The sequence below is a fragment of the Hyla sarda genome, unplaced genomic scaffold, assembly GCF_029499605.1.
Source record: "Hyla sarda isolate aHylSar1 unplaced genomic scaffold, aHylSar1.hap1 scaffold_22, whole genome shotgun sequence".
Taxonomy (NCBI): domain Eukaryota; kingdom Metazoa; phylum Chordata; class Amphibia; order Anura; family Hylidae; genus Hyla; species Hyla sarda.
Genome location: NW_026608872.1, coordinates 1398901 through 1468568, shown reverse-complemented (window position 1 = coordinate 1468568; position 69668 = coordinate 1398901).

Genomic DNA, 69668 nt, shown 5'->3' with positions numbered 1-69668 from the left:
AGAGAGCAAGTGTGCGAGCCAGATATGCTAGCGAGCTAGCCAGATAAGAGAGCGAGCCAGACAAGAGAGCAAGCGAGCGAACCAGATATGAGAGCAAGCGAGCCAGCCAGATATGAGAGCGAGCGAGCCAGATAAGAGAGCGAGCAAGACAAGAGAGCGAGCGAGCTAGCCAGATATGAGAGCAAGCGAGCGAGCCAGATTTGAGAGCGAGCGAGCCAGATAAGAGAGCGAGCAAGACAAGAGAGCGAGCGAGCTAGCCAGATATGAGAGCAAGCGAGCAAGCCAGATATGAGAGCAAGCGAGCGAGCCAGATTTGAGAGCGAGAGAGCCAGATATGCGAGCGAGCCATAAAAGAGAGCGAGACAGACAAGAGAGCAAGCGAGCGAGCCAGATATGAGAGCAAGCGAGCCAGCCAGAAATGAGAGGCAAGCGAGCCAGCCAGATGTGAGAGCGAGCGAGCCAGATATGCGAGCAAGCCAGATAAGAGAGCGAGCCAGACAAGAGAGCAAGCGAGAAAGCCAGATATGAGAGCGAGCGAGCCAGACATGAGAGCAAGCGAGCGAGCCAGATATGAGAGCGATCGAGCAAGATAAGAGAGCAAGCGTGCGAGCCAGATATGCTAGCGAGCAAGCCAGATAAGAGAGCGAGCCAGACAAAAGAGCAAGCGAACGAACCAGATATGAGAGCAAGCGAGCGAGCCAGATGTTAGAGCGAGACAGATAAGAGAGCAAGCCAGACAAGAGAGCAAGCGTGCGAGCCAGATATGCTAGCGAGCAAGCCAGATAAGAGAGCGAGCCAGACAAGAGAGCAAGCGAGCGAGCCAGATATGAGAGCAAGCGAACCAGCCAGATATGAGAGCGAGCGAGCCAGATATGAGAGCGAGCAAGACAAGAGAGAAAGCGAGCTAGCCAAATATGAGAGCAAAAGAGCGAGCCAGATTTGAGAGCGAGCGAGCCAGATATGCGAGCGAGCCAGATAAGAGAGCGAGCCAGACAAGAGAGCAAGCGAGCGAGCCAGATATGAGAAAAAGCGAGCGAGCCAGATATGAGAGCAAGCGAGCGAGCCAGATTTGAGAGCGAGCGAGCCAGATATGCGAGCGAGCCAGATAAGAGAGTGAGCCAGACAAGAGAGCAAGCGAGCGAGCCAGATGTGAGAGCAAGCTAGCCAGATATGCGAGCGAGCCAGATAAGAGAGCGAGCCAGACAAGAGAGAAAGCGAGTGAGCCAGATATGAGAGTAAGCGAGCGAGCCAGATATGAGAGCAAGCGAGCAAGCCAGATATGACAGCGAGCGAGCCAGACATGAGAGCGAGCGAGCCAGATATGCGAGCGAGCCAGATAAGAGAGCGAGCCAGACAAGAGAGCAAGCGAGCGAGCCAGATGTGAGAGCAAGCTAGCCAGATATGCGAGCGAGCCATAAAAGAGAGCGAGACAGACAAGAGAGCAAGCAAGTGAGCCAGATATGAGAGCGAGCTAGCAAGGCAGATATAAGAGCGAGCCAGATAAGAGAGCAAGCCAGACAAGAGAGCAAGCGAGCCAGATATGAGAGCAAGCGAGCCAGCTAGATGTGAGAGCGAGCGAGCCAGATATGCGAGCGAGCCAGATAAGAGAGCGAGCCAGACAAGAGAGCAAGCGAGCGAGCCAGATATGAGAGCAAGCGAGCGAGCCGGATATGAGAGCAAGCGAGCAAGCCAGATATGAGAGCAAGCGAGCGAGCCAGATTTGAGAGCGAGCGAGCCAGATATGCGAGCGAGCCATAAAAGAGAGCGAGACAGACAAGAGAGCAAGCGAGCGAGCCAGATATGAGAGCAAGCGAGCCAGCCAGAAATGAGAGCAAGCGAGCCAGCCAGATGTGAGAGCGAGCGAGCCAGATATGCGAGCAAGCCAGATAAGAGAGCGAGCCAGACAAGAGAGCAAGCGAGAAAGCCAGATATGAGAGCGAGCGAGCCAGATATGAGAGCAAGCGAGCGAGCTAGATATGAGAGCGAGCGAGCCAGATAAGAGAGCAAGCCAGACAAGAGAGCAAGCGTGCGAGCCAGATATGCTAGCGAGCTAGCCAGATAAGAGAGCGAGCCAGACAAGAGAGCAAGCGAGCGAGCCAGATATGAGAGCAAGCGAGCCAGCCAGATATGAGAAGCGAGCGAGCCAGATAAGAGAGCGAGCAAGACAAGAGAGCAAGCGAGCGAGCCAGTTATGCGAGCGAGCATAAAAGAGAGCGAGACAGACAAGAGAGCAAGCGAGCGAGTCAGATATGAGAGCAAGCGAGCCAGCCAGAAATGAGAGCAAGCGAGCGAGCCAGATATGCGAGCAAGCCAGATAAGAGAGCGAGCCAGACAAGAGAGCAAGCGAGAAAGCCAGATATGAGAGCGAGCGAGCCAGACATGAGAGCAAGCGAGCGAGCCAGATATGAGAGCGAGCGAGCCAGATAAGAGACCAAGCCAGATAAGAGAGCAAGCGTGCGAGCCAGATATGCTAGCGAGCAAGCCAGATAAGAGAGCGAGCCAGACAAGAGAGCAAGCGAGCGAGCCAGATATGAGAGCAAGCGAACCAGCCAGATATGAGAGCGAGCGAGCCAGATAAGAGAGCGAGCAAGACAATAGAGAAAGCGAGCTAGCCAAATATGAGAGCAAGCGAGCGAGCCAGATTTGAGAGCTAGCGAGCCAGATATGCGAGCGAGCCAGATAAGAGAGCGAGCCAGACAAGAGAACAAGCGAGCGAGCCAGATATGAGAACAAGCGAGCAAGCCAGATATGAGAGAGAGCCAAATAAGAGAGCGACCATACAAGAGAGCAAGTGAGAAAGCCAGATATGAGAGAGCGAGCGAGCCAGACATGAGAGCAAGCGAGCGAGCCAGATATGAGAGCGATCGAGCCAGATAAGAGAGCAAGCCAGACAAGAGAGCAAGCGTGCGAGCCAGATATGCTAACGAGCAAGCCGGATAAGAGAGCGAGCCAGACAAGAGAGCAAGCGAGCGAGCCAGATATGAGAGCAAGCGAGCGAGCCAGATGTGAGAGCGAGACAGATAAGAGAGCAAGCCAGACAAGAGAGCAAGCGTGCGAGCCAGATATGCTAGCGAGCAAGCCAGATAAGAGAGCGAGCCAGACAAGAGAGCAAGCGAGCGAGCCAGATATGAGAGTAGGCGAACCAGCCAGATATGAGAGCGAGCGAGCCAGATATGAGAGTGAGCAAGACAAGAGAGAAAGCGAGCTAGCCAAATATGAGAGCAAGTGAGCGTGCCAGACAAGAGAGCGAGCGAGCCAGATATGCGAACGAGCCAGAGAAGAGAGCGAGCCAGACAAGAGAGCAAGCGAGCGAGCCAGATATGAGAAAAAGCGAGCGAGCCAGATATGAGAGCAAGCGAGCGAGACAGACAAGAGAGCAAGCGAGGGAGCCAGATATGAGAGCAAGCTAGCAAGCCAGATATGAGAGCGAGCCAGATAAGAGAGCGAGCCAGACAAGAGAGCAAGCGAGCGAGCCAAAATATGAGAGCAAGCGAGCCAGCTAGATGTGAGAGCGAGCGAGCCAGATATGTGAGCGAGCCAGATAAGAGAGCGAGCCAGACAAGAGAGCAAGCGAGCGAGCCAGATATGAGAGCAAGCAAGCGAGCCAGATATGAGAGCGAGCGAGCCAGATAAGAGAGCAAGCCAGACAAAAGAGCAAGCGTGCAAGAAAGATATGCTAGCGAGCGAGCCAGATAAGAGAGTGAGCCAGACAAGAGAGCAAGCGAGCGAGCCAGATATGAGAGCAAGCGAACCAGCCAGATATGAGAGCGAGCGAGCCAGATAAGAGAGCGAGCAAGACAAGAGAGAAAGAGAGCTAGCCAAATATGAGAGCAAGCGAGCGAGCCAGATATGAGAGCGAGCGAGCCAGATATGCGAGCGAGCCAGATAAGAGAGCGAGCCAGACAAGAGAGCAAGCGAGCGAGCCAGATATGAGAACAAGCGAGCGAGCCAGATATGAGAGCAAGCGAGCGAGCCAGATATGAGAGCAAGCGAGCAAGCCAGATATGAGAGCAAGCGAGCAAGCCAGATGAGAGCGAGCGAGCCAGACATGAGAGCGAGCGAGCCAGATATGCGAGCGAGCGAGCCAGATAAGAGAGCGAGCCAGATATGAGAGCAAGCGAGCAAGCCAGATGAGAGCGAGCGAGCCAGATGTGAGAACAAGGGAGCCAGATATGCGAGCGAGCCATAAAAGAGAGCGAGACAGACAAGAGAGCAAGCGAGCGAGCCAGATATGAGAGCGAGCTAGCAAGGCAGATATAAGAGCGAGCCAGATAAGAAAGCGAGCCAGACAAGAGAGCAAGCGAGCCAGATATGAGAGCAAGGGAGCCAGCTAGATGTGAGAGCGAGCGAGCCAGGTATGAGAGCGAGCCAGATAAAAGAGCGAGCCAGACAAGAGAGCAAGCGAGAAAGCCAGATATGAGAGCGAGCGAGCCAGACATGAGAGCAAGCGAGCGAGCCAGATATGAGAGCGAGCAAGCCGGATAAGAGAGCAAGCCAGACAAGAGAGCAAGCGTGCGAGCCAGATATGAGAGCGAGCGAGCCAGATAAGAGAGCAAGCCAGACAAGAGAGCAAGCGTGCGAGCCAGATATGCTAGCGAGCTAGCCAGATAAGAGAGCGAGCCAGACAAGAGAGCAAGCGAGCCAGCCAGATATGAGAGCAAGCGAGCCAGCCAGATATGAGAGCGAGCGAGCCAGATAAGTGAGCGAGCAAGACAAGAGAGCAAGCGAGCTAGCCAGATATGAGAGCAAGCGAGCGAGCCAGATTTGAGAGCGAGCGAGCCAGATATGCGAGCGAGCCAGATAAGAGAGCGAGCCAGACAAGAGAGCAAGCGAGCGAGCCAGATATGAGAGCAAGCGAGCGAGCCGGATATGAGAGCAAGCGAGCAAGCCAGATATGAGAGCAAGCGAGCGAGCCAGATTTGAGAGCGAGCGAGCCAGATATGCGAGCGAGCCATAAAAGAGAGCGAGACAGACAAGAGAGCAAGCGAGCGAGCCAGATATGAGAGCAAGCGAGCCAGCCAGAAATGAGAGCAAGCGAGCCAGCCAGATGTGAGAGCGAGCGAGCCAGATATGCGAGCAAGCCAGATAAGAGAGCGAGCCAGACAAGAGAGCAAGCGAGAAAGCCAGATATGAAAGCGAGCGAGCCAGACATGAGAGCAAGCGAGCCCTATATGAGAGCGATCGAGCAAGATAAGAGAGCAAGCGTGCGAGCCAGATATGCTAGCGAGCAAGCCAGATAAGAGAGCGAGCCAGACAAAAGAGCAAGCGAGCGAGCCAGATATGAGAGCAAGCGAGCGAGCCAGATGTGAGAGCGAGACAGATAAGAGAGCAAGCCAGATAAGAGAGCAAGCGTGCGAGCCAGATATGCTAGCGAGCAAGCCAGATAAGAGAGCGAGCCAGACAAAAGAGCAAGCGAGCGAGCCAGATATGAGAGCAAGCGAGCGAGCCAGATATGCGAGCGAGCCAGATAAGAGAGCGAGCCAGACAAGAGAGCAAGCGAGCAAGCCAGATATGAGAAAAAGCGAGCGAGCCAGATATGAGAGCAAGCGAGCGAGCCAGATATGGGAGCAAGCGAGCAAGCCAGATATGAGAGCAAGCGAGCGAGCCAGATTTGAGAGCGAGCGAGCCAGATATGCGAGCGAGCCAGATAAGAGAGTGAGCCAGACAAGAGAGCAAGCGAGCGAGCCAGATATGAGAGTAAGCGAGCGAGCCAGATATGAGAGCAAGCGAGCAAGCCAGATATGAGAGCGAGCGAGCCAGACATGAGAGCGAGCGAGCCAGATATGCGAGCGAGCGAGCCAGATAAGAGAGCGAGCCAGACAAGAGAGCAAGCGAGCGAGCCAGACAAGAGAGCAAGCGAGCGAGCCAGATATGAGAAAAAGCGAGCGAGCCAGATGTGAGAGCAAGCGAGCGAGCCAGATATGAGAGCAAGCGAGCAAGCCAGATATGAGAGCAAGCGAGCGAGCCAGATTTGAGAGCGAGCGAGCCAGATATGCGAGCGAGCCAGATAAGAGAGTGAGCCAGACAAGAGAGCAAGCGAGCGAGCCAGATATGAGAGTAAGCGAGCGAGCCAGATATGAGAGCAAGCGAGCAAGCCAGATATGAGAGCGAAGCGAGCCAGACATGAGAGCGAGCGAGCCAGATATGCGAGCGAGCCAGATAAGAGAGCGAGCCAGACAAGAGAGCAAGCGAGCGAGCCAGATATGAGAGCAAGCGAACCAGCCAGATATGAGAGCGAGCGAGCCAGATATGAGAGCGAGCAAGACAAGAGAGCAAGCGAGCTAGCCAGATATGAGAGCAAGCGAGCGAGCCAGATTTGAGAGCGAGCGAGCCAGATATGCGAGCGAGCCAGATAAGAGAGCGAGACAGACAAGAGAGCAAGCGAGCGAGCCAGATATGAGAGCAAGCAAGCCAGCCAGAAATGAGAGCAAGCGAGCCAGCCAGATGTGAGAGCGAGCGAGCCAGATATGCGAGCGAGCCAGATATGCGAGCAAGCCAGATAAGAGAGCGAGCCAGACAAGAGAGCAAGCGAGAAAGCCAGATATGAGAGCGAGCGAGCCAGACATGAGAGCAAGCGAGCGAGCCAGACATGAGAGCAAGCGAGCGAGCCAGATATGAAAGCGAGCAAGCCAGATAAGATTGCAAGCCAGACAAGAGAGCAAGCGTGCGAGCCAGATATGCTAGCGAGCAAACCAGATAAGAGAGCGAACCAGACAAGAGAGCAAGCGAGCGAGCCAGATATGAGAGCAAGCGAGCCAGCCAGATATAAGAGCGAGCGAGCCAGATAAGAGAGCGAGCAAGACAAGAGAGCAAGCGAGCTAGCCACATTTGAGAGCAAGCGAGCGAGCCAGATGTGAGAGCGAGCGAGCAAGATATGCGAGCGAGCCAGATAAGAGAGCGAGCCAGACAAGAGAGCAGCGAGCAAGCCAGATGTGAGAGAGAGCTAGCCAGATAAGAGAGCGAGCCAGACAATTAAGCAAGCAAGCGAGCCAGATATGAGAGCAAGAGAGCCACATATGAGAGCAAGCGAGCTAGCCAGATATGAGAGCAAGCAAGCGAGCCAGATTTGAGAGTGAGCGCGCAAGATATGCGAGCGAGCCAGATAAGAGAGCGAGCCAGACAAGAGAGCAAGCGAGCGAGCCAGATATGAGAGCAAGCGAGCAAGCCAGATATGAGAGCGAGCGAGCCAGACATGAGACGGAGCGAGTAAGATATGAGAGCGAGCGAACCAGATATGCGAGCGAGCCATAAAAGAGAGCGAGACAGACAAGAGAGCAAGCGAGCGAGCCAGATATGAGAGCAAGCTAGCAAGCCAGATATGAGAGCGAGCCAGATAAGAGAGCGAGCCAGACAAGAGAGCAAGCGAGCGAGCCAGATATGCTAGCGAGCAAACCAGATAAGAGAGCGAGCCAGACAAGAGAGCAAGCGAGCGAGCCAGATATGAGAGCAAGCGAGCCAGCCAGATATAAGAGCGAGCGAGCCAGATAAGAGAGCGAGCAAGACAAGAGAGCAAGCCAGCTAGCCACATTTGAGAGCAAGCGAGCGAGCCAGATGTGAGAGCGAGCGAGCAAGATATGCGAGCGAGCCAGATAAGAGAGCGAGCCAGACAAGAGAGCAGCGAGCAAGCCAGATGTGAGAGAGAGCTAGCCAGATAAGAGAGCGAGCCAGACAATTAAGCAAGCAAGCGAGCCAGATATGAGAGCAAGAGAGCCACATATGAGAGCAAGCGAGCTAGCCAGATATGAGAGCAAGCAAGCGAGCCAGATTTGAGAGTGAGCGCGCAAGATATGCGAGCGAGCCAGATAAGAGAGCGAGCCAGACAAGAGAGCAAGCGAGCGAGCCAGATATGAGAGCAAGCGAGCAAGCCAGATATGAGAGCGAGCGAGCCAGACATGAGACGGAGCGAGTAAGATATGAGAGCGAGCGAACCAGATATGCGAGCGAGCCATAAAAGAGAGCGAGACAGACAAGAGAGCAAGCGAGCGAGCCAGATGTGAGAGCGAGACAGATAAGAGAGCAAGCCAGACAAGAGAGCAAGCGTGCGAGCCAGATATGCTAGCGAGCAAGCCAGATAAGAGAGTGAGCCAGACAAGAGAGCAAGCGAGCGAGCCAGATATGAGAGCAAGCGAACCAGCCAGATATGAGAGCGAGCGAGCCAGATATAAGAGCGAGCAAGACAAGAGAGAAAGCGAGCTAGCCAAATATGAGAGCAAGCGAGCGAGCCAGATTTGAGAGCGAGCGAGCCAGATATGCGAGCGAGCCAGATAAGAGAGCGAGCCAGACAAGAGAGCAAGCGAGCGAGCCAGATATGAGAGCAAGCAAGCGAGCCAGATATGAGAGCGAGCGAGCCAGAAAAGAGAGCAAGCCAGACAAAAGAGCAAGCGTGCAAGCCAGATATGCTAGCGAGCGAGCCAGATAAGAGAGTGAGCCAGACAAGAGAGCAAGCGAGCGAGCCAGATATGAGAGCAAGCGAACCAGCCAGATATGAGAGCGAGCGAGCCAGATAAGAGAGCGAGCAAGACAAGAGAGAAAGAGAGCTAGCCAAATATGAGAACAAGCGAGCGAGCCAGATATGAGAGCGAGCGAGCCAGATATGCGAGCGAGCCAGATAAGAGAGCGAGCCAGACAAGAGAGCAAGCGAGCGAGCCAGATATGAGAACAAGCGAGCGAGCCAGATATGAGAGCAAGCGAGCGAGCCAGATATGAGAGCAAGCGAGCAAGCCAGATATGAGAGCAAGCGAGCAAGCCAGATGAGAGCGAGCGAGCCAGACATGAGAGCGAGCGAGCCAGATATGCGAGCGAGCGAGCCAGATAAGAGAGCGAGCCAGACAAGAGAGCAAGCGAGCGAGCCAGATGTGAGAGCAAGGGAGCCAGATATGCGAGCGAGCCATAAAAGAGAGCGAGACAGACAAGAGAGCAAGCGAGCGAGCCAGATATGAGAGCGAGCTAGCAAGGCAGATATAAGAGCGAGCCAGATAAGAAAGCGAGCCAGACAAGAGAGCAAGCCAGCCAGATATGAGAGCAAGGGAGCCAGCTAGATGTGAGAGTGAGCGAGCCAGGTATGAGAGCGAGCCAGATAAAAGAGCGAGCCAGACAAGAGAGCAAGCGAGAAAGCCAGATATGAGAGCGAGCGAGCCAGACATGAGAGCAAGCGAGCGAGCCAGATATGAGAGCGAGCAAGCCGGATAAGAGAGCAAGCCAGACAAGAGAGCAAGCGTGCGAGCCAGATATGAGAGCGAGCGAGCCAGATAAGAGAGCAAGCCAGACAAGAGAGCAAGCGTGCGAGCCAGATATGCTAGCGAGCTAGCCAGATAAGAGAGCGAGCCAGACAAGAGAGCAAGCGAGCCAGCCAGATATGAGAGCAAGCGAGCCAGCCAGATATGAGAGCGAGCGAGCCAGATAAGTGAGCGAGCAAGACAAGAGAGCAAGCGAGCTAGCCAGATATGAGAGCAAGCGAGCGAGCCAGATTTGAGAGCGAGCGAGCCAGATATGCGAGCGAGCCAGATAAGAGAGCGAGCCAGACAAGAGAGCAAGCGAGCGAGCCAGATATGAGAGCAAGCGAGCGAGCCGGATATGAGAGCAAGCGAGCAAGCCAGATATGAGAGCAAGCGAGCGAGCCAGATTTGAGAGCGAGCGAGCCAGATATGCGAGCGAGCCATAAAAGAGAGCGAGACAGACAAGAGAGCAAGCGAGCGAGCCAGATATGAGAGCAAGCGAGCCAGCCAGAAATGAGAGCAAGCGAGCCAGCCAGATGTGAGAGCGAGCGAGCCAGATATGCGAGCAAGCCAGATAAGAGAGCGAGCCAGACAAGAGAGCAAGCGAGAAAGCCAGATATGAAAGCGAGCGAGCCAGACATGAGAGCAAGCGAGCCATATATGAGAGCGATCGAGCAAGCTAAGAGAGCAAGCGTGCGAGCCAGATATGCTAGCGAGCAAGCCAGATAAGAGAGCGAGCCAGACAAAAGAGCAAGCGAGCGAGCCAGATATGAGAGCAAGCGAGCGAGCCAGATGTGAGAGCGAGACAGATAAGAGAGCAAGCCAGACAAGAGAGCAAGCGTGCGAGCCAGATATGCTAGCGAGCAAGCCAGATAAGAGAGTGAGCCAGACAAGAGAGCAAGCGAGCGAGCCAGATATGAGAGCAAGCGAACCAGCCAGATATGAGAGCGAGCGAGCCAGATATGAGAGCGAGCAAGACAAGAGAGAAAGCGAGCTAGCCAAATATGAGAGCAAGCGAGCGAGCCAGATTTGAGAGCGAGCGAGCCAGATATGCGAGCGAGCCAGATAAGAGAGCGAGCCAGACAAGAGAGCAAGCGAGCGAGCCAGATATGAGAAAAAGCGAGCGAGCCAGATATGAGAGCAAGCGAGCGAGCCAGATATGGGAGCAAGCGAGCAAGCCAGATATGAGAGCAAGCGAGCGAGCCAGATTTGAGAGCGAGCGAGCCAGATATGCGAGCGAGCCAGATAAGAGAGTGAGCCAGACAAGAGAGCAAGCGAGCGAGCCAGATATGAGAGTAAGCGAGCGAGCCAGATATGAGAGCAAGCGAGCAAGCCAGATATGAGAGCGAGCGAGCCAGACATGAGAGCGAGTGAGCCAGATATGCGAGCGAGCGAGCCAGATAAGAGAGCGAGCCAGACAAGAGAGCAAGCGAGCGAGCCAGATGTGAGAGCAAGCTAGCCAGATATGCGAGCGAGCCATAAAAGAGAGCGAGACAGACAAGAGAGCAAGCGAGCGAGCCAGATATGAGAGCGAGCTAGCAAGGCAGATATAAGAGCGAGCCAGATAAGAGAGCAAGCCAGACAAGAGAGCAAGCGAGCCAGATATGAGAGCAAGCGAGCCAGCTAGATGTGAGAGCGAGCGAGCCAGATATGCGAGCGAGCCAGATAAGAGAGCGAGCCAGACAAGAGAGCAAGCGAGCGAGCAAGATATGAGAGCAAGCGAGCGAGCCGGATATGAGAGCAAGCGAGCAAGCCAGATATGAGAGCAAGCGAGCAAGCCAAATTTGAGAGCGAGCGAGCCAGATATGCGAGCGAGCCATAAAAGAGAGCGAGACAGACAAGAGAGCAAGCGAGCGAGCCAGATATGAGAGCAAGCGAGCCAGCCAGAAATGAGAGCAAGCGAGCCAGCCAGATGTGAGAGCGAGCGAGCCAGATATGCGAGCAAGCCAGATAAGAGAGCGAGCCAGACAAGAGAGCAAGCGAGAAAGCCAGATATGAGAGCGAGCGAGCCAGACATGAGAGCAAGCGAGCGAGCCAGATATGAGAGCGATCGAGCCAGATAAGAGAGCAAGCGTGCGAGCCAGATATGCTAGCGAGCAAGCCAGATAAGAGAGCGAGCCAGACAAGAGAGCAAGCGAGCGAGCCAGATAAGAGAGCAAGCGAGCGAGCCAGATGTGAGAGCGAGACAGATAAGAGAGCAAGCCAGACAAGAGAGCAAGCGTGCGAGCCAGATATGCTAGCGAGCAAGCCAGATAAGAGAGCGAGCCAGACAAGAGAGCAAGCGAGCGAGCCAGATATGAGAGCAAGCGAACCAGCCAGATATGAGAGCGAGCGAGCCAGATATGAGAGCGAGCAAGACAAGAGAGCAAGCGAGCTAGCCAGATATGAGAGCAAGCGAGCGAGCCAGATTTGAGAGCGAGCGAGCCAGATATGCGAGCGAGCCAGATAAGAGAGCGAGCCAGACAAGAGAGCAAGCGAGCGAGCCAGATATGAGAAAAAGCGAGCGAGCCAGATATGAGAGCAAGCGAGCGAGCCAGATATGAGAGCAAGCGAGCAAGCCAGATATGAGAGCAAGCGAGCAAGCCAGATTTGAGAGCGAGCGAGCTAGATATGCGAGCGAGCCAGATAAGAGAGTGAGCCAGACAAGAGAGCAAGCGAGCGAGCCAGATATGAGAGTAAGCGAGCGAGCCAGATATGAGAGCAAGCGAGCAAGCCAGATATGAGAGCGAAGCGAGCCAGACATGAGAGCGAGCGAGCCAGATATGCGAGCGAGCCAGATAAGAGAGCGAACCAGACAAGAGAGCAAGCGAGCGAGCCAGATGTGAGAGCAAGCTAGCCAGATATGCGAGCGAGCCATAAAAGAGAGCGAGACAGACAAGAGAGCAAGCGAGCGAGCCAGATATGAGAGCGAGCTAGCAAGGCAGATATAAGAGCGAGCCAGATAAGAGAGCGAGCCAGACAAGAGAGCAAGCGAGCCAGATATGAGAGCAAGCGAGCCAGCTAGATGTGAGAGCGAGCGAGCCAGGTATGCAAGCGAGCCAGATAAGAGAGCGAGCCAGACAAGAGAGCAAGCGAGAAAGCCAGATATGAGAGCGAGCCAGACATGAGAGCAAGCGAGCGAGCCAGATATGAGAGCGAGCGAGCCAGATAAGAGAGCAAGCCAGACAAGAGAGCAAGCGTGCGAGCCAGATATTCTAGCGAGCAAACCAGTTAAGAGAGCGAGCCAGACAAGAAAGCAAGCGAGCGAGCCAGATATGAGAGCAAGCGAGCCAGCCAGATATGAGAGAGAGCGAGCCAGATAAGAGAGCGAGCAAGGCAAGAGAGCAAGCGAGCTAGCCAGATATGAGAGCAAGCGAGCGAGCCAGATTTGAGAGCGAGCAAGCCAGATATGCGAGCGAGCCAGATAAGAGAGCGAGCCAGACAAGAGAGCAAGCGAGCGAGCCAGATATGAGAGCAAGCGAGCGAGCCGAATATGAGAGCAAGCGAGCAAGCAAGATATGAGAGCAAGCGAGCGAGCCGGATATGAGAGCAAGCGAGCAAGCCAGATATGAGAGCAAGCGAGCAAGCCAGATTTGAGAGCGAGCGAGCCAGATATGCGAGCGAGCCATAAAAGAGAGCGAGACAGACAAGAGAGCAAGCGAGCGAGCCAGATATGAGAGCAAGCGAGCCAGCCAGAAATGAGAGCAAGCGAGCCAGCCAGATGTGAGAGCGAGCGAGCCAGATATGTGAGCAAGCCAGATAAGAGAGCGAGCCAGACAAGAGAGCAAGCGAGAAAGCCAGATATGAGAGCGAGCGAGCCAGACATGAGAGCAAGCGAGCGAGCCAGATATGAGAGCGATCGAGCCAGATAAGAGAGCAAGCGTGCGAGCCAGATATGCTAGCGAGCAAGCCAGATAAGAGAGCGAGCCAGACAAGAGAGCAAGCGAGCGAGCCAGATAAGAGAGCAAGCGAGCGAGCCAGATGTGAGAGCGAGACAGATAAGAGAGCAAGCCAGACAAGAGAGCAAGCGTGCGAGCCAGATATGCTAGCGAGCAAGCCAGATAAGAGAGCGAGCCAGACAAGAGAGCAAGCGAGCGAGCCAGATATGAGAGCAAGCGAACCAGCCAGATATGAGAGCGAGCGAGCCAGATATGAGAGCGAGCAAGACAAGAGAGCAAGCGAGCTAGCCAGATATGAGAGCAAGCGAGCGAGCCAGATTTGAGAGCGAGCGAGCCAGATATGCGAGCGAGCCAGATAAGAGAGCGAGCCAGACAAGAGAGCAAGCGAGCGAGCCAGATATGAGAAAAAGCGAGCGAGCCAGATATGAGAGCAAGCGAGCGAGCCAGATATGAGAGCGAGCTAGCAAGGCAGATATAAGAGCGAGCCAGATAAGAAAGCGAGCCAGACAAGAGAGCAAGCGAGCCAGATATGAGAGCAAGGGAGCCAGCTAGATGTGAGAGCGAGCGAGCCAGGTATGAGAGCGAGCCAGATAAGAGAGCGAGCCAAACAAGAGAGCAAGCGAGAAAGCCAGATATGAGAGCGAGCGAGCCAGACATGAGAGCAAGCGAGCGAGCCAGATATGAGAGCGAGCGAGCCAGATAAGAGACCAAGCCAGACAAGAGAGCAAGCGTGCAAGCCAGATATGCTAGCGAGCTAGCCAGATAAGAGAGCGAGCCAGACAAGAGAGCAAGCGAGCGAACCAGATATGAGAGCAAGCGAGCCAGCCAGATATGAGAGCGAGCGAGCCAGATAAGAGAGCGAGCAAGACAAGAGAACGAGCGAGCTAGCCAGATATGAGAGCAAGCGAGCGAGCCAGATTTGAGAGCAAGCGAGCCAGATATGCGAGCGAGCCAGATAAGAGAGCGAGCCAGACAAGAGAGCAAGCGAGCGAGCCAGATATGAGAGCAAGCGAGCAAGCCAGATATGAGAGCAAGCGAGCGAGCCAGATTTGAGAGCGAGAGAGCCAGATATGCGAGCGAGCCATAAAAGAGAGCGAGACAGACAAGAGAGCAAGCGAGCGAGCCAGATATGAGAGCAAGCGAGCCAGCCAGAAATGAGAGCAAGCGAGCCAGCCAGATGTGAGAGCGAGCGAGCCAGATATGCGAGCAAGCCAGATAAGAGAGCGAGCCAGACAAGAGAGCAAGCGAGAAAGCCAGATATGAGAGCGAGCGAGCCAGACATGAGAGCAAGCGAGCGAGCCAGATATGAGAGCGATCGAGCAAGATAAGAGAGCAAGCGTGCGAGCCAGATATGCTAGCGAGCAAGCCAGATAAGAGAGCGAGCCAGACAAAAGAGCAAGCGAACGAACCAGATATGAGAGCAAGCGAGCGAGCCAGATGTTAGAGCGAGACAGATAAGAGAGCAAGCCAGACAAGAGAGCAAGCGTGCGAGCCAGATATGCTAGCGAGCAAGCCAGATAAGAGAGCGAGCCAGACAAGAGAGCAAGCGAGCGAGCCAGATATGAGAGCAAGCGAACCAGCCAGATATGAGAGCGAGCGAGCCAGATATGAGAGCGAGCAAGACAAGAGAGAAAGCGAGCTAGCCAAATATGAGAGCAAAAGAGCGAGCCAGATTTGAGAGCGAGCGAGCCAGATATGCGAGCGAGCCAGATAAGTGAGCGAGCCAGATAAGAGAGCGAGCCAGACAAGAGAGCAAGCGAGCGAGCCAGATATGAGAAAAAGCGAGCGAGCCAGATATGAGAGCAAGCGAGCGAGCCAGATTTGAGAGCGAGCGAGCCAGATATGCGAGCGAGCCAGATAAGAGAGTGAGCCAGACAAGAGAGCAAGCGAGCGAGCCAGATGTGAGAGCAAGCTAGCCAGATATGCGAGCGAGCCAGATAAGAGAGCGAGCCAGACAAATGAGAAAGCGAGCGAGCCAGATATGAGAGTAAGCGAGCGAGCCAGATATGAGAGCAAGCGAGCAAGCCAGATATGAGAGCGAGCGAGCCAGACATGAGAGCGAGCGAGCCAGATATGCGAGCGAGCCAGATAAGAGAGCGAGCAAGACAAGAGAGCAAGCGAGCGAGCCAGATGTGAGAGCAAGCTAGCCAGATATGCGAGCGAGCCATAAAAGAGAGCGAGACAGACAAGAGAGCAAGCAAGTGAGCCAGATATGAGAGCGAGCTAGCAAGGCAGATATAAGAGCGAGCCAGATAAGAGAGCGAGCCAGACAAGAGAGCAAGCGAGCCAGATATGAGAGCAAGCGAGCCAGCTAGATGTGAGAGCGAGCGAGCCAGATATGCGAGCGAGCCAGATAAGAGAGCGAGCCAGACAAGAGAGCAAGCGAGCGAGCCAGATATGAGAGCAAGCGAGCGAGCCGGATATGAGAGCAAGCGAGCAAGCCAGATATGAGAGCAAGCGAGCGAGCCAGATTTGAGAGCGAGCGAGCCAGATATGCGAGCGAGCCATAAAAGAGAGCGAGACAGACAAGAGAGCAAGCGAGCGAGCCAGATATGAGAGCAAGCGAGCCAGCCAGAAATGAGAGCAAGCGAGCCAGCCAGATGTGAGAGCGAGCGAGCCAGATATGCGAGCAAGCCAGATAAGAGAGCGAGCCAGACAAGAGAGCAAGCGAGAAAGCCAGATATGAGAGCGAGCGAGCCAGATATTAGAGCAAGCGAGCGAGCCAGATATGAGAGCGAGCGAGCCAGATAAGAGAGCAAGCCAGACAAGAGAGCAAGCGTGCGAGCCAGATATGCTAGCGAGCTAGCCAGATAAGAGAGCGAGCCAGACAAGAGAGCAAGCGAGCGAGCCAGATATGAGAGCAAGCGAACCAGCCAGATATGAGAGCGAGCGAGCCAGATAAGAGAGCGAGCAAGACAAGAGAGCAAGCGAGCGAGACAGATATGCGAGCGAGCATAAAAGAGAGCGAGACAGACAAGAGAGCAAGCGAGCGAGTCAGATATGAGAGCAAGCGAGCCAGCCAGAAATGAGAGCAAGCGAGCGAGCCAGATATGCGAGCAAGCCAGATAAGAGAGCGAGCCAGACAAGAGAGCAAGCGAGAAAGCCAGATATGAGAGCGAGCGAGCCAGACATGAGAGCAAGCGAGCGAGCCAGATATGAGAGCGAGCGAGCCAGATAAGAGACCAAGCCAGATAAGAGAGCAAGCGTGCGAGCCAGATATGCTAGCGAGCAAGCCAGATTAGAGAGCGAGCCAGACAAGAGAGCAAGCGAGCGAGCCAGATATGAGAGCATGCGAACCAGCCAGATATGAGAGCGAGCGAGCCAGATAAGAGAGCGAGCAAGACAATAGAGAAAGCGAGCTAGCCAAATATGAGAGCAAGCGAGCGAGCCAGATTTGAGAGCTAGCGAGCCAGATATGCGAGCGAGCCAGATAAGAGAGCGAGCCAGACAAGAGAACAAGCGAGCGAGCCAGATATGAGAACAAGCGAGCAAGCCAGATATGAGAGAGAGCCAGATAAGAGAGCGACCATACAAGAGAGCAAGTGAGAAAGCCAGATATGAGAGCGAGCGAGCCAGACATGAGAGCAAGCGAGCGAGCCAGATATGAGAGCGATCGAGCCAGATAAGAGAGCAAGCCAGACAAGAGAGCAAGCGTGCGAGCCAGATATGCTAACGAGCAAGCCAGATAAGGGAGCGAGCCAGACAAGAGAGCAAGCGAGCCAGATATGAGAGCAAGCGAGCGAGCCAGATGTGAGAGCGAGACAGATAAGAGAGCAAGCCAGACAAGAGAGCAAGCGTGCGAGCCAGATATGCTAGCGAGCAAGCCAGATAAGAGAGCGAGCCAGACAAGAGAGCAAGCGAGCGAGCCAGATATGAGAGTAGGCGAACCAGCCAGATATGAGAGCGAGCGAGCCAGATATGAGAGTGAGCAAGACAAGAGAGAAAGCGAGCTAGCCAAATATGAGAGCAAGTGAGCGTGCCAGACAAGAGAGCGAGCGAGCCAGATATGCGAGCGAGCCAGAGAAGAGAGCGAGCCAGACAAGAGAGCAAGCGAGCGAGCCAGATATGAGAAAAAGCGAGCGAGCCAGATATGAGAGCAAGCGAGCGAGACAGACAAGAGAGCAAGCGAGGGAGCCAGATATGAGAGCAAGCTAGCAAGCCAGATATGAGAGCGAGCCAGATAAGAGAGCGAGCCAGACAAGAGAGCAAGCGAGCGAGCCAAATATGAGAGCAAGCGAGCCAGCTAGATGTGAGAGCGAGCGAGCCAGATATGTGAGCGAGCCAGATAAGAGAGCGAGCCAGACAAGAGAGCAAGCGAGCGAGCCAGATATGAGAGCAAGCAAGCGAGCCAGATATGAGAGCGAGCGAGCCAGATAAGAGAGCAAGCCAGACAAAAGAGCGAGCGTGCAAGCCAGATATGCTAGCGAGCGAGCCAGATAAGAGAGTGAGCCAGACAAGAGAGCAAGCGAGCGAGCCAGATATGAGAGCAAGCGAACCAGCCAGATATGAGAGCGAGCGAGCCAGATAAGAGAGCGAGCAAGACAAGAGAGAAAGAGAGCTAGCCAAATATGAGAACAAGCGAGCGAGCCAGATATGAGAGCGAGCGAGCCAGATATGCGAGCGAGCCAGATAAGAGAGCGAGCCAGACAAGAGAGCAAGCGAGCGAGCCAGATATGAGAACAAGCGAGTGAGCCAGATATGAGAGCAAGCGAGCGAGCCAGATATGAGAGCAAGCGAGCAAGCCAGATATGAGAGCAAGCGAGCAAGCCAGATGAGAGCGAGCGAGCCAGACATGAGAGCGAGCGAGCCAGATATGCGAGCGAGCGAGCCATATAAGAGAGCGAGCCAGACAAGAGAGCAAGCGAGCGAGCCAGATGTGAGAGCAAGGGAGCCAGATATGCGAGCGAGCCATAAAAGAGAGCGAGACAGACAAGAGAGCAAGCGAGCGAGCCAGATATGAGAGCGAGCTAGCAAGGCAGATATAAGAGCGAGCCAGATAAGAAAGCGAGCCAGACAAGAGAGCAAGCGAGCCAGATATGAGAGCAAGGGAGCCAGCTAGATGTGAGAGCGAGCGAGCCAGGTATGAGAGCGAGCCAGATAAAAGAGCGAGCCAGACAAGAGAGCAAGCGAGAAAGCCAGATATGAGAGCGAGCGAGCCAGACATGAGAGCAAGCGAGCGAGCCAGATATGAGAGCGAGCAAGCCGGATAAGAGAGCAAGCCAGACAAGAGAGCAAGCGTGCGAGCCAGATATGAGAGCGAGCGAGCCAGATAAGAGAGCAAGCCAGACAAGAGAGCAAGCGTGCGAGCCAGATATGCTAGCGAGCTAGCCAGATAAGAGAGCGAGCCAGACAAGAGAGCAAGCGAGCCAGCCAGATATGAGAGCAAGCGAGCCAGCCAGATATGAGAGCAAGCGAGCCAGATAAGTGAGCGAGCAAGACAAGAGAGCAAGCGAGCTAGCCAGATATGAGAGCAAGCGAGCGAGCCAGATTTGAGAGCGAGCGAGCCAGATATGCGAGCGAGCCAGATAAGAGAGCGAGCCAGACAAGAGAGCAAGCGAGCGAGCCAGATATGAGAGCAAGCGAGCGAGCCGGATATGAGAGCAAGCGAACAAGCCAGATATGAGAGCAAGCGAGCGAGCCAGATTTGAGAGCGAGCGAGCCAGATATGCGAGCGAGCCATAAAAGAGAGCGAGACAGACAAGAGAGCAAGCGAGCGAGCCAGATATGAGAGCAAGCGAGCCAGCCAGAAATGAGAGCAAGCGAGCCAGCCAGATGTGAGAGCGAGCGAGCCAGATATGCGAGCAAGCCAGATAAGAGAGCGAGCCAGACAAGAGAGCAAGCGAGAAAGCCAGATATGAAAGCGAGCGAGCCAGACATGAGAGCAAGCGAGCCATATATGAGAGCGATCGAGCAAGCTAAGAGAGCAAGCGTGCGAGCCAGATATGCTAGCGAGCAAGCCAGATAAGAGAGCGAGCCAGACAAAAGAGCAAGCGAGCGAGCCAGATATGAGAGCAAGCGAGCGAGCCAGATGTGAGAGCGAGACAGATAAGAGAGCAAGCCAGACAAGAGAGCAAGCGTGCGAGCCAGATATGCTAGCGAGCAAGCCAGATAAGAGAGTGAGCCAGACAAGAGAGCAAGCGAGCGAGCCAGATATGAGAGCAAGCGAACCAGCCAGATATGAGAGCGAGCGAGCCAGATATAAGAGCGAGCAAGACAAGAGAGAAAGCGAGCTAGCCAAATATCAGAGCAAGCGAGCGAGCCAGATTTGAGAGCGAGCGAGCCAGATATGCGAGCGAGCCAGATAAGAGAGCGAGCCAGACAAGAGAGCAAGCGAGCGAGCCAGATATGAGAAAAAGCGAGCGAGCCAGATATGAGAGCAAGTGAGCGAGCCAGATATGGGAGCAAGCGAGCAAGCCAGATATGAGAGCAAGCGAGCGAGCCAGATTTGAGAGCGAGCGAGCCAGATATGCGAGCGAGCCAGATAAGAGAGTGAGCCAGACAAGAGAGCAAGCGAGCGAGCCAGATATGAGAGTAAGCGAGCGAGCCAGATATGAGAGCAAGCGAGCAAGCCAGATATGAGAGCGAGCGAGCCAGACATGAGAGCGAGCGAGCCAGATATGCGAGCGAGCGAGCCAGATAAGAGAGCGAGCCAGACAAGAGAGCAAGCGAGCGAGCCAGATGTGAGAGCAAGCTAGCCAGATATGCGAGCGAGCCATAAAAGAGAGCGAGACAGACAAGAGAGCAAGCGAGCGAGCCAGATATGAGAGCGAGCTAGCAAGGCAGATATAAGAGCGAGCCAGATAAGAGAGCAAGCCAGACAAGAGAGCAAGCGAGCCAGATATGAGAGCAAGCGAGCCAGCTAGATGTGAGAGCGAGCGAGCCAGATATGCGAGCGAGCCAGATAAGAGAGCGAGCCAGACAAGAGAGCAAGCGAGCGAGCAAGATATGAGAGCAAGCGAGCGAGCCGGATATGAGAGCAAGCGAGCAAGCCAGATATGAGAGCAAGCGAGCAAGCCAGATTTGAGAGCGAGCGAGCCAGATATGCGAGCGAGCCATAAAAGAGAGCGAGACAGACAAGAGAGCAAGCGAGCGAGCCAGATATGAGAGCAAGCGAGCCAGCCAGAAATGAGAGCAAGCGAGCCAGCCAGATGTGAGAGCGAGCGAGCCAGATATGCGAGCAAGCCAGATAAGAGAGCGAGCCAGACAAGAGAGCAAGCGAGAAAGCCAGATATGAGAGCGAGCGAGCCAGACATGAGAGCAAGCGAGCGAGCCAGATATGAGAGCGATCGAGCCAGATAAGAGAGCAAGCGTGCGAGCCAGATATGCTAGCGAGCAAGCCAGATAAGAGAGCGAGCCAGACAAGAGAGCAAGCGAGCGAGCCAGATAAGAGAGCAAGCGAGCGAGCCAGATGTGAGAGCGAGACAGATAAGAGAGCAAGCCAGACAAGAGAGCAAGCGTGCGAGCCAGATATGCTAGCGAGCAAGCCAGATAAGAGAGCGAGCCAGACAAGAGAGCAAGCGAGCGAGCCAGATATGAGAGCAAGCGAACCAGCCAGATATGAGAGCGAGCGAGCCAGATATGAGAGCGAGCAAGACAAGAGAGCAAGCGAGCTAGCCAGATATGAGAGCAAGCGAGCGAGCCAGATTTGAGAGCGAGCGAGCCAGATATGCGAGCGAGCCAGATAAGAGAGCGAGCCAGACAAGAGAGCAAGCGAGCGAGCCAGATATGAGAAAAAGCGAGCGAGCCAGATATGAGAGCAAGCGAGCGAGCCAGATATGAGAGCAAGCGAGCAAGCCAGATATGAGAGCAAGCGAGCAAGCCAGATTTGAGAGCGAGCGAGCTAGATATGCGAGCGAGCCAGATAAGAGAGTGAGCCAGACAAGAGAGCAAGCGAGCGAGCCAGATATGAGAGTAAGCGAGCGAGCCAGATATGAGAGCAAGCGAGCAAGCCAGATATGAGAGCGAAGCGAGCCAGACATGAGAGCGAGCGAGCCAGATATGCGAGCGAGCCAGATAAGAGAGCGAACCAGACAAGAGAGCAAGCGAGCGAGCCAGATGTGAGAGCAAGCTAGCCAGATATGCGAGCGAGCCATAAAAGAGAGCGAGACAGACAAGAGAGCAAGCGAGCGAGCCAGATATGAGAGCGAGCTAGCAAGGCAGATATAAGAGCGAGCCAGATAAGAGAGCGAGCCAGACAAGAGAGCAAGCGAGCCAGATATGAGAGCAAGCGAGCCAGCTAGATGTGAGAGCGAGCGAGCCAGGTATGCGAGCGAGCCAGATAAGAGAGCGAGCCAGACAAGAGAGCAAGCGAGAAAGCCAGATATGAGAGCGAGCCAGACATGAGAGCAAGCGAGCGAGCCAGATATGAGAGCGAGCGAGCCAGATAAGAGAGCAAGCCAGACAAGAGAGCAAGCGTGCGAGCCAGATATGCTAGCGAGCAAGCCAGTTAAGAGAGCGAGCCAGACAAGAAAGCAAGCGAGCGAGCCAGATATGAGAGCAAGCGAGCCAGCCAGATATGAGAGAGAGCGAGCCAGATAAGAGAGCGAGCAAGGCAAGAGAGCAAGCGAGCTAGCCAGATATGAGAGCAAGCGAGCGAGCCAGATTTGAGAGCGAGCAAGCCAGATATGCGAGCGAGCCAGATAAGAGAGCGAGCCAGACAAGAGAGCAAGCGAGCGAGCCAGATATGAGAGCAAGCGAGCGAGCCGAATATGAGAGCAAGCGAGCAAGCAAGATATGAGAGCAAGCGAGCGAGCCGGATATGAGAGCAAGCGAGCAAGCCAGATATGAGAGCAAGCGAGCAAGCCAGATTTGAGAGCGAGCGAGCCAGATATGCGAGCGAGCCATAAAAGAGAGCGAGACAGACAAGAGAGCAAGCGAGCGAGCCAGATATGAGAGCAAGCGAGCCAGCCAGAAATGAGAGCAAGCGAGCCAGCCAGATGTGAGAGCGAGCGAGCCAGATATGCGAGCAAGCCAGATAAGAGAGCGAGCCAGACAAGAGAGCAAGCGAGAAAGCCAGATATGAGAGCGAGCGAGCCAGACATGAGAGCAAGCGAGCGAGCCAGATATGAGAGCGATCGAGCCAGATAAGAGAGCAAGCGTGCGAGCCAGATATGCTAGCGAGCAAGCCAGATAAGAGAGCGAGCCAGACAAGAGAGCAAGCGAGCGAGCCAGATAAGAGAGCAAGCGAGCGAGCCAGATGTGAGAGCGAGACAGATAAGAGAGCAAGCCAGACAAGAGAGCAAGCGTGCGAGCCAGATATGCTAGCGAGCAAGCCAGATAAGAGAGCGAGCCAGACAAGAGAGCAAGCGAGCGAGCCAGATATGAGAGCAAGCGAACCAGCCAGATATGAGAGCGAGCGAGCCAGATATGAGAGCGAGCAAGACAAGAGAGCAAGCGAGCTAGCCAGATATGAGAGCAAGCGAGCGAGCCAGATTTGAGAGCGAGCGAGCCAGATAAGAGAGCGAGCCAGACAAGAGAGCAAGCGAGCGAGCCAGATATGAGAAAAAGCGAGCGAGCCAGATATGAGAGCAAGCGAGCGAGCCAGATATGAGAGCAAGCGAGCAAGCCAGATATGAGAGCAAGCGAGCAAGCCAGATTTGAGAGCGAGCGAGCTAGATATGCGAGCGAGCCAGATAAGAGAGTGAGCCAGACAAGAGAGCAAGCGAGCGAGCCAGATATGAGAGTAAGCGAGCGAGCCAGATATGAGAGCAAGCGAGCAAGCCAGATATGAGAGCGAAGCGAGCCAGACATGAGAGCGAGCGAGCCAGATATGCGAGCGAGCCAGATAAGAGAGCGAACCAGACAAGAGAGCAAGCGAGCGAGCCAGATGTGAGAGCAAGCTAGCCAGATATGCGAGCGAGCCATAAAAGAGAGCGAGACAGTCAAGAGAGCAAGCGAGCGAGCCAGATATGAGAGCGAGCTAGCAAGGCAGATATAAGAGCGAGCCAGATAAGAGAGCGAGCCAGACAAGAGAGCAAGCGAGCCAGATATGAGAGCAAGCGAGCCAGCTAGATGTGAGAGCGAGCGAGCCAGGTATGCGAGCGAGCCAGATAAGAGAGCGAGCCAGACAAGAGAGCAAGCGAGAAAGCCAGATATGAGAGCGAGCCAGACATGAGAGCAAGCGAGCGAGCCAGATATGAGAGCGAGCGAGCCAGATAAGAGAGCAAGCCAGACAAGAGAGCAAGCGTGTGAGCCAGATATGCTAGCGAGCAAGCCAGTTAAGAGAGCGAGCCAGACAAGAAAGCAAGCGAGCGAGCCAGATATGAGAGCAAGCGAGCCAGCCAGATATGAGAGAGAGCGAGCCAGATAAGAGAGCGAGCAAGGCAAGAGAGCAAGCGAGCTAGCCAGATATGAGAGCAAGCGAGCGAGCCAGATTTGAGAGCGAACAAGCCAGATATGCGAGCGAGCCAGATAAGAGAGCGAGCCAGACAAGAGAGCAAGCGAGCGAGCCAGATATGAGAGCAAGCGAGCGAGCCGAATATGAGAGCAAGCGAGCAAGCCAGATATGAGACTGAGCGAGCAAGCCAGATATGAGAGCAAGCGAGCGAGCCAGATATGCAAACGAGCCATAAAAGAGAGTGAGACAGACAAGAAAGCAAGCGAGCGAGCCAGATATGAGAGCAAGCGAGCCAGCCAGACATGAGAGCAAGCGAGCCAGCCAGATGTGAGAGCGAGCGAGCCAGATAAGAGATCGAGCAAGACAAGAGAGCAAGCGAGCTAGCCAGATATGAGAGCAAGCGAGCGAGCCAGATTTGAAAGCGAGCGAGCCAGATATGCGAGCGAGCCAGATAAGAGAGCGAGCCAGACAAGAGAGCAAGCGAGCGAGCCAGACAAGAGAGCAAGCGAGCGAGCCAGATATGAGAAAAAGCGAGCGAGCCAGATATGAGAGCAAGCGAGCGAGCCAGATATGAGAGCAAGCGAGCAAGCCAGATATGAGAGCGAGCGAGCCAGATATGAGAGCAAGCTAGCAAGCCAGATATGAGAGCGAGCCAGATAAGAGAGCGAGCCAGACAAGAGAGCAAGCGAGCGAGCCAGATATGAGAGCAAGCGAGCGAGCCAGATATGAGAGCGAGCGAGCCAGATAAGAGAGCAAGCGAGCAAGCCAGATATGAGAGCAAGCGAGCAAGCCAGATATGAGAGCGAGCGGGCCAGACATGAGAGCGAGCGAGCGAGCCAGATATGAGAACAAGCGAGCGAGCCAGATATGAGAGCAAGTGAGCGAGCCAGATATGAGAGCAAGCGAGCAAGCCAGATATGAGAGCAAGCGAGCAAGCCAGATATGAGAGCGAGCGAGCCAGACATGAGAGCGAGCGAGCCAGATATGCGAGCGAGCCAGATAAGAGAGCGAGCCAGACAAGAGAGCAAGCGAGCGAGCCAGATATGAGAACAAGCGAGCGAGCCAGATATGAGAGCAAGTGAGCGAGCCAGATATGAGAGCAAGCGAGCAAGCCAGATATGAGAGCAAGCGAGCAAGCCAGATATGAGAGCGAGCGAGCCAGACATGAGAGCGAGCGAGCCAGATATGCGAGCGAGCCAGATAAGAGAGCGAGCCAGGCAAGAGAGCAAGCGAGCGAGCCAGATATGAGAGCAAGCTAGCAAGCCAGATATGAGAGCGAGCCAGATAAGAGAGCGAGCCAGACAAGAGAGCAAGCGAGCGAGCCAGATATGAGAGCAAGCGAGCGAGCCAGATATGAGAGCGAGCGAGCCAGATAAGAGAGCAAGCCAGACAAAAGAGCAAGCGTGCAAGCCAGATATGCTAGCGAGCAAGCCAGATAAGAGAGCGAGCCAGACAAGAGAGCAAGCGAGCGAGCCAGATATGAGAGCAAGCGAACCAGCCAGATATGAGAGCGAGCAAGCCAGATAAGAGAGCGAGCAAGACAAGAGAGAAAGCGAGCTAGCCAAATATGAGAGCAAGCGAGCGAGCCAGATATGAGAGCGAGCGAGCCAGATATGCGAGCGAGCCAGATAAGAGAGCGAGCCAGACAAGAGAGCAAGCGAGCGAGCCAGATATGAGAACAAGCGAGCGAGCCAGATATGAGAGCAAGTGAGCGAGCCAGATATGAGAGCAAGCGAGCAAGCCAGATATCAGAGCAAGCGAGCAAGCCAGATATGAGAGCGAGCGAGCCAGACATGAGAGCGAGCGAGCCAGATATGCGAGCGAGCCAGATAAGAGAGCGAGCCAGACAAGAGAGCAAGCGAGCGAGCCAGATGTGAGAGCAAGGGAGCCAGATATGCGAGCGAGCGAGCCAGATAAGAGAGCGAGCCAGACAAGAGAGCAAGCGAGCGAGCCAGATATGAGAGCGAGCTAGCAAGGCAGATATAAGAGCGAGCCAGATAAGAAAGCGAGCCAGACAAGAGAGCAAGCGAGCCAGATATGAGAGCAAGGGAGCCAGCTAGATGTGAGAGCGAGCGAGCCAGGTATGAGAGCGAGCCAGATAAGAGAGCGAGCCAGACAAGAGAGCAAGCGAGAAAGCCAGATATGAGAGCGAGCGAGCCAGACATGAGAGCAAGCGAGCGAGCCAGATATGAGAGCGAGCGAGCCAGATAAGAGACCAAGCCAGACAAGAGAGCAAGTGTGCGAGCCAGATATGCTAGCGAGCTAGCCAGATAAGAGAGCGAGCCAGACAAGAGAGCAAGCGAGCGAACCAGATATGAGAGCAAGCGAGCCAGCCAGATATGAGAGCGAGCGAGCCAGATAAGAGAGCGAGCAAGACAAGAGAGCGAGCGAGCTAGCCAGATATGAGAGCAAGCGAGCGAGCCAGATTTGAGAGCGAGCGAGCCAGATATGCGAGCGAGCCAGATAAGAGAGCGAGCCAGACAAGAGAGCAAGCGAGCGAGCCAGATATGAGAGCAAGCGAGCAAGCCAGATATGAGAGCAAGCGAGCGAGCCAGATTTGAGAGCGAGAGAGCCAGATATGCGAGCGAGCCATAAAAGAGAGCGAGACAGACAAGAGAGCAAGCGAGCGAGCCAGATATGAGAGCAAGCGAGCCAGCCAGAAATGAGAGCAAGCGAGCCAGCCAGATGTGAGAGCGAGCGAGCCAGATATGCGAGCAAGCCAGATAAGAGAGCGAGCCAGACAAGAGAGCAAGCGAGAAAGCCAGATATGAGAGCGAGCCAGACATGAGAGCAAGCGAGCGAGCCAGATATGAGAGCGATCGAGCAAGATAAGAGAGCAAGCGTGCGAGCCAGATATGCTAGCGAGCAAGCCAGATAAGAGAGCGAGCCAGACAAAAGAGCAAGCGAACGAACCAGATATGAGAGCAAGCGAGCGAGCCAGATGTTAGAGCGAGACAGATAAGAGAGCAAGCCAGACAAGAGAGCAAGCGTGCGAGCCAGATATGCTAGCGAGCAAGCCAGATAAGAGAGCGAGCCAGACAAGAGAGCAAGCGAGCGAGCCAGATATGAGAGCAAGCGAACCAGCCAGATATGAGAGCGAGCGAGCCAGATATGAGAGCGAGCAAGACAAGAGAGAAAGCGAGCTAGCCAAATATGAGAGCAAAAGAGCGAGCCAGATTTGAGAGCGAGCGAGCCAGATATGCGAGCGAGCCAGATAAGAGAGCGAGCCAGACAAGAGAGCAAGCGAGCGAGCCAGATATGAGAAAAAGCGAGCGAGCCAGATATGAGAGCAAGCGAGCGAGCCAGATTTGAGAGCAAGCGAGCCAGATATGCGAGTGAGCCAGATAAGAGAGTGAGCCAGACAAGAGAGCAAGCGAGCGAGCCAGATGTGAGAGCAAGCTAGCCAGATATGCGAGCGAGCCAGATAAGAGAGCGAGCCAGACAAGAGAGAAAGCGAGTGAGCCAGATATGAGAGTAAGCGAGCGAGCCAGATATGAGAGCAAGCGAGCAAGCCAGATATGAGAGCGAGCGAGCCAGACATGAGAGCGAGCGAGCCAGATATGCGAGCGAGCCAGATAAGAGAGCGAGCCAGACAAGAGAGCAAGCGAGCGAGCCAGATGTGAGAGCAAGCTAGCCAGATATGCGAGCGAGCCATAAAAGAGAGCGAGACAGACAAGAGAGCAAGCAAGTGAGCCAGATATGAGAGCGAGCTAGCAAGGCAGATATAAGAGCGAGCTAGATAAGAGAGCGAGCCAGACAAGAGAGCAAGCGAGCCAGATATGAGAGCAAGCGAGCCAGCTAGATGTGAGAGCGAGCGAGCCAGATATGCGAGCGAGCCAGATAAGAGAGCGAGCCAGACAAGAGAGCAAGCGAGCGAGCCAGATATGAGAGCAAGCGAGCGAGCCGGATATGAGAGCAAGCGAGCAAGCCAGATATGAGAGCAAGCGAGCGAGCCAGATTTGAGAGCGAGCGAGCCAGATATGCGAGCGAGCCATAAAAGAGAGCGAGACAGACAAGAGAGCAAGCGAGCGAGCCAGATATGAGAGCAAGCGAGCCAGCCAGAAATGAGAGCAAGCGAGCCAGCCAGATGTGAGAGCGAGCGAGCCAGATATGCGAGCAAGCCAGATAAGAGAGCGAGCCAGACAAGAGAGCAAGCGAGAAAGCCAGATATGAGAGCGAGCGAGCCAGATATGAGAGCAAGCGAGCGAGCTAGATATGAGAGCGAGCGAGCCAGATAAGAGTGCAAGCCAGACAAGAGAGCAAGCGTGCGAGCCAGATATGCTAGCGAGCTAGCCAGATAAGAGAGCGAGCCAGACAAGAGAGCAAGCGAGCGAGCCAGATATGAGAGCAAGCGAGCCAGCCAGATATGAGAGCGAGCGAGCCAGATAAGAGAGCGAGCAAGACAAGAGAGCAAGCGAGCGAGCCAGATATGCGAGCGAGCATAAAAGAGAGCGAGACAGACAAGAGAGCAAGCGAGCGAGTCAGATATGAGAGCAAGCGAGCCAGCCAGAAATGAGAGCAAGCGAGCGAGCCAGATATGCGAGCAAGCCAGATAAGAGAGCGAGCCAGACAAGAGAGCAAGCGAGAAAGCCAGATATGAGAGCGAGCGAGCCAGACATGAGAGCAAGCGAGCGAGCCAGATATGAGAGCGAGCGAGCCAGATAAGAGACCAAGCCAGATAAGAGAGCAAGCGTGCGAGCCAGATATGCTAGCGAGCAAGCCAGATAAGAGAGCGAGCCAGACAAGAGAGCAAGCGAGCGAGCCAGATATGAGAGCAAGCGAACCAGCCAGATATGAGAGCGAGTGAGCCAGATAAGAGAGCGAGCAAGACAATAGAGAAAGCGAGCTAGCCAAATATGAGAGCAAGCGAGCGAGCCAGATTTGAGAGCTAGCGAGCCAGATATGCGAGCGAGCCAGATAAGAGAGCGAGCCAGACAAGAGAACAAGCGAGCGAGCCAGATATGAGAACAAGCGAGCAAGCCAGATATGAGAGAGAGCCAAATAAGAGAGCGACCATACAAGAGAGCAAGTGAGAAAGCCAGATATGAGAGCGAGCGAGCCAGACATGAGAGCAAGCGAGCGAGCCAGATATGAGAGCGATCGAGCCAGATAAGAGAGCAAGCCAGACAAGAGAGCAAGCGTGCGAGCCAGATATGCTAACGAGCAAGCCGGATAAGAGAGCGAGCCAGACAAGAGAGCAAGCGAGCGAGCCAGATATGAGAGCAAGCAAGCGAGCCAGATGTGAGAGCGAGACAGATAAGAGAGCAAGCCAGACAAGAGAGCAAGCGTGCGAGCCAGATATGCTAGCGAGCAAGCCAGATAAGAGAGCGAGCCAGACAAGAGAGCAAGCGAGCGAGCCAGATATGAGAGTAGGCGAACCAGCCAGATATGAGAGCGAGCGAGCCAGATATGAGAGTGAGCAAGACAAGAGAGAAAGCGAGCTAGCCAAATATGAGAGCAAGTGAGCGTGCCAGACAAGAGAGCGAGCGAGCCAGATATGCGAACGAGCCAGAGAAGAGAGCGAGCCAGACAAGAGAGCAAGCGAGCGAGCCAGATATGAGAAAAAGCGAGCGAGCCAGATATGAGAGCAAGCGAGCGAGACAGACAAGAGAGCAAGCGAGGGAGCCAGATATGAGAGCAAGCTAGCAAGCCAGATATGAGAGCGAGCCAGATAAGAGAGCGAGCCAGACAAGAGAGCAAGCGAGCGAGCCAAATATGAGAGCAAGCGAGCCAGCTAGATGTGAGAGCGAGCGAGCCAGATATGTGAGCGAGCCAGATAAGAGAGCGAGCCAGACAAGAGAGCAAGCGAGCGAGCCAGATATGAGAGCAAGCAAGCGAGCCAGATATGAGAGCGAGCGAGCCAGATAAGAGAGCAAGCCAGACAAAAGAGCAAGCGTGCAAGCCAGATATGCTAGCGAGCGAGCCAGATAAGAGAGTGAGCCAGACAAGAGAGCAAGCGAGCGAGCCAGATATGAGAGCAAGCGAACCAGCCAGATATGAGAGCGAGCGAGCCAGATAAGAGAGCGAGCAAGACAAGAGAGAAAGAGAGCTAGCCAAATATGAGAGCAAGCGAGCGAGCCAGATATGAGAGCGAGCGAGCCAGATATGCGAGCGAGCCAGATAAGAGAGCGAGCCAGACAAGAGAGCAAGCGAGCGAGCCAGATATGAGAACAAGCGAGCGAGCCAGATATGAGAGCAAGCGAGCGAGCCAGATATGAGAGCAAGCGAGCAAGCCAGATATGAGAGCAAGCGAGCAAGCCAGATGAGAGCGAGCGAGCCAGACATGAGAGCGAGCGAGCCAGATATGCGAGCGAGCGAGCCAGATAAGAGAGCGAGCCAGATATGAGAGCAAGCGAGCAAGCCAGATGAGAGCGAGCGAGCCAGATGTGAGAACAAGGGAGCCAGATATGCGAGCGAGCCATAAAAGAGAGCGAGACAGACAAGAGAGCAAGCGAGCGAGCCAGATATGAGAGCGAGCTAGCAAGGCAGATATAAGAGCGAGCCAGATAAGAAAGCGAGCCAGACAAGAGAGCAAGCGAGCCAGATATGAGAGCAAGGGAGCCAGCTAGATGTGAGAGCGAGCGAGCCAGGTATGAGAGCGAGCCAGATAAAAGAGCGAGCCAGACAAGAGAGCAAGCGAGAAAGCCAGATATGAGAGCGAGCGAGCCAGACATGAGAGCAAGCGAGCGAGCCAGATATGAGAGCGAGCAAGCCGGATAAGAGAGCAAGCCAGACAAGAGAGCAAGCGTGCGAGCCAGATATGAGAGCGAGCGAGCCAGATAAGAGAGCAAGCCAGACAAGAGAGCAAGCGTGCGAGCCAGATATGCTAGCGAGCTAGCCAGATAAGAGAGCGAGCCAGACAAGAGAGCAAGCGAGCCAGCCAGATATGAGAGCAAGCGAGCCAGCCAGATATGAGAGCGAGCGAGCCAGATAAGTGAGCGAGCAAGACAAGAGAGCAAGCGAGCTAGCCAGATATGAGAGCAAGCGAGCGAGCCAGATTTGAGAGCGAGCGAGCCAGATATGCGAGCGAGCCAGATAAGAGAGCGAGCCAGACAAGAGAGCAAGCGAGCGAGCCAGATATGAGAGCAAGCGAGCGAGCCGGATATGAGAGCAAGCGAGCAAGCCAGATATGAGAGCAAGCGAGCGAGCCAGATTTGAGAGCGAGCGAGCCAGATATGCGAGCGAGCCATAAAAGAGAGCGAGACAGACAAGAGAGCAAGCGAGCGAGCCAGATATGAGAGCAAGCGAGCCAGCCAGAAATGAGAGCAAGCGAGCCAGCCAGATGTGAGAGCGAGCGAGCCAGATATGCGAGCAAGCCAGATAAGAGAGCGAGCCAGACAAGAGAGCAAGCGAGAAAGCCAGATATGAAAGCGAGCGAGCCAGACATGAGAGCAAGCGAGCCCTATATGAGAGCGATCGAGCAAGATAAGAGAGCAAGCGTGCGAGCCAGATATGCTAGCGAGCAAGCCAGATAAGAGAGCGAGCCAGACAAAAGAGCAAGCGAGCGAGCCAGATATGAGAGCAAGCGAGCGAGCCAGATGTGAGAGCGAGACAGATAAGAGAGCAAGCCAGATAAGAGAGCAAGCGTGCGAGCCAGATATGCTAGCGAGCAAGCCAGATAAGAGAGCGAGCCAGACAAAAGAGCAAGCGAGCGAGCCAGATATGAGAGCAAGCGAGCGAGCCAGATATGCGAGCGAGCCAGATAAGAGAGCGAGCCAGACAAGAGAGCAAGCGAGCGAGCCAGATATGAGAAAAAGCGAGCGAGCCAGATATGAGAGCAAGCGAGCGAGCCAGATATGGGAGCAAGCGAGCAAGCCAGATATGAGAGCAAGCGAGCGAGCCAGATTTGAGAGCGAGCGAGCCAGATATGCGAGCGAGCCAGATAAGAGAGTGAGCCTAACAAGAGAGCAAGCGAGCGAGCCAGATATGAGAGTAAGCGAGCGAGCCAGATATGAGAGCAAGCGAGCAAGCCAGATATGAGAGCGAGCGAGCCAGACATGAGAGCGAGCGAGCCAGATATGCGAGCGAGCGAGCCAGATAAGAGAGCGAGCCAGACAAGAGAGCAAGCGAGCGAGCCAGACAAGAGAGCAAGCGAGCGAGCCAGATATGAGAAAAAGCGAGCGAGCCAGATGTGAGAGCAAGCGAGCGAGCCAGATATGAGAGCAAGCGAGCAAGCCAGATATGAGAGCAAGCGAGCGAGCCAGATTTGAGAGCGAGCGAGCCAGATATGCGAGCGAGCCAGATAAGAGAGTGAGCCAGACAAGAGAGCAAGCGAGCGAGCCAGATATGAGAGTAAGCGAGCGAGCCAGATATGAGAGCAAGCGAGCAAGCCAGATATGAGAGCGAAGCGAGCCAGACATGAGAGCGAGCGAGCCAGATATGCGAGCGAGCCAGATAAGAGAGCGAGCCAGACAAGAGAGCAAGCGAGCGAGCCAGATATGAGAGCAAGCGAACCAGCCAGATATGAGAGCGAGCGAGCCAGATATGAGAGCGAGCAAGACAAGAGAGCAAGCGAGCTAGCCAGATATGAGAGCAAGCGAGCGAGCCAGATTTGAGAGCGAGCGAGCCAGATATGCGAGCGAGCCAGATAAGAGAGCGAGCCAGACAAGAGAGCAAGCGAGCGAGCCAGATATGAGAGCAAGCAAGCCAGCCAGAAATGAGAGCAAGCGAGCCAGCCAGATGTGAGAGCGAGCGAGCCAGATATGCGAGCGAGCCAGATATGCGAGCAAGCCAGATAAGAGAGCGAGCCAGACAAGAGAGCAAGCGAGAAAGCCAGATATGAGAGCGAGCGAGCCAGACATGAGAGCAAGCGAGCGAGCCAGACATGAGAGCAAGCGAGCGAGCCAGATATGAAAGCGAGCAAGCCAGATAAGAGAGCAAGCCAGACAAGAGAGCAAGCGTGCGAGCCAGATATGCTAGCGAGCAAACCAGATAAGAGAGCGAGCCAGACAAGAGAGCAAGCGAGCGAGCCAGATATGAGAGCAAGCGAGCCAGCCAGATATAAGAGCGAGCGAGCCAGATAAGAGAGCGAGCAAGACAAGAGAGCAAGCGAGCTAGCCACATTTGAGAGCAAGCGAGCGAGCCAGATGTGAGAGCGAGCGAGCAAGATATGCGAGCGAGCCAGATAAGAGAGCGAGCCAGACAAGAGAGCAGCGAGCAAGCCAGATGTGAGAGAGAGCTAGCCAGATAAGAGAGCGAGCCAGACAATTAAGCAAGCAAGCGAGCCAGATATGAGAGCAAGAGAGCCACATATGAGAGCAAGCGAGCTAGCCAGATATGAGAGCAAGCAAGCGAGCCAGATTTGAGAGTGAGCGCGCAAGATATGCGAGCGAGCCAGATAAGAGAGCGAGCCAGACAAGAGAGCAAGCGAGCGAGCCAGATATGAGAGCAAGCGAGCAAGCCAGATATGAGAGCGAGCGAGCCAGACATGAGACGGAGCGAGTAAGATATGAGAGCGAGCGAACCAGATATGCGAGCGAGCCATAAAAGAGAGCGAGACAGACAAGAGAGCAAGCGAGCGAGCCAGATATGAGAGCAAGCTAGCAAGCCAGATATGAGAGCGAGCCAGATAAGAGAGCGAGCCAGACAAGAGAGCAAGCGAGCGAGCCAGATATGCTAGCGAGCAAACCAGATAAGAGAGCGAGCCAGACAAGAGAGCAAGCGAGCGAGCCAGATATGAGAGCAAGCGAGCCAGCCAGATATAAGAGCGAGCGAGCCAGATAAGAGAGCGAGCAAGACAAGAGAGCAAGCGAGCTAGCCACATTTGAGAGCAAGCGAGCGAGCCAGATGTGAGAGCGAGCGAGCAAGATATGCTAGCGAGCCAGATAAGAGAGCGAGCCAGACAAGAGAGCAGCGTGCAAGCCAGATGAGAGAGAGATAGCCAGATAAGAGAGCGAGCCAGACAATTAAGGAAGCAAGCGAGCCAGATATGAGAGCAAGAGAGCCACATATGAGAGCAAGCGAGCTAGCCAGATATGAGAGCAAGCAAGCGAGCCAGATTTGAGAGTGAGCGCGCAAGATATGCGAGCGAGCCAGATAAGAGAGCGAGCCAGACAAGAGAGCAAGCGAGCGAGCCAGATATGAGAGCAAGCGAGCAAGCCAGATATGAGAGCGAGCGAGCCAGACATGAGACGGAGCGAGTAAGATATGAGAGCGAGCGAACCAGATATGCGAGCGAGCCATAAAAGAGAGCGAGACAGACAAGAGAGCAAGCGAGCGAGCCAGATATGAGAGCAAGCTAGCAAGCCAGATATGAGAGCGAGCCAGATAAGAGAGCGAGCCAGACAAGAGAGCAACCGAGCGAGCCAAATATGAGAGCAAGCGAGCCAGCTAGATGTGAGAGCGAGCGAGCCAGATATGTGAGCGAGCCAGATAAGAGAGCGAGCCAGACAAGAGAGCAAGCGAGCGAGCCAGATATGAGAGCAAGCGAGCGAGCCAGATATGAGAGCGAGCGAGCCAGATAAGAGAGCAAGCCAGACAAAAGAGCAAGCGTGCAAGCCAGATATGCTAGCGAGCAAGCCAGATAAGAGAGCGAGCCAGACAGGAGAGCAAGCGAGCGAGCCAGATATGAGAGCAAGCGAACCAGCCAGATATGAGAGCGAGCGAGCCAGATATGCGAGCGAGCCAGATAAGAGAGCGAGCCAGACAAGAGAGCAAGCGAGCGAGCCAGATATGAGAACAAGCGAGCGAGCCAGATATGAGAGCAAGCGAGCAAGCCAGATATGAGAGCAAGCGAGCAAGCCAGATATGAGAGCAAGCGAGCGAGCCAGACATGAGAGCGAGCGAGCCAGATATGCGAGCGAGCGAGCCAGATAAGAGAGCGAGCCAGACAAGAGAGCAAGCGAGCGAGCCAGATGTGAGAGCATGGGAGCCAGATATGCGTGCGAGCGATAAAAGAGAGCGAGCCAGACAAGAGAGCAAGCGAGCGAGCCAGATATGAGAGCAAGCAAACCAGCCAGATATGAGAGCGAGCGAGCCAGATATGAGAGCGAGCAAGACAAGAGAGCAAGCGAGCTAGCCAGATATGAGAGCGAGCGAGCGAGCCAGATTTGAGAGCAGCGAGCCAGATATGCGAGCGAGCCAGATAAGAGAGCGAGCCAGACAAGAGAGCAAGCGAGCGAGCCAGATGTGAGAAAAAGTGAGCGAGCCAGATATGAGAGCAAGCGAGCGAGCCAGATATGAGAGCAAGCCAGATATGAGAGCAAGCGAGCGAGCCAGATTTGAGAGCGAGCGAGCTAGATATGCGAGCGAGCCAGATAAGAGAGTGAGCCAGACAAGAGAGCAAGCGAGCGAGCCAGATATGAGAGTAAGCGAGCGAGCCAGATATGAGAGCAAGCGAGCAAGCCAGATATGAGAGCGAAGCGAGCCAGACATGAGAGCGAGCGAGCCAGATATGCGAGCGAGCCAGATAAGAGAGCGAACCAGACAAGAGAGCAAGCGAGCGAGCCAGATGTGAGAGCAAGCTAGCCAGATATGCGAGCGAGCCATAAAAGAGAGCGAGACAGACAAGAGAGCAAGAGAGCGAGCCAGATATGAGAGCGAGCTAGCAAGGCAGATATAAGAGCGAGCCAGATAAGAGAGCGAGCCAGACAAGAGAGCAAGCGAGCCAGATATGAGAGCAAGCGAGCCAGCTAGATGTGAGAGCGAGCGAGCCAGGTATGCGAGCGAGCCAGATAAGAGAGCGAGCCAGACAAGAGAGTAAGCGAGAAAGCCAGATATGAGAGCGAGCCAGACATGAGAGCAAGCGAGCGAGCCAGATATGAGAGCGAGCGAGCCAGATAAGAGAGCAAGCCAGACAAGAGAGCAAGCGTGCGAGCCAGATATGCTAGCGAGCAAGCCAGTTAAGAGAGCGAGCCAGACAAGAAAGCAAGCGAGCGAGCCAGATATGAGAGCAAGCGAGCCAGCCAGATATGAGAGAGAGCGAGCCAGATAAGAGAGCGAGCAAGGCAAGAGAGCAAGCGAGCTATCCAGATATGAGAGCAAGCGAGCGAGCCAGATTTGAGAGCGAGCAAGCCAGATATGCGAGCGAGCCAGATAAGAGAGCGAGCCAGACAAGAGAGCAAGCGAGCGAGCCAGATATGAGAGCAAGCGAGCGAGCCGAATATGAGAGCAAGCGAGCAAGCCAGATATGAGACTGAGCGAGCAAGCCAGATATGAGAGCAAGCGAGCGAGCCAGATATGCAAACGAGCCATAAAAGAGAGTGAGACAGACAAGAAAGCAAGCGAGCGAGCCAGATATGAGAGCAAGCGAGCCAGCAAGACATGAGAGCAAGCGAGCCAGCCAGATGTGAGAGCGAGCGAGCCAGATAAGAGATCGAGCAAGACAAGAGAGCAAGCGAGCTGGCCAGATATGAGAGCAAGCGAGCGAGCCAGATTTGAAAGCGAGCGAGCCAGATATGCGAGCGAGCCAGATAAGAGAGCGAGCCAGACAAGAGAGCAAGCGAGCGAGCCAGACAAGAGAGCAAGCGAGCGAGCCAGATATGAGAAAAAGCGAGCGAGCCAGATATGAGAGCAAGCGAGCGAGCCAGATATGAGAGCAAGCGAGCAAGCCAGATATGAGAGCGAGCGAGCCAGACATGAGACGGAGCGAGTAAGATATGAGAGCGAGCGAACCAGATATGCGAGCGAGCCATAAAAGAGAGCGAGACAGACAAGAGAGCAAGCGAGCGAGCCAGATATGAGAGCAAGCTAGCAAGCCAGATATGAGAGCGAGCCAGATAAGAGAGCGAGCCAGACAAGAGAGCAAGCGAGCGAGCCAAATATGAGAGCAAGCGAGCCAGCTAGATGTGAGAGCGAGCGAGCCAGATATGTGAGCGAGCCAGATAAGAGAGCAAGCCAGACAAGAGAGCAAGCGAGCGAGCCAGATATGAGAGCAAGCGAGCGAGCCAGATATGAGAGCGAGCGAGCCAGATAAGAGAGCAAGCCAGACAAAAGAGCAAGCGTGCAAGCCAGATATGCTAGCGAGCAAGCCAGATAAGAGAGCGAGCCAGACAGGAGAGCAAGCGAGCGAGCCAGATATGAGAGCAAGCGAACCAGCCAGATATGAGAGCGAGCGAGCCAGATATGCGAGCGAGCCAGATAAGAGAGCGAGCCAGACAAGAGAGCAAGCGAGCGAGCCAGATATGAGAACAAGCGAGCGAGCCAGATATGAGAGCAAGCGAGCAAGCCAGATATGAGAGCAAGCGAGCAAGCCAGATATGAGAGCGAGCGAGCCAGACATGAGAGCGAGCGAGCCAGATATGCGAGCGAGCGAGCCAGATAAGAGAGCGAGCCAGACAAGAGAGCAAGCGAGCGAGCCAGATGTGAGAGCAAGGGAGCCAGATATGCGTGCGAGCGATAAAAGAGAGCGAGACAGACAAGAGAGCAAGCGAGCGAGCCAGATATGAGAGCGAGCTAGCAAGGCAGATATAAGAGCGAGCCAGATAAGAAAGCGAGCCAGACAAGAGAGCAAGCGAGCCAGATATGAGAGCAAGGGAGACAGCTAGATGTGAGAGCGTGAGAGCCAGGTATGAGAGCGAGCCAGATAAGAGAGCGAGCCAGACAAGAGAGCAAGCGAGAAAGCCAGATATGAGAGCGAGCGAGCCAGACATGAGAGCAAGCGAGCGAGCCAGATATGAGAGCGATCGAGCCAGATAAGAGAGCAAGCGTGCGAGCCAGATATGCTAGCGAGCAAGCCAGATAAGAGAGCGAGCCAGACAAAAGAGCAAGCGAGCGAGCCAGATATGAGATCAAGCGAGCGAGCCAGATGTGAGAGCGAGACAGATAAGAGAGCAAGCCAGTCAAGAGAGCAAGCGAGCGAGCCAGATATGAGAGTAAGCGAGCGAGCCAGATATGAGAGCAAGCGAGCAAGCCAGATATGAGAGCGAGCGAGCCAGACATGAGAGCGAGCAAGGCAGATATAAGAGCGAGCCAGATAAGAGAGCGAGCCAGACAGGAGAGCAAGCGAGCCAGATATGAGAGCGAGCCAGATAAGAGAGCGACCCAGACAAGAGAGCAAGCGAGCGAGCCAGATATGAGAGCAAGCGAGCGAGCCGGATATGAGAGCAAGCGAGCGAGCCAGATATGAGAGCGATCGAGCCAGATAAGAGAGCAAGCGAGCGAGCCAGATATGAAAGCAAGCGAGCGAGCCAGACATGAGAGCAAGCGAGCGAGCCAGATATGAGAGCGATCGAGCCAGATAAGAGAGCAAGCGTGCGAGCCAGATATGCTAGCGAGCAAGCCAGATGAGAGAGCGAGCCAGACAAGAGAGCAAGTGAGCGAGCCAGATATGAGAGCAAGCGAGCGAGCCAGATGTGAGAGCGAGACAGATAAGAGAGCAAGCCAGACAAGAGAGCAAGCGTGCGAGCCAGATATGCTAGCGAGCAAGCCAGATAAGAGAGCGAGCCAGACAAGAGAGCAAGCGAGCGAGCCAGATATGAGAGCAATCGAACCAGCCAGATATGAGAACGAGCGAGCCAGATATGAGAGCGAGCAAGACAAGAGAGAAAGCGAGCTAGCCAAATATGAGAGCAAGCGAGCGAGCCAGATATGAGAGCAAGCGAGCGAGCCAGATATGAGAGCAAGCGAGCAAGCCAGATATGAGAGCAAGCGAGCAAGCCAGATTTGAGAGCGAGCGAGCCAGATATGCGAGCGAGCCAGATAAGAGAGTGAGCCAGACAAGAGAGCAAGCGAGCGAGCCAGATATGAGAGTAAGCGAGCGAGCCAGATATGAGAGCAAGCGAGCAAGCCAGATATGAGAGCGAAGCGAGCCAGACATGAGAGCGAGCGAGCCAGATATGCGAGCGAGCGAGCCAGATAAGAGAGCGAGCCAGACAAGAGAGCAAGCGAGCGAGCCAGATGTGAGAGCAAGCTAGCCAGATATGCGAGCGAGCCATAAAAGAGAGCGAGACAGACAAGAGAGCAAGCGAGCGAGCCAGATATGGGAGCGAGCTAGCAAGGCAGATATAAGAGCGAGCCAGATAAGAGAGCAAGCCAGACAAGAGAGCAAGCGAGCCAGATATGAGAGCAAGCGAGCCAGCTAGATGTGAGAGCGAGCGAGCCAGGTATGCGAGCGAGCCAGATAAGAGAGCGAGCCAGACAAGAGAGCAAGCGAGAAAGCCAGATATGAGAGCGAGCCAGACATGAGAGCAAGCGAGCGAGCCAGATATGAGAGCGAGCGAGCCAGATAAGAGAGCAAGCCAGACAAGAGAGCAAGCGTGCGAGCCAGATAAGAGAGCGAGCCAGACAAGAGAGCAAGCGAGCGAGCCAGATATGAGAGCAAGCGAGCCAGCCAGATATGAGAGCGAGCGAGCCAGATAAGAGAGCGAGCAAGACAAGAGAGCAAGCGAGCTAGCCAGATATGAGAGCAAGCGAGCGAGCCAGATTTGAGAGCGAGCGAGCAAGATATGCGAGCGAGCCAGTTAAGAGAGCGAGCCAGACAAGAGAGCAAGCGAGCGAGCCAGATATGAGAGCAAGCGAGCGAGCCGAATATGAGAGCAAGCGAGCAAGCCAGATATGAGAGTGAGCTAGCAAGCCAGATATGAGAGCAAGCGAGTGAGCCAGTTATGCAAACGAGCCATAAAAGAGAGTGAGACAGACAAGAGAGCAAGCGAGCGAGCCAGATATGAGAGCAAGCGAGCCAGCCAGAAAATAGAGCAAGCGAGCCAGCCAGATGTGAGAGCGAGCGCTCCAGATATGCGAGCGAGCCAGATATGCGAGCGAGCCAGATAAGAGAGCGAGCCAGACAAGAGAGCAAGCGAGAAAGCCAGATATGAGAGCGAGCGAACCAGACATGAGAGCAAGCGAGCGAGCCAGACATGAGAGCAAGTGAGCGAGCCAGATATGAAAGCGAGCGAGCCAGATAAGAGAGCAAGCCAGACAAGAGAGCAAGCGTGCGAGCCAGAAATGCTAGCGAGCAAACCAGATAAGAGAGCGAGCCAGACAAGAGAGCAAGCGAGCGAGCCAGATATGAGAGCAAGCGAGCCAGCCAGATATGAGAGCGAGCGAGCCAGATAAGAGAGCGAGCAAGACAAGAGAGCAAGCGAGCTAGCCAGATATGAGAGCAAGCGAGCGAGCCAGATTTGAGAGCGAGCGAGCCAGATATGCGAGCGAGCCAGATAAGAGAGCGAGCCAGACAAGAGAGCAAGCGAGCGAGCCAGATATGAGAACAAGCGAGCGAGCCGGATATGAGAGAAAGCGAGCAAGCCAGATATGAGAGCAAGCGAGCGAGACAGATTTGAGAGCGAGCGAGCCATAAAAGAGAGCGAGCCAGACAAGACAGCAAGCGAGCGAGCCAGATATGAGAGCAAGCGAGCGAGCCAGATATGAGAGCAAGCAAGCCAGCCAGATGTGAGAGCGAGCGAGCCAGATATGCGAGCAAGCCATATAAGAGAGCGAGCCAGATATGAGAGCAAGAGAGCAAGCCAGATATGAGAGCAAGCGAGCGAGCCAGATTTGGGAGCAAGCCAGATATAAGAGCAAGCGAGCGACACAGATATTCGAGCGAGCCAGATAAGAGAGCGAGCCAGACAAGAAAGCAAACAAGCGAGCCAGATATGAGAGATAGCGAGCGAGCCAGATATGAGAGCAAGCGAGCAAGCCAGATATGAGAGCGAGCGAGCCAGACATGAGAGCGAGCGAGCCAGATATGCGAGCGAGCGAGCCATATAAGAGAGCGAGCCAGACAAGAGAGCAAGCGAGCGAGCCAGATGTGAGAGCGAGCGAGCCATAAAAGAGAGCGAGACAGACAAGAAAGCAAGCCACATATGAGAGCAAGCGAGCGAGCCAGATTTGAGAGCAAGTGAGCGAGCCAGATATGCGAGCGAGCCAGATAAGAGAGCGAGCCAGACAAGAGAGCAAGCGAGCGAGCCAGATATGAGAGATAGCGAGCGAGCCAGATATGAGAGCAAGCGAGCAAGCAAGATATGAGAGCGAGCGAGCCAGCCAGATATGAGAGCGAGCGAGCCAGACATGAGAGCCAGCGAGCCAGATATGCGAGCGAGCGAGCCAGATAAGAGAGCGAGCCAGACAAGAGAGCAAGCGAGCGAGCCAGATGTGAGAGCGAGCGAGCCAGATATGCGAGCGAGCTATAAAAGAGAGCAAGACAGACGAGAGCAAGCGAGCGAGCCAGATATGAGAGCAAGCTAGCAAGCCAGATATGAGAGCGAGCCAGATAAGAGAGCGAGCCAGACAAGAGAGCAAGTGAGCGAGCCAGATATGAGAGCAAGCGAGCCAGCTAGATGTGAGAGCGAGCGAGCCAGGTATGCGAGCTAGCCAGATAAGAGAGCGAGCCAGACAAGAGAGCAAGCGAGCGAGCCAGATATGAGAGCAAGCGAGCGAGCCAGATATGAGAGCAAGCGAGCGAGCCAGAAATGAGAGCAAGCGAGCCAGCCAGAAATGAGAGCAAGCGAGCCAGCCAGATGTGAGAGCGAGCGAGCCAGATATGCGAGCGAGCCAGATAAGAGAGCGAGCCAGACAAGAGAGCAAGCGAGCTAGCCAGATATGAGAGCAAGCGAGCGAGCCGGATATGAGAGCAAGCGAACAAGCCAGATATGAGAGCAAGCGAGCGAGCCAGATTTGAGAGCAAGCAAGCCAGATATGCAAGCGAGCCATAAAAGAGAGCGAGACAGACAAGAGAGCAAGCGAGAGAGCCAGATATGAGAGCAAGCTAGCAAGCCAGATATGAGAGCGAACCAGACAAGTGAGCAAGCGAGCGAGCCAGATATGAGAGCAAGCGAGCGAGCCAGATATGAGAGCAAGCAAGCCAGCCAGATGTGAGAGCGAGCGAGCCAGATATGCGAGCAAGCCAGATAAGAGAGCGAGCCAGACAAGAGAGCAAGCGAGCGTGCCAGATATGAGAGCAAGCGAGCGAGCCAGATATGAGAGTGAGCGAGCCAGACATGAGCGCAAGCGAGCGAGCCAGATATGAGAGCAAGCGAGTGATCCAGATATGCGAGCGAGCCAGACAAGAGCACAAGCGAGCAAGCCAGATATGAGAGCAAGCGAGTGAGCCAGATGTGAGAGCGAGCGAGCCAGATATGCGAGCGAGCCTGATAAGAGAGCGAGCCAAACAAGAGAGCAAGCGAGCAAGCCAGATATGAGAGCAAGCGAGCGAGCCAGATGTGAGAGCGAGCGAGCCAGATAGGCGAGCGAGCAAATAAGAGAGCGAGCCAGACAAGAGAGCAAGCGAGCGAGCCAGATATGAGAGCAAGCGAGCAAGCCAGATATGAGAGCGAGCCAGATAAGAGAGCGAGCCAGACAAGAGAGCAAGCGAGCAAGCCAAATATGAGAGCAAGCGAGCCAGCTAGATGTGAGAGCGAGCGAGCCAGATATGTGAGCGAGCCAGATAAGAGAGCGAGCCAGACAAGAGAGCAAGCGAGCGAGCCAGATATGAGAGCAAGCAAGCGAGCCAGATATGAGAGCGAGCGAGCCAGATAAGAGAGCAAGCCAGACAAGAGAGCAAGCGTGCAAGCCAGATATGCTAGCGAGCAAGCCAGATAAGAGAGCGAGCCAGACAAGAGAGCAAGCGAGCGAGCCAGATATGAGAGCAAGCGAACCAGCCAGATATGAGAGCGAGCGAGCCAGATAAGAGAGCGAGCAAGACAAGAGAGAAAGAGAGCTAGCCAAATATGAGAGCAAGCGAGCGAGCCAGATATGAGAGCGAGCGAGCCAGATATGCGAGCGAGCCAGATAAGAGAGCGAGCCAGACAAGAGAGCAAGCGAGCGAGCCAGATATGAGAACAAGCCAGATAAGAGAGCGAGCCAGACAAGAGAGCAAGCGAGCGAGCCAGATATGCGAGCGAGCCAGATAAGAGAGCGAGCCAGACAAGAGAGCAAGCGAGCGTGCCAGATATGAGAGCAAGCGAGCGAGCCAGATATGAGAGTGAGCGAGCCAGACATGAGCGCAAGCGAGCGAGCCAGATATGAGAGCAAGCGAGTGATCCAGATATGCGAGCGAGCCAGACAAGAGCGCAAGCGAGCAAGCCAGATATGAGAGCAAGCGAGTGAGCCAGATGTGAGAGCGAGCGAGCCAGATATGCGAGCGAGCCTGATAAGAGAGCGAGCCAAACAAGAGAGCAAGCGAGCAAGCCAGATATGAGAGCAAGCGAGCGAGCCAGATGTGAGAGCGAGCGAGCCAGATAGGCGAGCGAGCAAATAAGAGAGCGAGCCAGACAAGAGAGCAAGCGAGCGAGCCAGATATTAGAGCAAGCGAGCAAGCCAGATATGAGAGCGAGCCAGATAAGAGAGCGAGCCAGACAAGAGAGCAAGCGAGCAAGCCAAATATGAGAGCAAGCGAGCCAGCTAGATGTGAGAGTGAGCGAGCCAGATATGTGAGCGAGCCAGATAAGAGAGCGAGCCAGACAAGAGAGCAAGCGAGCGAGCCAGATATGAGAGCAAGCAAGCGAGCCAGATATGAGAGCGAGCGAGCCAGATAAGAGAGCAAGCCAGACAAGAGAGCAAGCGTGCAAGCCAGATATGCTAGCGAGCAAGCCAGATAAGAGAGCGAGCCAGACAAGAGAGCAAGCGAGCGAGCCAGATATGAGAGCAAGCGAACCAGCCAGATATGAGAGCGAGCGAGCCAGATAAGAGAGCGAGCAAGACAAGAGAGAAAGAGAGCTAGCCAAATATGAGAGCAAGCGAGCGAGCCAGATATGAGAGCGAGCGAGCCAGATATGCGAGCGAGCCAGATAAGAGAGCGAGCCAGACAAGAGAGTAAGCGAGCGAGCCAGATATGAGAACAAGCGAGCGAGCCAGATATGAGAGCGAGCCAGATAAGAGAGCGACCATACAAGAGAGCAAGTGAGAAAGCCAGATATGAGAGCGAGCGAGCCAGACATGAGAGCAAGCGAGCGAGCCAGATATGAGAGCGATCGAGCCAGATAAGAGAGCAAGCCAGACAAGAGAGCAAGCGTGCGAGCCAGATATGCTAACGAGCAAGCCAGATAAGAGAGCGAGCCAGACAAGAGAGCAAGCGAGCGAGCCAGATATGAGAGCAAGCGAGCGAGCCAGATGTGAGAGCGAGACAGATAAGAGAGCAAGCCAGACAAGAGAGCAAGCGTGCGAGCCAGATATGCTAGCGAGCAAGCCAGATAAGAGAGCGAGCCAGACAAGAGAGCAAGCGAGCGAGCCAGATATGAGAGTAGGCGAACCAGCCAGATATGAGAGCGAGCGAGTCAGATATGAGAGTGAGCAAGACAAGAGAGAAAGCGAGCTAGCCAAATATGAGAGCAAGTGAGCGTGCCAGACAAGAGAGCGAGCGAGCCAGATATGCGAGCGAGCCAGAGAAGAGAGCGAGCCAGACAAGAGAGCAAGCGAGCGAGCCAGATATGAGAAAAAGCGAGCGAGCCAGATATGAGAGCAAGCGAGCGAGACAGACAAGAGAGCAAGCGAGGGAGCCAGATATCAGAGCAAGCTAGCAAGCCAGATATGAGAGCGAGCCAGATAAGAGAGCGAGCCAGACAAGAGAGCAAGCGAGCGAGCCAAATATGAGAGCAAGCGAGCCAGCTAGATGTGAGAGCGAGCGAGCCAGATATGTGAGCGAGCCAGATAAGAGAGCGAGCCAGACAAGAGAGCAAGCGAGCGAGCCAGATATGAGAGCAAGCAAGCGAGCCAGATATGAGAGCGAGCGAGCCAGATAAGAGAGCAAGCCAGACAAAAGAGCAAGCGTGCAAGCCAGATATGCTAGCGAGCGAGCCAGATAAGAGAGTGAGCCAGACAAGAGAGCAAGCGAGCGAGCCAGATATGAGAGCAAGCGAACCAGCCAGATATGAGAGCGAGCGAGCCAGATAAGAGAGCGAGCAAGACAAGAGAGAAAGAGAGCTAGCCAAATATGAGAGCAAGCGAGCGAGCCAGATATGAGAGCGAGCGAGCCAGATATGCGAGCGAGCCAGATAAGAGAGCGAGCCAGACAAGAGAGCAAGCGAGCGAGCCAGAAATGAGAGCAAGCGAGCCAGCCAGATGTGAGAGCGAGCGAGCCAGATATGCGAGCGAGCCAGATATGCGAGCAAGCCAGATAAGAGAGCGAGCCAGACAAGAGAGCAAGCGAGAAAGCCAGATATGAGAGCGAGCGAGCCAGACATGAGAGCAAGCGAGCGAGCCAGACATGAGAGCAAGCGAGCGAGCCAGATATGAAAGCGAGCAAGCCAGATAAGAGAGCAAGCCAGACAAGAGAGCAAGCGTGCGAGCCAGATATGCTAGCGAGCAAACCAGATAAGAGAGCGAGCCAGACAAGAGAGCAAGCGAGCGAGCCAGATATGAGAGCAAGCGAGCCAGCCAGATATAAGAGCGAGCGAGCCAGATAAGAGAGCGAGCAAGACAAGAGAGCAAGCGAGCTAGCCACATTTGAGAGCAAGCGAGCGAGCCAGATGTGAGAGCGAGCGAGCAAGATATGCGAGCGAGCCAGATAAGAGAGCGAGCCAGACAAGAGAGCAGCGAGCAAGCCAGATGTGAGAGAGAGCTAGCCAGATAAGAGAGCGAGCCAGACAATTAAGCAAGCAAGCGAGCCAGATATGAGAGCAAGAGAGCCACATATGAGAGCAAGCGAGCTAGCCAGATATGAGAGCAAGCAAGCGAGCCAGATTTGAGAGTGAGCGCGCAAGATATGCGAGCGAGCCAGATAAGAGAGCGAGCCAGACAAGAGAGCAAGCGAGCGAGCCAGATATGAGAGCAAGCGAGCAAGCCAGATATGAGAGCGAGCGAGCCAGACATGAGACGGAGCGAGTAAGATATGAGAGCGAGCGAACCAGATATGCGAGCGAGCCATAAAAGAGAGCGAGACAGACAAGAGAGCAAGCGAGCGAGCCAGATATGAGAGCAAGCTAGCAAGCCAGATATGAGAGCGAGCCAGATAAGAGAGCGAGCCAGACAAGAGAGCAAGCGAGCGAGCCAGATATGCTAGCGAGCAAACCAGATAAGAGAGCGAGCCAGACAAGAGAGCAAGCGAGCGAGCCAGATATGAGAGCAAGCGAGCCAGCCAGATATAAGAGCGAGCGAGCCAGATAAGAGAGCGAGCAAGACAAGAGAGCAAGCGAGCTAGCCACATTTGAGAGCAAGCGAGCGAGCCAGATGTGAGAGCGAGCGAGCAAGATATGCTAGCGAGCCAGATAAGAGAGCGAGCCAGACAAGAGAGCAGCGTGCAAGCCAGATGTGAGAGAGAGCTAGCCAGATAAGAGAGCGAGCCAGACAATTAAGCAAGCAAGCGAGCCAGATATGAGAGCAAGAGAGCCACATATGAGAGCAAGCGAGCTAGCCAGATATGAGAGCAAGCAAGCGAGCCAGATTTGAGAGTGAGCGCGCAAGATATGCGAGCGAGCCAGATAAGAGAGCGAGCCAGACAAGAGAGCAAGCGAGCGAGCCAGATATGAGAGCAAGCGAGCAAGCCAGATATGAGAGCGAGCGAGCCAGACATGAGACGGAGCGAGTAAGATATGAGAGCGAGCGAACCAGATATGCGAGCGAGCCATAAAAGAGAGCGAGACAGACAAGAGAGCAAGCGAGCGAGCCAGATATGAGAGCAAGCTAGCAAGCCAGATATGAGAGCGAGCCAGATAAGAGAGCGAGCCAGACAAGAGAGCAACCGAGCGAGCCAAATATGAGAGCAAGCGAGCCAGCTAGATGTGAGAGCGAGCGAGCCAGATATGTGAGCGAGCCAGATAAGAGAGCGAGCCAGACAAGAGAGCAAGCGAGCGAGCCAGATATGAGAGCAAGCGAGCGAGCCAGATATGAGAGCGAGCGAGCCAGATAAGAGAGCAAGCCAGACAAAAGAGCAAGCGTGCAAGCCAGATATGCTAGCGAGCAAGCCAGATAAGAGAGCGAGCCAGACAGGAGAGCAAGCGAGCGAGCCAGATATGAGAGCAAGCGAACCAGCCAGATATGAGAGCGAGCGAGCCAGATATGCGAGCGAGCCAGATAAGAGAGCGAGCCAGACAAGAGAGCAAGCGAGCGAGCCAGATATGAGAACAAGCGAGCGAGCCAGATATGAGAGCAAGCGAGCAAGCCAGATATGAGAGCAAGCGAGCAAGCCAGATATGAGAGCAAGCGAGCGAGCCAGACATGAGAGCGAGCGAGCCAGATATGCGAGCGAGCGAGCCAGATAAGAGAGCGAGCCAGACAAGAGAGCAAGCGAGCGAGCCAGATGTGAGAGCATGGGAGCCAGATATGCGTGCGAGCGATAAAAGAGAGCGAGCCAGACAAGAGAGCAAGCGAGCGAGCCAGATATGAGAGCAAGCAAACCAGCCAGATATGAAAGCGAGCGAGCCAGATATGAGAGCGAGCAAGACAAGAGAGCAAGCGAGCTAGCCAGATATGAGAGCAAGCGAGCGAGCCAGATTTGAGAGCAGCGAGCCAGATATGCGAGCGAGCCAGATAAGAGAGCGAGCCAGACAAGAGAGCAAGCGAGCGAGCCAGATGTGAGAAAAAGTGAGCGAGCCAGATATGAGAGCAAGCGAGCGAGCCAGATATGAGAGCAAGCCAGATATGAGAGCAAGCGAGCGAGCCAGATTTGAGAGCGAGCGAGCTAGATATGCGAGCGAGCCAGATAAGAGAGTGAGCCAGACAAGAGAGCAAGCGAGCGAGCCAGATATGAGAGTAAGCGAGCGAGCCAGATATGAGAGCAAGCGAGCAAGCCAGATATGAGAGCGAAGCGAGCCAGACATGAGAGCGAGCGAGCCAGATATGCGAGCGAGCCAGATAAGAGAGCGAACCAGACAAGAGAGCAAGCGAGCGAGCCAGATGTGAGAGCAAGCTAGCCAGATATGCGAGCGAGCCATAAAAGAGAGCGAGACAGACAAGAGAGCAAGAGAGCGAGCCAGATATGAGAGCGAGCTAGCAAGGCAGATATAAGAGCGAGCCAGATAAGAGAGCGAGCCAGACAAGAGAGCAAGCGAGCCAGATATGAGAGCAAGCGAGCCAGCTAGATGTGAGAGCGAGCGAGCCAGGTATGCGAGCGAGCCAGATAAGAGAGCGAGCCAGACAAGAGAGTAAGCGAGAAAGCCAGATATGAGAGCGAGCCAGACATGAGAGCAAGCGAGCGAGCCAGATATGAGAGCGAGCGAGCCAGATAAGAGAGCAAGCCAGACAAGAGAGCAAGCGTGCGAGCCAGATATGCTAGCGAGCAAGCCAGTTAAGAGAGCGAGCCAGACAAGAAAGCAAGCGAGCGAGCCAGATATGAGAGCAAGCGAGCCAGCCAGATATGAGAGAGAGCGAGCCAGATAAGAGAGCGAGCAAGGCAAGAGAGCAAGCGAGCTATCCAGATATGAGAGCAAGCGAGCGAGCCAGATTTGAGAGCGAGCAAGCCAGATATGCGAGCGAGCCAGATAAGAGAGCGAGCCAGACAAGAGAGCAAGCGAGCGAGCCAGATATGAGAGCAAGCGAGCGAGCCGAATATGAGAGCAAGCGAGCAAGCCAGATATGAGACTGAGCGAGCAAGCCAGATATGAGAGCAAGCGAGCGAGCCAGATATGCAAACGAGCCATAAAAGAGAGTGAGACAGACAAGAAAGCAAGCGAGCGAGCCAGATATGAGAGCAAGCGAGCCAGCAAGACATGAGAGCAAGCGAGCCAGCCAGATGTGAGAGCGAGCGAGCCAGATAAGAGATCGAGCAAGACAAGAGAGCAAGCGAGCTGGCCAGATATGAGAGCAAGCGAGCGAGCCAGATTTGAAAGCGAGCGAGCCAGATATGCGAGCGAGCCAGATAAGAGAGCGAGCCAGACAAGAGAGCAAGCGAGCGAGCCAGACAAGAGAGCAAGCGAGCGAGCCAGATATGAGAAAAAGCGAGCGAGCCAGATATGAGAGCAAGCGAGCGAGCCAGATATGAGAGCAAGCGAGCAAGCCAGATATGAGAGCGAGCGAGCCAGACATGAGACGGAGCGAGTAAGATATGAGAGCGAGCGAACCAGATATGCGAGCGAGCCATAAAAGAGAGCGAGACAGACAAGAGAGCAAGCGAGCGAGCCAGATATGAGAGCAAGCTAGCAAGCCAGATATGAGAGCGAGCCAGATAAGAGAGCGAGCCAGACAAGAGAGCAAGCGAGCGAGCCAAATATGAGAGCAAGCGAGCCAGCTAGATGTGAGAGCGAGCGAGCCAGATATGTGAGCGAGCCAGATAAGAGAGCGAGCCAGACAAGAGAGCAAGCGAGCGAGCCAGATATGAGAGCAAGCGAGCGAGCCAGATATGAGAGCGAGCGAGCCAGATAAGAGAGCAAGCCAGACAAAAGAGCAAGCGTGCAAGCCAGATATGCTAGCGAGCAAGCCAGATAAGAGAGCGAGCCAGACAGGAGAGCAAGCGAGCGAGCCAGATATGAGAGCAAGCGAACCAGCCAGATATGAGAGCGAGCGAGCCAGATATGCGAGCGAGCCAGATAAGAGAGCGAGCCAGACAAGAGAGCAAGCGAGCGAGCCAGATATGAGAACAAGCGAGCGAGCCAGATATGAGAGCAAGCGAGCAAGCCAGATATGAGAGCAAGCGAGCAAGCCAGATATGAGAGCGAGCGAGCCAGACATGAGAGCGAGCGAGCCAGATATGCGAGCGAGCGAGCCAGATAAGAGAGCGAGCCAGACAAGAGAGCAAGCGAGCGAGCCAGATGTGAGAGCAAGGGAGCCAGATATGCGTGCGAGCGATAAAAGAGAGCGAGACAGACAAGAGAGCAAGCGAGCGAGCCAGATATGAGAGCGAGCTAGCAAGGCAGATATAAGAGCGAGCCAGATAAGAAAGCGAGCCAGACAAGAGAGCAAGCGAGCCAGATATGAGAGCAAGGGAGACAGCTAGATGTGAGAGCGTGAGAGCCAGGTATGAGAGCGAGCCAGATAAGAGAGCGAGCCAGACAAGAGAGCAAGCGAGAAAGCCAGATATGAGAGCGAGCGAGCCAGACATGAGAGCAAGCGAGCGAGCCAGATATGAGAGCGATCGAGCCAGATAAGAGAGCAAGCGTGCGAGCCAGATATGCTAGCGAGCAAGCCAGATAAGAGAGCGAGCCAGACAAAAGAGCAAGCGAGCGAGCCAGATATGAGATCAAGCGAGCGAGCCAGATGTGAGAGCGAGACAGATAAGAGAGCAAGCCAGTCAAGAGAGCAAGCGAGCGAGCCAGATATGAGAGTAAGCGAGCGAGCCAGATATGAGAGCAAGCGAGCAAGCCAGATATGAGAGCGAGCGAGCCAGACATGAGAGCGAGCAAGGCAGATATAAGAGCGAGCCAGATAAGAGAGCGAGCCAGACAGGAGAGCAAGCGAGCCAGATATGAGAGCGAGCCAGATAAGAGAGCGACCCAGACAAGAGAGCAAGCGAGCGAGCCAGATATGAGAGCAAGCGAGCGAGCCAGATATGAGAGCAAGCGAGCGAGCCAGATATGAGAGCGATCGAGCCAGATAAGAGAGCAAGCGAGCGAGCCAGATATGAAAGCAAGCGAGCGAGCCAGACATGAGAGCAAGCGAGCGAGCCAGATATGAGAGCGATCGAGCCAGATAAGAGAGCAAGCGTGCGAGCCAGATATGCTAGCGAGCAAGCCAGATGAGAGAGCGAGCCAGACAAGAGAGCAAGTGAGCGAGCCAGATATGAGAGCAAGCGAGCGAGCCAGATGTGAGAGCGAGACAGATAAGAGAGCAAGCCAGACAAGAGAGCAAGCGTGCGAGCCAGATATGCTAGCGAGCAAGCCAGATAAGAGAGCGAGCCAGACAAGAGAGCAAGCGAGCGAGCCAGATATGAGAGCAATCGAACCAGCCAGATATGAGAACGAGCGAGCCAGATATGAGAGCGAGCAAGACAAGAGAGAAAGCGAGCTAGCCAAATATGAGAGCAAGCGAGCGAGCCAGATATGAGAGCAAGCGAGCGAGCCAGATATGAGAGCAAGCGAGCAAGCCAGATATGAGAGCAAGCGAGCAAGCCAGATTTGAGAGCGAGCGAGCCAGATATGCGAGCGAGCCAGATAAGAGAGTGAGCCAGACAAGAGAGCAAGCGAGCGAGCCAGATATGAGAGTAAGCGAGCGAGCCAGATATGAGAGCAAGCGAGCAAGCCAGATATGAGAGCGAAGCGAGCCAGACATGAGAGCGAGCGAGCCAGATATGCGAGCGAGCGAGCCAGATAAGAGAGCGAGCCAGACAAGAGAGCAAGCGAGCGAGCCAGATGTGAGAGCAAGCTAGCCAGATATGCGAGCGAGCCATAAAAGAGAGCGAGACAGACAAGAGAGCAAGCGAGCGAGCCAGATATGGGAGCGAGCTAGCAAGGCAGATATAAGAGCGAGCCAGATAAGAGAGCAAGCCAGACAAGAGAGCAAGCGAGCCAGATATGAGAGCAAGCGAGCCAGCTAGATGTGAGAGCGAGCGAGCCAGGTATGCGAGCGAGCCAGATAAGAGAGCGAGCCAGACAAGAGAGCAAGCGAGAAAGCCAGATATGAGAGCGAGCCAGACATGAGAGCAAGCGAGCGAGCCAGATATGAGAGCGAGCGAGCCAGATAAGAGAGCAAGCCAGACAAGAGAGCAAGCGTGCGAGCCAGATAAGAGAGCGAGCCAGACAAGAGAGCAAGCGAGCGAGCCAGATATGAGAGCAAGCGAGCCAGCCAGATATGAGAGCGAGCGAGCCAGATAAGAGAGCGAGCAAGACAAGAGAGCAAGCGAGCTAGCCAGATATGAGAGCAAGCGAGCGAGCCAGATTTGAGAGCGAGCGAGCAAGATATGCGAGCGAGCCAGTTAAGAGAGCGAGCCAGACAAGAGAGCAAGCGAGCGAGCCAGATATGAGAGCAAGCGAGCGAGCCGAATATGAGAGCAAGCGAGCAAGCCAGATATGAGAGTGAGCTAGCAAGCCAGATATGAGAGCAAGCGAGTGAGCCAGTTATGCAAACGAGCCATAAAAGAGAGTGAGACAGACAAGAGAGCAAGCGAGCGAGCCAGATATGAGAGCAAGCGAGCCAGCCAGAAAATAGAGCAAGCGAGCCAGCCAGATGTGAGAGCGAGCGCTCCAGATATGCGAGCGAGCCAGATATGCGAGCGAGCCAGATAAGAGAGCGAGCCAGACAAGAGAGCAAGCGAGAAAGCCAGATATGAGAGCGAGCGAACCAGACATGAGAGCAAGCGAGCGAGCCAGACATGAGAGCAAGTGAGCGAGCCAGATATGAAAGCGAGCGAGCCAGATAAGAGAGCAAGCCAGACAAGAGAGCAAGCGTGCGAGCCAGAAATGCTAGCGAGCAAACCAGATAAGAGAGCGAGCCAGACAAGAGAGCAAGCGAGCGAGCCAGATATGAGAGCAAGCGAGCCAGCCAGATATGAGAGCGAGCGAGCCAGATAAGAGAGCGAGCAAGACAAGAGAGCAAGCGAGCTAGCCAGATATGAGAGCAAGCGAGCGAGCCAGATTTGAGAGCGAGCGAGCCAGATATGCGAGCGAGCCAGATAAGAGAGCGAGCCAGACAAGAGAGCAAGCGAGCGAGCCAGATATGAGAACAAGCGAGCGAGCCGGATATGAGAGAAAGCGAGCAAGCCAGATATGAGAGCAAGCGAGCGAGACAGATTTGAGAGCGAGCGAGCCATAAAAGAGAGCGAGCCAGACAAGACAGCAAGCGAGCGAGCCAGATATGAGAGCAAGCGAGCGAGCCAGATATGAGAGCAAGCAAGCCAGCCAGATGTGAGAGCGAGCGAGCCAGATATGCGAGCAAGCCATATAAGAGAGCGAGCCAGATATGAGAGCAAGAGAGCAAGCCAGATATGAGAGCAAGCGAGCGAGCCAGATTTGGGAGCAAGCCAGATATAAGAGCAAGCGAGCGACACAGATATTCGAGCGAGCCAGATAAGAGAGCGAGCCAGACAAGAAAGCAAACAAGCGAGCCAGATATGAGAGATAGCGAGCGAGCCAGATATGAGAGCAAGCGAGCAAGCCAGATATGAGAGCGAGCGAGCCAGACATGAGAGCGAGCGAGCCAGATATGCGAGCGAGCGAGCCATATAAGAGAGCGAGCCAGACAAGAGAGCAAGCGAGCGAGCCAGATGTGAGAGCGAGCGAGCCATAAAAGAGAGCGAGACAGACAAGAAAGCAAGCCACATATGAGAGCAAGCGAGCGAGCCAGATTTGAGAGCAAGTGAGCGAGCCAGATATGCGAGCGAGCCAGATAAGAGAGCGAGCCAGACAAGAGAGCAAGCGAGCGAGCCAGATATGAGAGATAGCGAGCGAGCCAGATATGAGAGCAAGCGAGCAAGCAAGATATGAGAGCGAGCGAGCCAGCCAGATATGAGAGCGAGCGAGCCAGACATGAGAGCGAGCGAGCCAGATATGCGAGCGAGCGAGCCAGATAAGAGAGCGAGCCAGACAAGAGAGCAAGCGAGCGAGCCAGATGTGAGAGCGAGCGAGCCAGATATGCGAGCGAGCTATAAAAGAGAGCAAGACAGACGAGAGCAAGCGAGCGAGCCAGATATGAGAGCAAGCTAGCAAGCCAGATATGAGAGCGAGCCAGATAAGAGAGCGAGCCAGACAAGAGAGCAAGTGAGCGAGCCAGATATGAGAGCAAGCGAGCCAGCTAGATGTGAGAGCGAGCGAGCCAGGTATGCGAGCTAGCCAGATAAGAGAGCGAGCCAGACAAGAGAGCAAGCGAGCGAGCCAGATATGAGAGCAAGCGAGCGAGCCAGATATGAGAGCAAGCGAGCGAGCCAGAAATGAGAGCAAGCGAGCCAGCCAGAAATGAGAGCAAGCGAGCCAGCCAGATGTGAGAGCGAGCGAGCCAGATATGCGAGCGAGCCAGATAAGAGAGCGAGCCAGACAAGAGAGCAAGCGAGCTAGCCAGATATGAGAGCAAGCGAGCGAGCCGGATATGAGAGCAAGCGAACAAGCCAGATATGAGAGCAAGCGAGCGAGCCAGATTTGAGAGCAAGCAAGCCAGATATGCAAGCGAGCCATAAAAGAGAGCGAGACAGACAAGAGAGCAAGCGAGAGAGCCAGATATGAGAGCAAGCTAGCAAGCCAGATATGAGAGCGAACCAGACAAGTGAGCAAGCGAGCGAGCCAGATATGAGAGCAAGCGAGCGAGCCAGATATGAGAGCAAGCAAGCCAGCCAGATGTGAGAGCGAGCGAGCCAGATATGCGAGCAAGCCAGATAAGAGAGCGAGCCAGACAAGAGAGCAAGCGAGCGTGCCAGATATGAGAGCAAGCGAGCGAGCCAGATATGAGAGTGAGCGAGCCAGACATGAGCGCAAGCGAGCGAGCCAGATATGAGAGCAAGCGAGTGATCCAGATATGCGAGCGAGCCAGACAAGAGCGCAAGCGAGCAAGCCAGATATGAGAGCAAGCGAGTGAGCCAGATGTGAGAGCGAGCGAGCCAGATATGCGAGCGAGCCTGATAAGAGAGCGAGCCAAACAAGAGAGCAAGCGAGCAAGCCAGATATGAGAGCAAGCGAGCGAGCCAGATGTGAGAGCGAGCGAGCCAGATAGGCGAGCGAGCAAATAAGAGAGCGAGCCAGACAAGAGAGCAAGCGAGCGAGCCAGATATGAGAGCAAGCGAGCAAGCCAGATATGAGAGCGAGCCAGATAAGAGAGCGAGCCAGACAAGAGAGCAAGCGAGCAAGCCAAATATGAGAGCAAGCGAGCCAGCTAGATGTGAGAGCGAGCGAGCCAGATATGTGAGCGAGCCAGATAAGAGAGCGAGCCAGACAAGAGAGCAAGCGAGCGAGCCAGATATGAGAGCAAGCAAGCGAGCCAGATATGAGAGCGAGCGAGCCAGATAAGAGAGCAAGCCAGACAAGAGAGCAAGCGTGCAAGCCAGATATGCTAGCGAGCAAGCCAGATAAGAGAGCGAGCCAGACAAGAGAGCAAGCGAGCGAGCCAGATATGAGAGCAAGCGAACCAGCCAGATATGAGAGCGAGCGAGCCAGATAAGAGAGCGAGCAAGACAAGAGAGAAAGAGAGCTAGCCAAATATGAGAGCAAGCGAGCGAGCCAGATATGAGAGCGAGCGAGCCAGATATGCGAGCGAGCCAGATAAGAGAGCGAGCCAGACAAGAGAGCAAGCGAGCGAGCCAGATATGAGAACAAGCCAGATAAGAGAGCGAGCCAGACAAGAGAGCAAGCGAGCGAGCCAGATATGCGAGCGAGCCAGATAAGAGAGCGAGCCAGACAAGAGAGCAAGCGAGCGTGCCAGATATGAGAGCAAGCGAGCGAGCCAGATATGAGAGTGAGCGAGCCAGACATGAGCGCAAGCGAGCGAGCCAGATATGAGAGCAAGCGAGTGATCCAGATATGCGAGCGAGCCAGACAAGAGCGCAAGCGAGCAAGCCAGATATGAGAGCAAGCGAGTGAGCCAGATGTGAGAGCGAGCGAGCCAGATATGCGAGCGAGCCTGATAAGAGAGCGAGCCAAACAAGAGAGCAAGCCAGATATGAGAGCAAGCGAGCGAGCCAGATGTGAGAGCGAGCGAGCCAGATAGGCGAGCGAGCAAATAAGAGAGCGAGCCAGACAAGAGAGCAAGCGAGCGAGCCAGATATTAGAGCAAGCGAGCAAGCCAGATATGAGAGCGAGCCAGATAAGAGAGCGAGCCAGACAAGAGAGCAAGCGAGCAAGCCAAATATGAGAGCAAGCGAGCCAGCTAGATGTGAGAGTGAGCGAGCCAGATATGTGAGCGAGCCAGATAAGAGAGCGAGCCAGACAAGAGAGCAAGCGAGCGAGCCAGATATGAGAGCAAGCAAGCGAGCCAGATATGAGAGCGAGCGAGCCAGATAAGAGAGCAAGCCAGACAAGAGAGCAAGCGTGCAAGCCAGATATGCTAGCGAGCAAGCCAGATAAGAGAGCGAGCCAGACAAGAGAGCAAGCGAGCGAGCCAGATATGAGAGCAAGCGAACCAGCCAGATATGAGAGCGAGCGAGCCAGATAAGAGAGCGAGCAAGACAAGAGAGAAAGAGAGCTAGCCAAATATGAGAGCAAGCGAGCGAGCCAGATATGAGAGCGAGCGAGCCAGATATGCGAGCGAGCCAGATAAGAGAGCGAGCCAGACAAGAGAGCAAGCGAGCGAGCCAGATATGAGAACAAGCGAGCGAGCCAGATATGAGAGCGAGCCAGATAAGAGAGCGACCATACAAGAGAGCAAGTGAGAAAGCCAGATATGAGAGCGAGCGAGCCAGACATGAGAGCAAGCGAGCGAGCCAGATATGAGAGCGATCGAGCCAGATAAGAGAGCAAGCCAGACAAGAGAGCAAGCGTGCGAGCCAGATATGCTAACGAGCAAGCCAGATAAGAGAGCGAGCCAGACAAGAGAGCAAGCGAGCGAGCCAGATATGAGAGCAAGCGAGCGAGCCAGATGTGAGAGCGAGACAGATAAGAGAGCAAGCCAGACAAGAGAGCAAGCGTGCGAGCCAGATATGCTAGCGAGCAAGCCAGATAAGAGAGCGAGCCAGACAAGAGAGCAAGCGAGCGAGCCAGATATGAGAGTAGGCGAACCAGCCAGATATGAGAGCGAGCGAGTCAGATATGAGAGTGAGCAAGACAAGTGAGAAAGCGAGCTAGCCAAATATGAGAGCAAGTGAGCGTGCCAGACAAGAGAGCGAGCGAGCCAGATATGCGAGCGAGCCAGAGAAGAGAGCGAGCCAGACAAGAGAGCAAGCGAGCGAGCCAGATATGAGAAAAAGCGAGCGAGCCAGATATGAGAGCAAGCGAGCGAGACAGACAAGAGAGCAAGCGAGGGAGCCAGATATCAGAGCAAGCTAGCAAGCCAGATATGAGAGCGAGCCAGATAAGAGAGCGAGCCAGACAAGAGAGCAAGCGAGCGAGCCAAATATGAGAGCAAGCGAGCCAGCTAGATGTGAGAGCGAGCGAGCCAGATATGTGAGCGAGCCAGATAAGAGAGCGAGCCAGACAAGAGAGCAAGCGAGCGAGCCAGATATGAGAGCAAGCAAGCGAGCCAGATATGAGAGCGAGCGAGCCAGATAAGAGAGCAAGCCAGACAAAAGAGCAAGCGTGCAAGCCAGATATGCTAGCGAGCGAGCCAGATAAGAGAGTGAGCCAGACAAGAGAGCAAGCGAGCGAGCCAGATATGAGAGCAAGCGAACCAGCCAGATATGAGAGCGAGCGAGCCAGATAAGAGAGCGAGCAAGACAAGAGAGAAAGAGAGCTAGCCAAATATGAGAGCAAGCGAGCGAGCCAGATATGAGAGCGAGCGAGCCAGATATGCGAGCGAGCCAGATAAGAGAGCGAGCCAGACAAGAGAGCAAGCGAGCGAGCCAGATATGAGAACAAGCGAGCGAGCCAGATATGAGAGCAAGCGAGCGAGCCAGATATGAGAGCAAGCGAGCAAGCCAGATATGAGAGCAAGCGAGCGAGCCAGATTTGAGAGCGAGCGAGCTAGATATGCGAGCGAGCCAGATAAGAGAGCAAGCGAGCTAGCCAGACAAGAGAGCAAGCGAGCGAGCCAGATATGAGAGTAAGCGAGCGAGCCAGATATGAGAGCAAGCGAGCAAGCCAGATATGAGAGCGAAGCGAGCCAGACATGAGAGCGAGCGAGCCAGATATGCGAGCGAGCCAGATAAGAGAGCAAACCAGACAAGAGAGCAAGCGAGCGAGCCAGATGTGAGAGCAAGCTAGCCAGATATGCGAGCGAGCCATAAAAGAGAGCGAGACAGACAAGAGAGCAAGCGAGCGAGCCAGATATGAGAGCGAGCTAGCAAGGCAGATATAAGAGCGAGCCAGATAAGAGAGCGAGCCAGACAAGAGAGCAAGCGAGCCAGATATGAGAGCAAGCGAGCCAGCTAGATGTGAGAGCGAGCGAGCCAGGTATGCGAGCGAGCCAGATAAGAGAGCGAGCCAGACAAGAGAGCAAGCGAGAAAGCCAGATATGAGAGCGAGCCAGACATGAGAGCAAGCGAGCGAGCCAGATATGAGAGCGAGCGAGCCAGATAAGAGAGCAAGCCAGACAAGAGAGCAAGCGTGCGAGCCAGATATGCTAGCGAGCAAGCCAGATAAGAGAGCGAGCCAGACAAGAAAGCAAGCGAGCGAGCCAGATATGAGAGCAAGCGAGCCAGCCAGATATGAGAGAGAGCGAGCCAGATAAGAGAGCGAGCAAGGCAAGAGAGCAAGCGAGCTAGCCAGATATGAGAGCAAGCGAGCGAGCCAGATTTGAGAGCGAGCAAGCCAGATATGCGAGCGAGCCAGATAAGAGAACGAGCCAGACAAGAGAGCAAGCGAGCGAGCCAGATATGAGAGCAAGCGAGCGAGCCGAATATGAGAGCAAGCGAGCAAGCCAGATGTGAGAGTGAGCGAGCAAGCCAGATATGAGAGCAAGCGAGCGAGCCAGATATGCAAACGAGCCATAAAAGAGAGTGAGACAGACAAGAGAGCAAGTGAGCGAGCCAGATATGAGAGCAAGCGAGCCAGCCAGACATGAGAGCAAGCGAGCCAGCCAGATGTGAGAGCGAGCGAGCCAGATAAGAGATCGAGCAAGACAAGAGAGCAAGCGAGCTAGCCAGATATGAGAGCAAGCGAGCGAGCCAGATTTGAAAGCGAGCGAGCCAGATATGCGAGCGAGCCAGATAAGAGAGCGAGCCAGACAAGAGAGCAAGCGAGCGAGCCAGACAAGAGAGCAAGCGAGCGAGCCAGATATGAGAGCAAGCGAGCAAGCCAGATATGAGAGCAAGCGAGCGAGCCAGATTTGAGAGCGAGCGAGCCAGATATGCGAGCGAGCCAGATAAGAGAGTGAGCCAGACAAGAGAGCAAGCGAGCGAGCCAGATATGAGAGTAAGCGAGCGAGCCAGATATGAGAGCAAGCGAGCAAGCCAGATATGAGAGCGAAGCGAGCCAGACATGAGAGCGAGCGAGCCAGATATGCGAGCGAGCCAGATAAGAGAGCGAGCCAGACAAGAGAGCAAGCGAGCGAGCCAGATATGAGAGCGAGCGAGCCAGATAACAGAGCGAGCAAGACAAGAGAGCAAGCGAGCCAGCCAGAAATGAGAGCAAGCGAGCCAGCCAGATGTGAGAGCGAGCGAGCCAGATATGCGAGCGAGCCAGATATGCGAGCAAGCCAGATAAGAGAGCGAGCCAGACAAGAGAGCAAGCGAGAAAGCCAGATATGAGAGCGAGCGAGCCAGACATGAGAGCAAGCGAGCGAGCCAGACATGAGAGCAAGCGAGCGAGCCAGATATGAAAGCGAGCAAGCCAGATAAGAGAGCAAGCCAGACAAGAGAGCAAGCGTGCGAGCCAGATATGCTAGCGAGCAAACCAGATAAGAGAGCGAGCCAGACAAGAGAGCAAGCGAGCGAGCCAGATATGAGAGCAAGCGAGCCAGCCAGATATAAGAGCGAGCGAGCCAGATAAGAGAGCGAGCCAGATAAGAGAGCGAGCCAGACAAGAGAGCAAGCGAGCGAGCCAGATATGAGAACAAGCGAGCGAGCCAGATATGAGAGCAAGCGAGCAAGCCAGATATGAGAGCAAGCGAGCAAGCCAGATATGAGAGCGAGCGAGCCAGACATGAGAGCGAGCGAGCCAGATATGCGAGCGAGCGAGCCAGATAAGAGAGCGAGACAGACAAGAGAGCAAGCGAGCGAGCCAGATGTGAGAGCATGGGAGCCAGATATGCGTGCGAGCGATAAAAGAGAGCGAGCCAGACAAGAGAGCAAGCGAGCGAGCCAGATATGAGAGCAAGCAAACCAGCCAGATATGAGAGCGAGCGAGCCAGATATGAGAGCGAGCAAGACAAGAGAGCAAGCGAGCTAGCCAGATATGAGAGCAAGCGAGCGAGCCAGATTTGAGAGCAGCGAGCCAGATATGCGAGCGAGCCAGATAAGAGAGCGAGCCAGACAAGAGAGCAAGCGAGCGAGCCAGATATGAGAAAAAGTGAGCGAGCCAGATATGAGAGCAAGCGAGCGAGTCAGATATGAGAGCAAGCGAGAAAGCCAGATATGAGAGCAAGCGAGCGAGCCAGATTTGAGAGCGAGCGAGCTAGATATGCGAGCGAGCCAGATAAGAGAGTGAGCCAGACAAGAGAGCAAGCGAGCGAGCCAGATATGAGAGTAAGCGAGCGAGCCAGATATGAGAGCAAGCGAGCAAGCCAGATATGAGAGCGAAGCGAGCCAGACATGAGAGCGAGCGAGCCAGATATGCGAGCGAGCCAGATAAGAGAGCGAACCAGACAAGAGAGCAAGCGAGCGAGCCAGATGTGAGAGCAAGCTAGCCAGATATGCGAGCGAGCCATAAAAGAGAGCGAGACAGACAAGAGAGCAAGCGAGCGAGCCAGATATGAGAGCGAGCTAGCAAGGCAGATATAAGAGCGAGCCAGACATGAGAGCAAGCGAGCGAGCCAGACATGAGAGCAAGCGAGCGAGCCAGATATGAAAGCGAGCGAGCCAGATAAGAGAGCAAGCCAGACAAGAGAGCAAGCGTGCGAGCCAGAAATGCTAGCGAGCAAACCAGATAAGAGAGCGAGCCAGACAAGAGAGCAAGCGAGCGAGCCAGATATGAGAGCAAGCGAGCCAGCCAGATATGAGAACGAGCGAGCCAGATAAGAGAGCGAGCAAGACAAGAGAGCAAGCGAGCTAGCCAGATATGAGAGCAAGCGAGCGAGCCAGATTTGAGAGCGAGCGAGCCAGATATGCGAGCGAGCCAGATAAGAGAGCGAGCCAGACAAGAGAGCAAGCGAGCGAGCCAGATATGAGAACAAGCGAGCGAGCCGGATATGAGAGAAAGCGAGCAAGCCAGATATGAGAGCAAGCGAGCGAGACAGATTTGAGAGCGAGCGAGCCATAAACGAGAGCGAGCCAGACAAGACAGCAAGCGAGCGAGCCAGATATGAGAGCAAGCGAGCGAGCCAGATATGAGAGCAAGCAAGCCAGCCAGTAGTGAGAGCGAGCGAGCCAGATATGCGAGCAAGCCATATAAGAGAGCGAGCCAGATATGAGAGCAAGAGAGCAAGCCAGATATGAGAGCAAGCGAGCGAGCCAGATTTGGGAGCAAGCCAGATATAAGAGCAAGCGAGCGACACAGATATTCGAGCGAGCCAGATAAGAGAGCGAGCCAGACAAGAAAGCAAACAAGCGAGCCAGATATGAGAGATAGCGAGCGAGCCAGATATGAGAGCAAGCGAGCAAGCCAGATATGAGAGCGAGCGAGCCAGACATGAGAGCGAGCGAGCCAGATATGCGAGCGAGCGAGCCATATAAGAGAGCGAGCCAGACAAGAGAGCAAGCGAGCGAGCCAGATGTGAGAGCGAGCGAGCCATAAAAGAGAGCGAGACAGACAAGAAAGCAAGCCACATATGAGAGCAAGCGAGCGAGCCAGATTTGAGAGCAAGTGAGCGAGCCAGATATGCGAGCGAGCCAGATAAGAGAGCGAGCCAGACAAGAGAGCAAGCGAGCGAGCCAGATATGAGAGATAGCGAGCGAGCCAGATATGAGAGCAAGCGAGCAAGCAAGATATGAGAGCGAGCGAGCCAGCCAGATATGAGAGCGAGCGAGCCAGACATGAGAGCGAGCGAGCCAGATATGCGAGCGAGCGAGCCAGATAAGAGAGCGAGCCAGACAAGAGAGCAAGCGAGCGAGCCAGATGTGAGAGCGAGCGAGCCAGATATGCGAGCGAGCTATAAAAGAGAGCAAGACAGACGAGAGCAAGCGAGCGAGCCAGATATGAGAGCAAGCTAGCAAGCCAGATATGAGAGCGAGCCAGATAAGAGAGCGAGCCAGACAAGAGAGCAAGTGAGCGAGCCAGATATGAGAGCAAGCGAGCCAGCTAGATGTGAGAGCGAGCGAGCCAGGTATGCGAGCTAGCCAGATAAGAGAGCGAGCCAGACAAGAGAGCAAGCGAGCGAGCCAGATATGAGAGCAAGCGAGCGAGCCAGATATGAGAGCAAGCGAGCGAGCCAGAAATGAGAGCAAGCGAGCCAGCCAGAAATGAGAGCAAGCGAGCCAGCCAGATGTGAGAGCGAGCGAGCCAGATATGCGAGCGAGCCAGATAAGAGAGCGAGCCAGACAAGAGAGCAAGCGAGCTAGCCAGATATGAGAGCAAGCGAGCGAGCCGGATATGAGAGCAAGCGAACAAGCCAGATATGAGAGCAAGCGAGCGAGCCAGATTTGAGAGCAAGCAAGCCAGATATGCAAGCGAGCCATAAAAGAGAGCGAGACAGACAAGAGAGCAAGCGAGAGAGCCAGATATGAGAGCAAGCTAGCAAGCCAGATATGAGAGCGAACCAGACAAGTGAGCAAGCGAGCGAGCCAGATATGAGAGCAAGCGAGCGAGCCAGATATGAGAGCAAGCAAGCCAGCCAGATGTGAGAGCGAGCGAGCCAGATATGCGAGCAAGCCAGATAAGAGAGCGAGCCAGACAAGAGAGCAAGCGAGCGTGCCAGATATGAGAGCAAGCGAGCGAGCCAGATATGAGAGTGAGCGAGCCAGACATGAGCGCAAGCGAGCGAGCCAGATATGAGAGCAAGCGAGTGATCCAGATATGCGAGCGAGCCAGACAAGAGCGCAAGCGAGCAAGCCAGATATGAGAGCAAGCGAGTGAGCCAGATGTGAGAGCGAGCGAGCCAGATATGCGAGCGAGCCTGATAAGAGAGCGAGCCAAACAAGAGAGCAAGCGAGCAAGCCAGATATGAGAGCAAGCGAGCGAGCCAGATGTGAGAGCGAGCGAGCCAGATAGGCGAGCGAGCAAATAAGAGAGCGAGCCAGACAAGAGAGCAAGCGAGCGAGCCAGATATGAGAGCAAGCGAGCAAGCCAGATATGAGAGCGAGCCAGATAAGAGAGCGAGCCAGACAAGAGAGCAAGCGAGCAAGCCAAATATGAGAGCAAGCGAGCCAGCTAGATGTGAGAGCGAGCGAGCCAGATATGTGAGCGAGCCAGATAAGAGAGCGAGCCAGACAAGAGAGCAAGCGAGCGAGCCAGATATGAGAGCAAGCAAGCGAGCCAGATATGAGAGCGAGCGAGCCAGATAAGAGAGCAAGCCAGACAAGAGAGCAAGCGTGCAAGCCAGATATGCTAGCGAGCAAGCCAGATAAGAGAGCGAGCCAGACAAGAGAGCAAGCGAGCGAGCCAGATATGAGAGCAAGCGAACCAGCCAGATATGAGAGCGAGCGAGCCAGATAAGAGAGCGAGCAAGACAAGAGAGAAAGAGAGCTAGCCAAATATGAGAGCAAGCGAGCGAGCCAGATATGAGAGCGAGCGAGCCAGATATGCGAGCGAGCCAGATAAGAGAGCGAGCCAGACAAGAGAGCAAGCGAGCGAGCCAGATATGAGAACAAGCGAGCGAGCCAGATATGAGAGCGAGCCAGATAAGAGAGCGACCATACAAGAGAGCAAGTGAGAAAGCCAGATATGAGAGCGAGCGAGCCAGACATGAGAGCAAGCGAGCGAGCCAGATATGAGAGCGATCGAGCCAGATAAGAGAGCAAGCCAGACAAGAGAGCAAGCGTGCGAGCCAGATATGCTAACGAGCAAGCCAGATAAGAGAGCGAGCCAGACAAGAGAGCAAGCGAGCGAGCCAGATATGAGAGCAAGCGAGCGAGCCAGATGTGAGAGCGAGACAAATAAGAGAGCAAGCCAGACAAGAGAGCAAGCGTGCGAGCCAGATATGCTAGCGAGCAAGCCAGATAAGAGAGCGAGCCAGACAAGAGAGCAAGCGAGCGAGCCAGATATGAGAGTAGGCGAACCAGCCAGATATGAGAGCGAGCGAGTCAGATATGAGAGTGAGCAAGACAAGAGAGAAAGCGAGCTAGCCAAATATGAGAGCAAGTGAGCGTGCCAGACAAGAGAGCGAGCGAGCCAGATATGCGAGCGAGCCAGAGAAGAGAGCGAGCCAGACAAGAGAGCAAGCGAGCGAGCCAGATATGAGAAAAAGCGAGCGAGCCAGATATGAGAGCAAGCGAGCGAGACAGACAAGAGAGCAAGCGAGGGAGCCAGATATCAGAGCAAGCTAGCAAGCCAGATATGAGAGCGAGCCAGATAAGAGAGCGAGCCAGACAAGAGAGCAAGCGAGCGAGCCAAATATGAGAGCAAGCGAGCCAGCTAGATGTGAGAGCGAGCGAGCCAGATATGTGAGCGAGCCAGATAAGAGAGCGAGCCAGACAAGAGAGCAAGCGAGCGAGCCAGATATGAGAGCAAGCAAGCGAGCCAGATATGAGAGCGAGCGAGCCAGATAAGAGAGCAAGCCAGACAAAAGAGCAAGCGTGCAAGCCAGATATGCTAGCGAGCGAGCCAGATAAGAGAGTGAGCCAGACAAGAGAGCAAGCGAGCGAGCCAGATATGAGAGCAAGCGAACCAGCCAGATATGAGAGCGAGCGAGCCAGATAAGAGAGCGAGCAAGACAAGAGAGAAAGAGAGCTAGCCAAATATGAGAGCAAGCGAGCGAGCCAGATATGAGAGCGAGCGAGCCAGATATGCGAGCGAGCCAGATAAGAGAGCGAGCCAGACAAGAGAGCAAGCGAGCGAGCCAGATATGAGAACAAGCGAGCGAGCCAGATATGAGAGCAAGCGAGCGAGCCAGATATGAGAGCAAGCGAGCAAGCCAGATATGAGAGCAAGCGAGCGAGCCAGATTTGAGAGCGAGCGAGCTAGATATGCGAGCGAGCCAGATAAGAGAGCAAGCGAGCTAGCCAGACAAGAGAGCAAGCGAGCGAGCCAGATATGAGAGTAAGCGAGCGAGCCAGATATGAGAGCAAGCGAGCAAGCCAGATATGAGAGCGAAGCGAGCCAGACATGAGAGCGAGCGAGCCAGATATGCGAGCGAACCAGATAAGAGAGCAAACCAGACAAGAGAGCAAGCGAGCGAGCCAGATGTGAGAGCAAGCTAGCCAGATATGCGAGCGAGCCATAAAAGAGAGCGAGACAGACAAGAGAGCAAGCGAGCGAGCCAGATATGAGAGCGAGCTAGCAAGGCAGATATAAGAGCGAGCCAGATAAGAGAGCGAGCCAGACAAGAGAGCAAGCGAGCCAGATATGAGAGCAAGCGAGCCAGCTAGATGTGAGAGCGAGCGAGCCAGGTATGCGAGCGAGCCAGATAAGAGAGCGAGCCAGACAAGAGAGCAAGCGAGAAAGCCAGATATGAGAGCGAGCCAGACATGAGAGCAAGCGAGCGAGCCAGATATGAGAGCGAGCGAGCCAGATAAGAGAGCAAGCCAGACAAGAGAGCAAGCGTGCGAGCCAGATATGCTAGCGAGCAAGCCAGATAAGAGAGCGAGCCAGACAAGAAAGCAAGCGAGCGAGCCAGATATGAGAGCAAGCGAGCCAGCCAGATATGAGAGAGAGCGAGCCAGATAAGAGAGCGAGCAAGGCAAGAGAGCAAGCGAGCTAGCCAGATATGAGAGCAAGCGAGCGAGCCAGATTTGAGAGCGAGCAAGCCAGATATGCGAGCGAGCCAGATAAGAGAACGAGCCAGACAAGAGAGCAAGCGAGCGAGCCAGATATGAGAGCAAGCGAGCGAGCCGAATATGAGAGCAAGCGAGCAAGCCAGATATGAGAGTGAGCGAGCAAGCCAGATATGAGAGCAAGCGAGCGAGCCAGATATGCAAACGAGCCATAAAAGAGAGTGAGACAGACAAGAGAGCAAGCGAGCGAGCCAGATATGAGAGCAAGCGAAACAGCCAGACATGAGAGCAAGCGAGCCAGCCAGATGTGAGAGCGAGCGAGCCAGATAAGAGATCGAGCAAGACAAGAGAGCAAGCGAGCTAGCCAGATATGAGAGCAAGCGAGCGAGCCAGATTTGAAAGCGAGCGAGCCAGATATGCGAGCGAGCCAGATAAGAGAGCGAGCCAGACAAGAGAGCAAGCGAGCGAGCCAGACAAGAGAGCAAGCGAGCGAGCCAGATATGAGAGCAAGCGAGCAAGCCAGATATGAGAGCAAGCGAGCGAGCCAGATTTGAGAGCGAGCGAGCCAGATATGCGAGCGAGCCAGATAAGAGAGTGAGCCAGACAAGAGAGCAAGCGAGCGAGCCAGATATGAGAGTAAGCGAGCGAGCCAGATATGAGAGCAAGCGAGCAAGCCAGATATGAGAGCGAAGCGAGCCAGACATGAGAGCGAGCGAGCCAGATATGCGAGCGAGCCAGATAAGAGAGCGAGCCAGACAAGAGAGCAAGCGAGCGAGCCAGATGTGAGCGCAAGCAAGCCAGATATGAGAGCGAGCCATAAAAGAGAGCGAGACAGACAAGAGAGCAAGCGAGCGAGCCAGATATGAGAGCGAGCTAGCAAGGCAGATATAAGAGCGAGCCAGATAAGAGAGCGAGCCAGACAAGAGAGCAAGCGAGCCAGATATGAGAGCAAGCGAGCCAGCTAGATGTGAAAGCGAGCGAGCCAGGTATGCGAGCGAGCCAGATAAGAGAGCGAGCCAGACAAGAGAGCAAGCGAGAAAGCCAGATATGAGAGCAAGCGAGCGAGCCAGATATGAGAGCGAGCGAGCCAGATAACAGAGCGAGCAAGACAAGAGAGTAAGCGAGCTAGCCAGATATGAGAGCAAGCGAGCGAGCCAGATTTGAGAGCGAGCGAGCCAGATATGCGAGCGAGCCAGATAAGAGAGCGAGCCAGACAAGAGAGCAAGCGAGCGAGCCAGATATGAGAGCAAGCGAGCCAGCCAGAAATGAGAGCAAGCGAGCCAGCCAGATGTGAGAGCGAGCGAGCAAGATATGCGAGTGAGCCAGATATGCGAGCAAGCCAGATAAGAGAGCGAGCCAGACAAGAGAGCAAGCGAGAAAGCCAGATATGAGAGCGAGCGAGCCAGACATGAGAGCAAGCGAGCGAGCCAGACATGAGAGCAAGCGAGCGAGCCAGATATGAAAGCGAGCAAGCCAGATAAGAGAGCAAGCCAGACAAGAGAGCAAGCGTGCGAGCCAGATATGCTAGCGAGCAAACCAGATAAGAGAGCGAGCCAGACAAGAGAGCAAGCGAGCGAGCCAGATATGAGAGCAAGCGAGCCAGCCAGATATAAGAGCGAGCGAGCCAGATAAGAGAGCGAGCAAGACAAGAGAGCAAGCGAGCTAGCCACATTTGAGAGCAAGCGAGCGAGCCAGATGTGAGAGCAAGCAAGCGAGACAGATTTGAGAGTGAGCGCGCAAGATATGCGAGCGAGCCAGATAAGAGAGCGAGCCAGACAAGAGAGCAAGCGAGCGAGCCAGATATGAGAGCAAGCGAGCAAGCCAGATATGAGAGCGAGCGAGCCAGACATGAGACGGAGCGAGTAAGATATGAGAGTGAGCGAACCAGATATGCGAGCGAGCCATAAAAGAGAGCGAGACAGACAAGAGAGCAAGCGAGCGAGCCAGATATGAGAGCAAGCTAGCAAGCCAGATATGAGAGCGAGCCAGATAAGAGAGCGAGCCAGACAAGAGAGCAACCGAGCGAGCCAAATATGAGAGCAAGCGAGCCAGCTAGATGTGAGAGCGAGCGAGCCAGATATGTGAGCGAGCCAGATAAGAGAGCGAGCCAGACAAGAGAGCAAGCGAGCGAGCCAGATATGAGAGCAAGCGAGCGAGCCAGATATGAGAGCGAGCGAGCCAGATAAGAGAGCAAGCCAGACAAAAGAGCAAGCGTGCAAGCCAGATATGCTAGCGAGCAAGCCAGATAAGAGAGCGAACCAGACAGGAGAGCAAGCGAGCGAGCCAGATATGAGAGCAAGCGAACCAGCCAGATATGAGAGCGAGCGAGCCAGATATGCGAGCGAGCCAGATAAGAGAGCGAGCCAGACAAGAGAGCAAGCGAGCGAGCCAGATATGAGAACAAGCGAGCGAGCCAGATATGAGAGCAAGCGAGCAAGCCAGATATGAGAGCAAGCGAGCAAGCCAGATATGAGAGCGAGCGAGCCAGACATGAGAGCGAGCGAGCCAGATATGCGAGCGAGCGAGCCAGATAAGAGAGCGAGACAGACAAGAGAGCAAGCGAGCGAGCCAGATGTGAGAGCATGGGAGCCAGATATGCGTGCGAGCGATAAAAGAGAGCGAGCCAGACAAGAGAGCAAGCGAGCGAGCCAGATATGAGAGCAAGCAAACCAGCCAGATATGAGAGCGAGCGAGCCAGATATGAGAGCGAGCAAGACAAGAGAGCAAGCGAGCTAGCCAGATATGAGAGCAAGCGAGCGAGCCAGATTTGAGAGCAGCGAGCCAGATATGCGAGCGAGCCAGATAAGAGAGCGAGCCAGACAAGAGAGCAAGCGAGCGAGCCAGATTTGAGAAAAAGTGAGCGAGCCAGATATGAGAGCAAGCGAGCGAGTCAGATATGAGAGCAAGCGAGAAAGCCAGATATGAGAGCAAGCGAGCGAGCCAGATTTGAGAGCGAGCGAGCTAGATATGCGAGCGAGCCAGATAAGAGAGTGAGCCAGACAAGAGAGCAAGCGAGCGAGCCAGATATGAGAGTAAGCGAGCGAGCCAGATATGAGAGCAAGCGAGCAAGCCAGATATGAGAGCGAAGCGAGCCAGACATGAGAGCGAGCGAGCCAGATATGCGAGCGAGCCAGATAAGAGAGCGAACCAGACAAGAGAGCAAGCGAGCGAGCCAGATGTGAGAGCAAGCTAGCCAGATATGCGAGCGAGCCATAAAAGAGAGCGAGACAGACAAGAGAGCAAGCGAGCGAGCCAGATATGAGAGCGAGCTAGCAAGGCAGATATAAGAGCAAGCCAGATAAGAGAGCGAGCCAGACAAGAGAGCAAGCGAGCCAGATATGAGAGCAAGCGAGCCAGCTAGATGTGAGAGCGAGCGAGCCAGGTATGCGAGCGAGCCAGATAAGAGAGCGAGCCAGACAAGAGAGCAAGCTAGAAAGCCAGATATGAGAGCGAGCCAGACATGAGAGCAAGCGAGCGAGCCAGATATGAGAGCGAGCGAGCCAGATAAGAGAGCAAGCCAGACAAGAGAGCAAGCGTGCGAGCCAGATATGCTAGCGAGCAAGCCAGATAAGAGAGCGAGCCAGACAAGAAAGCAAGCGAGCGAGCCAGATATGAGAGCAAGCGAGCGAGCCGAATATGAGAGCAAGCGAGCTAGCCAGATATGAGACTGAGCGAGCAAGCCAGATATGAGAGCAAGCGAGCGAGCCAGATATGCAAACGAGCCATAAAAGAGAGTGAGACAGACAAGAAAGCAAGCGAGCGAGCCAGATATGAGAGCAAGCGAGCCAGCCAGACATGAGAGCAAGCGAGCCAGCCAGATGTGAGAGCGAGCGAGCCAGATAAGAGATCGAGCAAGACAAGAGAGCAAGCGAGCTAGCCAGATATGAGAGCAAGCGAGCGAGCCAGATTTGAAAGCGAGCGAGCCAGATATGCGTGCGAGCCAGATAAGAGAGCGAGCCAGACAAGAGAGCAAGCGAGCGAGCCAGACAAGAGAGCAAGTGAGCGAGCCAGATATGAGAAAAAGCGAGCGAGCCAGATATGAGAGCAAGCGAGCGAGCCAGATATGAGAGCAAGCGAGCAAGCCAGATATGAGAGCAAGCGAGCGAGCCAGATTTGAGAGCGAGCGAGCCAGATATGCGAGCGAGCCAGATAAGAGAGTGAGCCAGACAAGAGAGCAAGCGAGCGAGCCAGATATGAGAGTAAGCGAGCGAGCCAGATATGAGAGCAAGTGAGCAAGCCAGATATGAGAGCGAAGCGAGCCAGACATGAGAGCGAGCGAGCCAGATATTCGAGCGAGCCAGATAAGAGAGCGAGCCAGACAAGAGAGCAAGCGAGCGAGCCAGATGTGAGAGCAAGCTATCCAGATATGCGAGCGAGCCATAAAAGAGAGCGAGACAGACAAGAGAGCAAGCGAGCGAGCCAGATATGAGAGCAAGCGAGCAAGCCAGATATGAGAGCGAAGCGAGCCAGACATGAGAGCGAGCGAGCCAGATATGCGAGCGAGCGAGCCAGAAAAGAGATCGAGCAAGACAAGAGAGCAAGCGAGCTAGCCAGATATGAGAGCAAGCGAGCGAGCCAGATTTGAAAGCGAGCGAGCCAGATATGCGAGCGAGCCAGATAAGAGAGCGAGCCAGACAAGAGAGCAAGCGAGCGAGCCAGACAAGAGAGCAAGCGAGCGAGCCAGATATGAGAGCAAGCGAGCAAGCCAGATATGAGAGCAAGCGAGCGAGCCAGATTTGAGAGCGAGCGAGCCAGATATGGGAGCGAGCCAGATAAGAGAGTGAGCCAGACAAGAGAGCAAGCGAGCGAGCCAGATATGAGAGTAAGCGAGCGAGCCAGATATGAGAGCAAGCGAGCAAGCCAGATATGAGAGCGAAGCGAGCCAGACATGAGAGCGAGCGAGCCAGATATGCGAGCGAGCCAGATAAGAGAGCGAGCCAGACAAGAGAGCAAGCGAGCGAGCCAGATGTGAGCGCAAGCAAGCCAGATATGAGAGCGAGCCATAAAAGAGAGCGAGACAGACA